The 72,089-nt window shown below is 36.8% G+C and overlaps 3 protein-coding genes across 3 annotated transcripts; 1 reads left to right on the top strand and 2 right to left on the bottom strand.

The window, feature by feature from the left end:
• Positions 1–27,524: 27,524 nt before the first annotated feature.
• LOC149663532 (uncharacterized protein F54H12.2-like) lies at positions 27,525–28,826 on the bottom strand. The gene has a single exon (XM_089841888.1). The coding sequence runs from the start codon at positions 28,824–28,826 to the stop codon at positions 27,525–27,527; it is 1,302 nt and encodes a 433-aa protein (XP_089698014.1).
• Positions 28,827–47,136: 18,310 nt separating this feature from the next.
• Positions 47,137–49,385, top strand: LOC149663531 (uncharacterized). Its single transcript, XM_089841897.1, has 3 exons — positions 47,137–47,712; positions 47,786–48,127; positions 48,192–49,385. Exons 1-3 carry the CDS (start codon positions 47,272–47,274, stop codon positions 49,383–49,385), a joined length of 1,977 nt encoding a protein of 658 aa, XP_089698023.1. The 5' UTR covers positions 47,137–47,271.
• Positions 49,386–49,398: 13 nt separating this feature from the next.
• LOC149663530 (uncharacterized) lies at positions 49,399–51,558 on the bottom strand. The gene is made up of 6 exons (XM_089841898.1): positions 51,349–51,558; positions 50,514–51,268; positions 50,227–50,451; positions 49,925–50,168; positions 49,811–49,869; positions 49,399–49,743 (listed from the first exon to the last, which is right to left on the bottom strand). The coding sequence occupies exons 1-6, from the start codon at positions 51,539–51,541 to the stop codon at positions 49,444–49,446; spliced, it is 1,776 nt and encodes a 591-aa protein (XP_089698024.1). The 5' UTR covers positions 51,542–51,558; the 3' UTR covers positions 49,399–49,443.
• Positions 51,559–72,089: the final 20,531 nt, after the last annotated feature.

The raw sequence follows: 72,089 nt of genomic DNA, 5'->3' as shown, positions 1-72,089 counted from the left end.
AAAATAAAGGAAAATGGGAAAATAAATACCATTTGAGTGAGGGTTTTGTTTGGAACTTGGTGAGGAACACTCAGGTTCTTCACATGACCAATTTTGGCTACAATCAACTTGAATCACTAGGCTGTTTTGACTTTCTTCCCCGATTTCAATTTCATGTGACACAGCTGGTAAAACTGCGTCATGAAGTTGATGGCAATACTTTGGTATTTTATCATCGTATAGCTTCCTGCCTGACTTATTGAAATGAAAGCCACAAATAAGTTTTAAGCCAAACTTCTTTCTCACAGGGGTACCCCATGGCTGTTTATCAGACAAGTTGATAGAATCTGAGATATTAAGCTCAATAACGTCTACCCATTTACCTCGTAGTAACGGGTCTTTCGGAAATGAACTAAACGTCACATTACGATTCCTAAGCGCTGGTATGCAACAGCGTCGCCCGCTCATATTGCAGGATTGGCAAAAATCCGGATAATTTGAATAAAATCCAGACCAGTGTTTTTTATTGGATTAAACCGGATTTTATTGGATTTATCCAGATTTTTTTAAAAAAACGAGTCATTTTAGGTTTTTTGAAGGCAAAGTACTTCTGTTTAGCTCTTATTTGAGTTTAAGGGTACTCCCCGACCCCTTGCCCCGGTTCCGATACAAAATCGTCTTTTAGTTTAACTGCTAAAATGTTTACAAAATCGTCTTTTAGTTTAACTGCTAAAATGTTTAAAAAATCGTCTTTTAGTTTAACTGCTAAAATGTTTACAAAATCGTCTTTTAGTTTAACTGCTAAAATGTTTTCATGAAATCTCTTTCTTTCCTGAGTGCACGAGCCTAACACTAGCGCGGCTCCAGTGGATCCCTTACAAAGGAACTTTCCTTCTAAACTCCGGGTTTGGCTTGGCAAAGGCTAGTGGGCGGAATTTATACATGCACGTATAAATCCCGCCCACAAATGCTTCTAGCTTTCCCAAGCCAAAACTGAAGTTCGTAAGGAAAGTCAACTTGTAGGGGATCCACTGGAACCACGCTATGCTTTAAGTTCGGGTAATATTGGTAATATATTGTAAGCTGTAACTGGACAGTAACTGCTAACAACTATTAGTTTTATCATTTATAATAAGTAATCATTAGTTATCGCTTCATATATTTTCGCCTTGTTTCTGGTTTAATAATTTTTATGGCACAAAATAGATTTTTCCCCATTCATAATTAAGCCGGATATTTTAGGTGGATTAATCCGGATTAAACCAGGTGGTTTAAATTGGACTGGATAGGTAGTTGCCTACCCTGTCATATTGTCAATTCTTCTTCAACTAAACACAATGTTAATAGTACTATTATTAATCCTAAGTGACTAAGTCCAAGTTTTCCGCATCTAGCCAAGGCTTAGCTAAAACCGACTTTAAAAATACAATGTATGCAAGGTATAGATTATAATAGTTATAAGAAAAGTACCTGTATATAATGTTAATTTATATTTTACGAAATTAAGTCTAAATAACAACTAAAAAATTGGAAACTATCGAACTAGTAACTACAAACAAAAATACTATTATGACGTTAAATCTTAAACAGAAAGCGGCCATTATAAGTACGAGATTCAGAACGACTGCGCAAGAAAATTTGTTTTGATCGGCTGCTACTTGAACTGAACTGACTCGATTGAACTGCTGTCGGACCTTTTACCCAGGATTCCTTTCGTTTTTTCGGAAAGCCTATTACTCTTAAAATGAAATTTTGCTTTTCAAACATCAATATATATAGAACGAAAACTGTAGGGTAAAAAAATTCCTTAAAAAAAAGTGGAAACGTTTGCTTTTTAAATTTTGATATATATTTTCCCAAAACCGCACCTTAATATACCTTATTCTTAATATACGGCGTTTATATAGATATTTCTCTTCGGATCATAAAATGGACATTATTAAGCTTCAGTTCCATTGCGCCCAATCCCAATCAACCGAACTCAATCCCATTCGACCGAAAAATCCGCACTTTGGCGGATTTATGATTCTGTTCAATGGGACAACCCCATTGCACCGAAAAACCCGCACTTCGGGTTTTTCCCGATAGAATTTAAATAAATAAAATCCCGAGAACGCAAAGTATTTATCTTTGCTGGGAAAAATTAAATTAAATGAAAACAATTTAAGGCTTATAAAAATATATTGTTAAAAAGAAGAGAGAACTTTATGGCAATTAAAAACAAGTACTTTATTTAGGTGTAAGTTGCCTATTAAAATACATTAAGATGAGAGCTTTCGGCTCGCGAGCCTTCATCAGTCATACTAAAATCTAACGCGCGTGACACTTACGAGGTAACCTCGGTTTTTAAAAAATCATATCACGCCCTCTCTTGAACAAAATGCCTGTCGTCTATGACTCCCCAATATTTTGCTTCAGCACAACCTTGATTTAAATTTAATATCCCTGATTTTTTAATAAATATACCCTCAATAAATTTTCTTTTTCGCCAATTTTTTTCCCGATATAAAACTTTCGGATATTTAAAATCCATTATGTGACCTTTCGACTCCCAAACATGAACCGCTATGCCATTTTCTTTATCATAATTTTTAATGCATTGCTTATGCCCTGAGAACCTATTTTTTAACGTTTGTTGTGTTTCACCAACATACGTTTCGCCGCATGTTTCACATTTTACTTGGTAAACGACGCAGCGATTATCCAATAGGTTAATATCTCTTTTAGGCCTATTTTTAACTTAGTGATAGTTTAAATTTTGTCCACCTATATTTAATAATTTAACGTTGAATTTATTTTTTAATAATCTACCTAATTTTTCACTAATTCCCCTAATGTACGGAAGCGCTAAACATGGTTGAGAGTCTCTAGGTCTATTGTAATCGTTATTAACAATGTTATTTTTAAAAATCGAATCAATTAAACCATTTGGGTAATTACTATTAATTAACTGATTTTTTACGATGGCTTTATCAGTCTCAGGTTCGTCGGAAATATTTTCTATACGGTGTTTTAAGCTTTTTACTATACCTAACTTTACAATTTGGCTGTGGCAGGAATTGTAATCTAGAAATTTTTTACAATGGGTAGGTTTTTGAAAGAGAGTACATTTTAAACTATTGTCATTATCTAATTTTTTGGTCATTATATCTAAAAAGGGTAAACTGCCATTATTTTTTAATTCAATTGTAAATTTAATAGAATTATCTAAACTATTCACTAAATCCAATAACAGATTTGTATTGTTTCTTACATTTTTTAAAATGACAAAAATGTCATCGACGAACCTTACCCAAAATTTAATATTTCTTGCCATTCTTTTGTGACTAAATAGTTTTTCTTCAATGAACTCCATATATAAATTAGCTAAGACACTCGAAAGTGGATTACCAATCGCTAAACCCTTTGTTTGTACAAAAAATTGATCTTTAAAGCTAAAATATGTGTTTTCTATACAAATTCGGCTAAGTTCTACGATTGAATCAATGGTTAAGTCTGTTCTGTTTTTTAAAGTGGGGTCATTTTCTAATTTACATCTTAAAACATCTAGAACACCTTCAATAGGTACTCTAGTGTATAAGTTTATTACATCTAGGCTAAGGATAGTATCAGAATTATTAACTTGGATCTTTTTAACTTTCTCTACAAAATCATACGAGTTTTTTAGACTTCGTTCGGTATTATTTATTAGGGGGGAGATTATTGGTACGAGGTTTTTAGCTAAATAGTAGGTGGGGCCATCAATACTGGAGACAATTAACCTTAATGGACACCCTTCTTTATGGACTTTAGGCAAACCATAAACATGAGGCGGTTTAAGGTTGCTTGCTATAAATCTAAAGTACGTTCTTTTATCAAGCTCTTTGTTTTTAATGCATTCGGTAATTTTTGCCCGTACCAGTTTATCAATTTTTTGAGAACAATCACCAATTATAGTATCGTAATCACCACTATTTTCAAGAACATTTAAGATCTTCTCGTCATAAACTAAACTATCAAGAATAACAACTTTGCCACCTTTATCAGCGTTAACAATTTTGATGCTGGGGTTGTTTTTCAGATTTTTAAGCGCGATTTTTTCGTTAGGAGACAAATTGTCAAAAGTTTTATTAAACCTGGGTTTGTCGAAACTGTTCTTCACTAAACTACGAATGTCTTGTTTAGTACAGTCCTCGAGGTCAGTTTGTTGTAACAGAAAATCTTCGGTTTTTGCTAGAATATCTAGGAAACCGGTGTTTTGATTGTATGGAGTGAACTTTAGGCCTTTTGCTCGTAACCTAGTTTCAATATCACTTAATGGATTCGCGGAAAGGTTAATTACGTTGTCGGTATTCTGAGGTAATTCCTTAGTGGTGTTTTCTTCGATAAGGATGGCATTTAAACGTTGGAACTTATCAGTTAGTTTTTTCTTACAATTACGAAACTCACAACTGAAGTCTTGTTCAATCACGTCAAGCAAAAAGATTGTCGTAGGGTAATCCACAAATTTGAAGAGGAGGTCCTCCAAATCTTGGCATTCAGAGCGCAGATGTCTTAGCTTTTTATGTAGGTCGATCAAGGTTTTCTTGATTAGCGTTAATTCCAAATTAAGTTTTTGTTTTTTGATAGTACGATTTGCTTGACGTGATTGAACAAGACTTCAGTTGTGAGTTTCGTAATTGTAAGAAAAAACTAACTGATAAGTTCCAACGTTTAAATGCCACCCTTATCGAAGAAAACACCACTAAGGAATTACCTCAGAATACCGACAACGTAATTAACCTTTCCGCGAATCCATTAAGTGATATTGAAACTAGGTTACTAGCAAAAGGCCTAAAATTCACTCCATACAATCAAAACACCGGTTTCCTAGATATTCTAGCAAAAACCGAAGATTTTCTGTTACAACAAACTGACCTCGAGGACTGTACTAAACAAGACATTCGTAGTTTAGTGAAGAACAGTTTCGACAAACCCAGGTTTTATAAAACTTTTGACAATTTGTCTCCTAACGAAAAAATCGCGCTTAAAAATCTGAAAAACAACCCCAGCATCAAAATTGTTAACGCTGATAAAGGTGGCAAAGTTGTTATTCTTGATAGTTTAGTTTATGACGAGAAGATCTTAAATGTTCTTGAAAATAGTGGTGATTACGATACTATAATTGGTGATTGTTATCAAAAAATTGATAAACTGGTACGGGCAAAAATTACCGAATGCATTAAAAACAAAGAGCGTGATAAAAGAACGTACTTTAGATTTATAGCAAGCAACCTTAAACCGCCACATGTTTATGGTTTGCCTAAAGTCCACAAAGAAGGGTGTCCATTAAGGTTAATTGTCTCCAGTATTGATGGCCCCACTTACTATTTAGCTAAAAATCTCGTACCAATAATCTCCCCACTAATAAATAATACTGAACGAAGTCTAAAAAACTCGTATAATTTTGTTGAGAAAGTTAAAAAGATCCAAGTTAATAACTCTGATACCGTCCTTAGCCTAGACGTAATAAACTTATACACTAGAGTACCTATTGAAGGTGTTCTAGATGTTTTAAGATGTAAATTAGAAAAAGACCCCACCTTAAAATACAGAACAGATTTAACTGTTGATTCAATCGTAGAACTTAGCCGAATTTGTATAGAAAATACATATTTTAGCTTTAAAGATCAATTTTTTGTACAAACAAAGGGTTTAGCTATGGGTAATCCACTCTCGAGTGTCTTAGCTAATTTATATATGGAATTCATTGAAGAAAGGTTATTTAATCACAAAAGAATGGCAAGAAATATTAAGTTTTGGGTAAGGTTCGTCGATGACATTTTCGTTATCTTAAAAAATGTAAGAAACAATACAAATTTGTTATTAGATTTAGTGAATAGTTTAGATAACTCTATTAAATTTACGATTGAATTAGAAAATAATGGCGGTTTACCCTTTCTAGACATAATGACAAAAAAGATTAGATAATAACAATAGTTTAAAATGTACTCTTTTTCAAAAACCCACTCACTGTAAAAAATTTCTAGATTACAATTCCTGCCACAGTCAAAATGTAAAGTTAGGTATAGTAAAAAGCTTAAAACACCGTATAGAAAATGTCTCCGACGAACCTGAGACTGATAAAGCCGTCGTTAAAAATCAGTTAATTAATAGTAATTACCCAAATGGTTTAATTGATTCAATTTTTAAAAGTAACATTGTTAATAACGATTACAATAGACCTAACGACTCTCAACCATGTTTAGCGCTCCCATACATTAGGGGAATTAGTGAAAAATTAGGTAGATTATTAAAAAATAAATTCAGCGTTAAATTATTAAATGTAGGTATGAAACATGCGGCGAAACGTATGTTGGTCAAACACAACAAACGTTTAAAAATAGGTTCTCTGGGCATAAGCAATGTATTAAAAATTATAATAAAGAAAATGGCATAGCGGTTCATGTTTGGGAGTCTAAAGGTCACGTTATTGATTTTAAACATCCAAAAATTCTGTACCGGGAAAAAAACTGGCGAAAAAGAAAATTTATTGAAGGTATATTTTTTAAAAAATCGGGAAAATTAAATTTAAATCAAGGTTGTGCTGAAGCAAAATATTGGGGAGTCATAGACGAGAAACAATTTATTCAAGAGAGGGCGTGATAAGATTTTGTAACAAGTTGGAAAAACCAAAATGTTACCTGTCCAGATCAAGAGGACTACTACTACAAGCTTATTAACCTAGATATAGAATTATTTCTCATTTTGAAGTAAAAATTTACGAATTATTAAAGCAGTATTCCAAGCATAGCGAATATACAGTAAAGCAGACGACATTTACATCCAATAAAGATATGTCTTGGACACATTTAAATCAGTAAACGGGAAAAAAACAGGAAATGAAGTGTATAAAGTTTGGAGAGATATAATCTTTATGTGTTTGAAAAGGCCAAATTGTCTACGCCTCAACTGTTTACCCTATATTCTTATAGCTACATACACAACTGGTTAGCAGTATAAACACTACTGTCTCGTTTCACCTCAACGATTTTCTTAGTTTGCAAACATAAGTGTTAACGTTAATTATCACCAAAGCTGACTCATGGTTTGACAGACTGAATGTCAATGCGCACCATAATAAGAATGAAAACTTCTAAGCTATAACCCGATAACGATTAGCCCTTTCACTGATCTAATTGCCACCAAGATTCTTTCTTATATTATAAAGTCTAAATCTGATTATTTAAACGTGTAATTAATTTTCGGCTCACTCTGAACCGTTAATGTCCCTTCAATACAGACACGAAAAGTAAAACCCAAAGTTTACTTCACCACAGGTCTCAAATATTTACTTTTTGGTTCACTAAGCCTATTGCGGATGAAAATTGATTTACCCGACAGAGTTCAGGCCTTAGCTTTCTTCTCGAAATCATTAAAGCAAGGATTATTCTATATACTGATGTAGTATAGCTTAGGTAATATATAACAGCCATTTAAAATAACAATATTAAAAAATTTCCTTGGAATATCAAAATGAAACAGAGCTTTAAAGCTGCAAAAGTACTAAATGCATCGTAGTTACGAAAAATATTTCCACATATTCACATTATATTATGGAAAAAGTGAATATTAAGGTTTTGTAGGATTTCTTTACACATCAAAACAAAGAGAACTGCTAACGCAGCGCACTAGAGTAACAACGGACGGACACACAGATAAAAACATAGACTGCTTTTTAACTCTTTCCGTATTAATTTTGAATTGAGAAGAAAGATTATCTTAAATATTAAATATTTTCTTCGTTATTTGTTCGCCTTATTGAACGTTACATCGTTTTATAAAAGAACAATTAAACATTCTTGAGAGACTTGACTAATATTGAGGTTTTAATTGAAGGATACGACTGTTGTTTAGCCTTTCTCAAATAGGTAGTATATAAGGGTTTGGAATCGCAGCTATGGATAAGAACAGCGCAATTGCGTGAACCTTTGGTGGAAGCCCCGCCATTGGGAGGCCAGACGTTTCTCGTAACCCTGGCCGATCGCCGCGTATGTCTTAACCTTAAGGATCATGACGGAGTAGAAGCCAGGTGTACATACTGGTGTCCATGTGGGATGCACAAAAACAAAGACCAGAAGATTGTGGTGTTAGAAGCCAGGTGTACAGACTGGTGTCCATGTGGGATGGACAAAAGCAAAGACCAGAAGATGGTGGTGTTAGAAACCAGGTGTACAGACTGGTGTCCATGTGGGTTGGACAAAAACAAAGACCAGAAGATGGTGGTGTTAGAAGCCAGGTGTACAGACTGGTATCCATGTGAGATGAACAATGACCAGAAGATGGTGGTGATTAGAAGCCAGTGTGTACAAACTGGTGTCCATGTGGGATGGGCAAAGAGCAGCAGATGATTGTGTTTAGAAGCCAGTGTGTACAGACTGGTGTCCATGTGGGATGGACAAAGACCAGAGGCTGGTGGTGTTAGACATGCAATGGAGTGGAATACAATTTTCGAAATTTCCGGGAAAAGCGGTCCGAAAATTGAGAACACGTTTGCTCCGATTTGCAAACTGCGAACGCGGTCACGTGGGGTGTAACAACAGACAGACACACACACAGAGAGAGACAGACAGACACGTCGAAATTAGAACCTCTCCGTGACATACGTCACTCGGAGAGGTAAAAACCGAGGTCACCTCGTAAGTGTCACGCGTTTAAGGTTTTTAGTATGTCTGATGAAGGCTCACGAGCCGAAAGCTCTCATCTCATTGTAATTTTAATAGGCAATTTTACCCCTTTTAAAGTACCGTTATTTAACTGCCATAAGTTCTCTCTTCTTTTTAACACTATTTTATTATATTCACTTTATATTATGGAAAAAGTGAATATTAAGGTTCTGTAGGATTTCTTTACACATCAAAACAAAACGAACTGCTAACGCAGCGCACTAGAGTAACAACGGACTGACACACAGACAAAAACATAGACTCCTTTGTAACTCTTTACGTATTAATTTTGAATTGAGAAACAAGATTATCTTAAATATTAAAATAAACATCAATAATATATAATATATTCTTCGTTATTTGTTCGCCTAATTGAGCGTTACATCGTTTTAAAAAAGAACAATTAAACATTCTTGAGAGACTTGACTAATATAGACGTTTGAAATGAATCATACGCCTGTTGCTTCGCCTTACTCAAATAGGTAGTACATAAAGGATTCGAATCGCAGTTGTAGATAAGAACATCGCAATTGCGTGAACCTTTGGAGGAAGACCCCGCCATTGGAAGGCTAGACGTTTCTCGTAACCCTAGCCGATCGCCGCGTACGTCTTAACCTTAATGAAAATGAGTGCAAGCCAGTTTGTACAGACTGGTTTCCATGTGGGATGGACAAAAGACTAGAAGATGGTGGTGTTTAGAAGCCAGTGTGTACAGACTGGTGTCCATGTGGGATGGACAAAAGACCAGAGGCTTCTGGTGTTAGACAAGCAATGAGGTAATAGCCTGTAAGTGGAAAACAATTTCCGGGAACTGTTTATGCGGTCCGGAAATTGAAAACACATTTGCTCCGATTTGCAATCTGCGTGGGTGTAACAACAGACAGACAGACAAGTCGAAATTAGTACCTATCCGTGACATACGTCACTCGGAGAGGTATAAAGAAGTAGTTACAACGGGGAATCAGAAGATATTGAAGCAACAGGAATGAATGGAATGATTGCAGTGTCAACGTACCATGACTCTCCTGTAAAGTTATTATTTTCTTCAAACGGAAAAGATACAATATTGATTTTATGCAAAGTTGCTACCGAACTTGAATAGTTACAACGGGGAATCAGAAGATATTGAAGCAACAAGAATGAATGGAATGATTGCAGTGTCAACGTACCATGACTCTCCTATTAAGTTAATATTTTCTTCAAACGGAAAAGTTACAATATTGATTTTATTCAAAGTTGCTACCGAACTTGAATATTTTCACTATGATAAAAACAATCTAAACTTGGATGTGGTTAAAATGTCTCTGCTCATGTTAGGCAAAGACTATGCTTTTTGCCACGGAATATCAAAGATACCCTTATAAACTGGCCTTTTTGGTAAAAATAAGGATTAAAATATGTTTTAACTTAATCCGTAGGATGATTTTGGGATTATACACGAAACCAAAAACCTTGTGAAGATTGTGTACCCGTTTGAAATTTATTTGGTTTGGTTTACACCTCCAGCTGAAACACATCAAAAGAAAAGCTTGTAAACATGACGTATCAATGACACCAATGCCGTTCTATGAAATGGTGTATATTTATTCAAAGTTTACAGACTTGGAGGATTCATACCATTTTCACAAGGAGGCCAGGCTTTAGACTCACCCAGTGAGTCATGCCTCCTCGTGTATCACCGGAAGCCTGGCGTCCCTGTGTAAATGGTATGAATCCTCACAGTCCGTAAACTATATATAGTAATCAAACAGAATATATATGTATTTATTTACTTATTGATTAACACTAAAGGTATATAAAAGATTGTAATAAGAAGAAGCAATAAGTGACCCCGAAAACTATGTTGAGAAGGCAAGCTGTTAATTCTAAATGTCGGATGAGCGTCCTTACTCCGAAGTACAAGAAAAGCGACTCCTTCAAAAGAGACAAAACAGGTTTAAACTAACAAAGAAAATTAAACTGCTTGAAAACAAACTAAGACAAACGAGTCTTCAACTGACCGAAAATCAAGACAAGAAAATGAGGGAAGTTGTCAATGAAATTAACCTGAATGGACATGACAATCTTCAACATATTTTTGAAGTAGCAATGAAAAAACAAAACTGTGGGATTGGCTTTGAAAGCGGCGTCGGAGATGAACAGTAAGAAAGAACCAATCAATGACTTTCTTAAAGATCAAGAAAAATGCGTCCAGGGTCCGAACGGAAATAGGTGGAGCCCGCTAACTTACAGAATAGCGTTAGCTGTATATTCTCGGTCACCCGCTGCCTATTCATTTGACATTCTAAAGTTACCCAGCGCTCATACTTTAAGCGATAAAATTAGAGAAATTCCAAGTAAATCTGGAATTGACTTTGTTAACCTTCAAGAAGAATCGGAGAGATTCGATGAGTTTATAACATAGAATCCCGTTTATCATAATCCACCAAAGCACTAATCTTTCACGAAGTAAAGATTATTGGTAAAATGATATGGAACTCAAAAAATGGAGTTTATGGGGTGCGCGATGGATGCAACCAATTGTGCTTCTCTAGAAGACCTCTTCAAATGCAAAAGTGCTTCAGAACTTCTTGAAGCAGAGAATGCACTGCAATTTTTGTGGCGTTGTACGGCGAAAAGTTTCATGTCATTAGCCCATACTTTCTGTTTGCAAAGCCAGTGTCGCACTCGGCAATTTCAAGCTGCACCCTAAAGTCCATTTTTGCGTTTCATAGTGTAGCCTTCGAAGTCGGAGTCTTGGTCTGTGATAGAGGGAGTAGTAATATGACATCTATGATTAAAAGCTTTAATATCACTAGAGCCCAACAACCATCGGTGAACGCTGATGGATCGCTTGATTTCCGGTTTAGTACGAAATTAAAAAATCCTTGCGCCAGAGATGCCTAGATTTACTGGGTTGTATGTCCCACCCATCAACTTAAGAAGATGATCAATGCTATGCATAACTCGCAAGTTGATGGGACTACACTGTAAAAAATTGTGGTGTCTAAATAGTGCCATAATGGTGTCAAAACAATGTGCACTATTTGTACACCTTGACAAGGTGCTGAAATAGTACGAAAATAGTTCGATATTTTAAAAACACCGTTAGCTTAAACCAATGGTGAAGAAATGGGTTTATAAAAAATATTTCTTTAAAAGGTGTGCTAATGATATCTTAATTATATACAATAACCACATCGAATACCCCATTAAATGAGCTCCAATGGCATAGAATTAGTGCTATATTTTTTATACACAATTCTGTTAAATAAACTGTGTAAAAAAGGGTTGAAAAAATGTCATTCATTAAAAGGCGCACAAATGATACCTAAACGATATTAATAAAAAATGTCTTGATTAGAATCAAGACCTAAAAAGTATCGATAAGATTGAGGTTATCACTTGACTGAAGGTTCAGATATTAATTTTTCTTTTTAATTGAAACTTAAATGCATGCTTAACAAAAAACAACGTTCCATTACCGTATTCCGATGAAATAAATTATTTTACTGGTATTCAATTTATTTTAAAAATTTACTTATCTCGGCTTTTCGACCACAATTCCATTCCCCGAAAACATTTTATCATTACATTAATTACTTTTGGGAGAATACGTGTATGGTTTAGCGTTTTAAAAAGTTCCTAAAGACGTTACATCCCCATTCGTGACCGGCACGTTTCGCAGTGGAACATTTTAATTATTCTAAAACCAATGGCGCCAAATTCAATAGGGACAGTAACATTTTTACTCGCGGTTTTGCAAAATGATGTAATATCAAGTGTACTTTAGTCAACCGTCGTATTGTCCTTTCTCATAGTTCAGGGCATGATCAGTGTTACTGCCCAATTTCTCTCTCTAGTTTCTAACAAAGGTTAGAGACTATTTGATATTATAAAAAATGTCTTGGTTTGGACCAAGGCTGAAAAAAACAAACGATATGTGTGAGGTTTATCATTTGACTGAAGTTCAGATATTGCAATTTTTTTTAATTATTTTTATTCCTTTAATCCTTAACAAAATTGTTTTCGTACTGTGCGGTCGCATTGAATTTTGTTCCGTGTTTGTGTGCTTGCCGAGGCCCGTAGTTCTCAAAATGAAGGTTTCGTATCTGCCTGGTCTCGTAGGTATAGTTTATTCTTTATTATTTCTGACTTTTACTTCGAGACTATTTGCGTTCGGGTGCTATTTCGATTTATGTGCTTCAAATGTATCTGATTATTCGTATATCGAATTTGCGAGACAATCCTCGTCTTACCCGTTCGATGTGTTTTCACCGTCTAAACAGTTTGCTTTTATTAAGCATAAACCTAACGCTAGATTGCCTAAGTCGCGTAATTTTAGCCTTTGGTGTGTTTGCACCGTAATTCTTCTCGCCGGTGATATAAATCTAAATCCTGGTCCAGCCAGAAAAATTCCGTGTAAGATTTGTTTAAAAGTCGCCCGTCGTAGCAAAAAAGTATTCGTTGTCAGGAATGTGAAATCGATTTTCACTCAGCTTGTGTCTATTCTAACAATTTAAAAAATTTCAAATTATCGTGCGATTCAAAATTTATTTGTTTTGACTGCGGGATGCCAAAAATCGATGATTCGTTTTTTGTTAATTCAAGTATGTCTTTCGAAGAAAATTCTCTTAATGGGATAAACATTCCTAAAATGCATGGTGTTAAAAAAAACTAAAATCAAGCGACAAAAAAAACTGGAATCCGTATCCTTCTATTTGTCTAACGTTCGTAGTATTAGACAAAAATTGCGTGATCTCGACGTGGTAGGTCGCAATATGAATCCGGATATTTTTTTGTTAACTGAAACCTGGCTTGGTCCTGATATTTGCGATACTGAACTCTTCGAAAGTAATTACATTGTGTTTCGACGAGATCGTGCTACTAGGGGTGGTGGAGTCTTGCTAGCCATAAACCAAAGTTTATCTCCGGTCTTGCTGGATATTGACCCTGCTGTTCGTGTCTCTCCTGGTGGCATTGAAATTGAAGTCGTGTTTGCTTCTGCTAAGGTGGATGATAGGTCAATCTTGATTGGCTGTCTTTATGTCCCTCCGCCGTGTATCCATGATTATGTAATTGGGGTTTGTGCCTTACTTAATAGTATCATTGATGAGATTAACAACCATGATATTTTCATCTTAATGGGAGACTTTAATATGGCTAGTCTCGGTCTTCCGAAACCAACCCCTGATTGCCTCTCATCACTTGACATGTTTGAGTGAGTAGTTAAACCCTGTACTTTAAGAGAAAAGTAAACAACCACGCCCCCAAAATAAACAAGTGTCGTGTTAGCGAGCCCACCTCCCCGGGGTAGATATTTTTCCCGACTATAAATGACGGATTTTTGTGAAAAGCCTCATTTCATCGATAAAACAGGACAAGATGAAAGGTTCACCAGATGCTCCAATTTATTTTTGTTTTGAGCATGTATTAATATCCGTGGGTATTATAGTAATTATGCTTTTAAACACACCGTCAAAGTATCCTATCGCTGTGTTTTTGGTATTGTTAATGCCGATTACTATCCCTATATCATTCGTAATAGCCTTGCTAACAAATGATATATATTTTCTACTCGTATTTTTTTCGCCATTATTATGTATTTGTCGCATCATCTACGAGATATTAAAGAAAGTAATTTTGTTACCGTATTGGTTAGCCGAATCGTTATTTTGTTTAAGTCACGAGTATTATAAATATGTCACCCGTATGAATTTTTACTCTGTACCGAAATCAAATAAGTAATTTTGTAAAAATAAAACATTTTTTATTGATAATTATACATGGTTTCAAGAATTTTCTTTTAAACCGAAATATCCTCCCACGCGCTCTCTCGGAGAGAAAGTGAAAGTCATCCAAACCAGTTTAGCCGCCGCGGAGGTGTAGGGCGGGCGCGCTGTATAAGAGTGAGAGAGGGAAAAAAAAGGTGTTCAACTAGAATATAATATAATTCTAAATAACATTACTTGCTATAACGCGCTGGAGAATAGAAGTCGAAAACCACGGTGCGTGTTTTTTCTGTAAGCCAAACTTATTAATTAATTTAACGTTCGTCTAAGCGTTTTTTCGGAACACAATAGATTAGATTAATACAATTAAGAAGTTTGGTTTACCGTATATGTAGAGTTTCAATGTCTCCAAACAGGAATTTCAACGCGCCACGGAACTTTTATAGCGAAAGCTCTGTAAAAGAGACGAGATTTAAGTTCAAGTAGTCTATAATGTAATTCTCTATAGCATTACTTGCTATAACGCGCTGGAGAATAGAATTCGAAAGCCACGGTGAGTGTTGTTTCTGTAAACCAAACTTCTTAATTAATTTAACGTTCGTCTAAGCGTTTTTCGGAACACAATAGATTAGATTAATACAATTAAGAAGTTTGGTTTACCGTATATGTAGAGTTTCAGTGTCTTCAAACAGGAATTTCAACGTGGATTATTCCTAAAATGACTGAAGAAATCTCGAAAATGTTGAACAACAGTAGCGTTTCTTCTCGATGATTGAATAGATATCTGTAAACCCACAGTCCTGGATATTTATTTTTCTCCGAACATTTTACTCAAATGAACTGATTTAAAATAATGCATTCAAGACTGTGGGCTTACCGATCCGAGGTACCAAGAAGTTAGGCTACTCTTCTCCAAACTTTGGTATGAATGTGGATTAGCTGTAAACCCATATTAATTATTCTCCGAACATTTTACTCAAATGTAGTTATTAAAATATTATATAGTGAGACTTACCAAGATAACAGCACCAAGAAAGACTGCCAAAACGATTTTACTGGCGCTTATTATGATCTCAATGAGGTGAAAAATCATTTCGTCGATCTCAGGTAAACTCTCAGCGAGGAATGAGTGATTTAACTATGATTTTTGGAGTATTTATACTAAATCTCTCCAACGTAAAATATACTGTTATTTACCTTTTTAATTCGATTCTGGAGATATGCGAGGTTAAAGTTTAACATTTGCCCTGTTGTTCTTATGTTAACTAATTTTTTTTTTGGAACAGGGTGTTAATTTAAATAACGCCTAACCAGATAAATTACAGTTTTTTTAAAAAAAATGGGACATGTTTCGTAAAATTATTTTTTTGCTATTATGAAGATATTTCTACCATTGTCTTTACTTTGAGAAAAACCGAAATGGACGAACTTGTTTTGCGGTAGTATAGGAAATACAGGCTTTCCATCTGGAAGCTGTATTTCCTGAGAAAAACAGAGCTCATAATTGCATCTCATGTATTCAACATGAGTGCTGATTTGTCTCAAATATAAATCAATGTCAAAATGATTTGGCATTGCATGTTTGTTGTAAATTTTGTATAAAGTTTTTAAGATAAAATATTTTATAGCTCCCTGAGCCATCTCTTGATCATGTACTAATATATTTTCGTATATTAGCACATGTCGTCCGCAACAAATCTGGTTTTTATGATGCGCGCGAGAGTAACACTTTGATGTTAAAACATGTCTTCCATAATCGCGCAAATCAATTTTTAACACCGATTGCCGCCCAAAAAAAAATATATTCGATATTGATGAATATTTTGTCGAATATTTCATCAATATATTGTGATATCCTATAGATAGGATATTTAAAGCGTCTTCTTGCGCATAACCGTAATGTGTGATTTTATTTGATTCGATATAATCCATGGCTAAAGCTGCCAATGTTAGCGGTTGGTTTAGAATTATATCCATTTTTTCGTATAAATCTGTAATCAAAAGATATTATTAAAACACTTCGCTAAACCTGTGTTAAATTATATATATTTTTAGTTTAATTGGAATATAAAATATGATAAAAACTTTATAATAACTGTAACAATGTAATTACTTTTATAAAATATTTATCTTTGTCAGCTTTCAAACTCAATTCTTTAATTTATTATTCCCATAAAATCAACCGCCTTTTCTTATGTCAAGGGTCAAATAATTTTTTTTTACCTTCTCAGCTTTCAAAATAAATTCTTTAATTTGGTATTCTACATAAAATCAACCGCCTTTTTTGTGTCAAGGGGCGGATTCGTTTTTACTATAGTAAAATTTAACTACACTTTCGCAATAACTGAAATAACTCCAGTTAATTTAAGTTGGAACTAGTATTTTATTATACCTCGGGGTTTTTTCAAAAGGTATATAAGCTAAAGAAAATCAGTATATTTCATCACAAATTCTTTCTCTACTACATCCGAAATAAATAAAAAAAATGTCTACTGCTCAATCAAATGAATGGTAAGTTTAAAATATTTCTAACAATTATTTACAAAATCTTCGAAGGAGGTAGCTTATGTACTGAAGGTGTAGGGTTTATTATCTATGACTAATTATTTTAAGAAATATCCCTATATTTAATTATTATTTATTTATTTCACTGTTAGCTCTTCCACCCAATCCAATTCTGCGTGAGTAAAGAAATTTTAGTTTTAAAATAGTACAGCTATAAGATGATAAACACTGTTTTTGTTTCTACATTAGACGGAGAACGCAGATTGTACACCCTATTCGGCGAGACGAAGAACTTCTTCGAGAGTTTGTGGAGAATTTATCTCCGCCGTCCCCACTATTGTATATTGCTTGCTTTATCTCTACAATTAAATCTATAACTGATTGCGATACTAATGATAATTTAGCGAGGACGGATTCGAAGAGTTCAATGGGCCGGAAGAGATAAGAGGCTTTTTGAGATCTGAGAGAACTAATGCAGGAGCGCTTACACTTATAAGACCTGAGTACAGTCTATTTTTAACTTTCCGAACACTTTAATTTAAACTCTCGTGTTAGTTCAGTGGTTTAGCTTACGATATATTTCTAGTCCAAGTTAAAGCAATTAGAAAATTTCATTGGATTCAAAAATTGATTAGTTTTTATCTTTTGCAGTGTCTACAACTGGAACCAAGTCGCCCAAATTGGGTATTGCCGAGTGCCAAAAATGGGCGACGTTTTGATGTGTGTTTACTGCAACGATGCAGGCCACATCAGGGTAACAGTATGTAGACGTAAAACGATCGTATTTTGTAAAAACAACCAATGTACAAGATACGGTTGTATTATTTATAAAATCAGGCATGGTGTGTTGTATGTAGTTGAATAGAAAATAAAAAAATTAAAATCGAAATAAAAAATATTTAATATACCGGTATAAAGTTTTCTTATTTTAGATTTAATAATATATTGAACAGTTACATTTTGAATGCAAATACTCAATCTGAGTTAAAATAAAACCTATAACATCTCTAACATCGAAGACGAGATTGAGATGCGACAGAGCGTTAACTAGATTGTCATACTCGCTGATATTGAAAAATATTTCTAAAATTTCTCTCATAGATGGTTTTGCATCGGAGAGGGACTTAATTTCTAAAAAGTTTATGCCATCTTTGAAGTTTGATAATTTCTCATACACTATCTCGTACGCTTGTTTTATTTCATCTCTTTGAGATTCAAGCAGCGCGATGTGATTGTTAATCAATTCTCGAAAACCAAACAAATCTTCCATACATTTTCTCTCAATGAAAAACTCTTTTACGTGGTTCCATAGTCCGCGTTTTTGAGACATAGGAAGGACTTCGTGTCTAAGATGAACTCCATCTTTCTCTATTTTCAATTTAAAATCTACAAGCATTTTTTCAAAGTATTCTGGATGAGTTGGCAAAAAAATAACCGAATATTGTTTATTTTCATCGTAAGGGGTTAAAATGATGTTTTCGTTTCTTAGCAAAATTGTCCATACATCCAATGGAATAACAAAAATAGCGCCAGATTCTTTTATCTCGGCATAAAGAAAAATGTCTTCACCTCCAAACCAAGGCTAACTTTAATTAAATTTGATTGAAAATGAGCGAATATACGCTCTTGAAAAGCCATTAAACTGTTTAAAACTAGCTAACTTAGAAATACGCGATATACAAAGCATTAACTTACCAGATCTTTCTTGATCGGGATTCAAAATTTGATGAACTTCTCCATTTTTCCTCCTCCGTTTATATACTCTTCTCAAATGGGTGTAGCGTTGTTCAATATATATTCATCTGTATATTATCTTAAAAAATCTTAGCATTTCTTGCTTAATAATTTTAAAATGATTTTCGCAAGTCGAGTTTAATTTTTCAACATAATTACTCAATTTTAGACACGAAAATTTATCATGGTATAGAATTAATTAATTTTTTCTTGAAATTTTTTTTGTACTTCTTTGGTATTTCATCATGGCATAAATTTATGCAAGAATTTTCTCCTTGACATATATTCCGCAATTTATCTTGACATGGTATTTCAAGTAATTATGTTGGTAATTCCCTCTATTGCCTAATCTCTCTTCTTAAATTTATGGTAACCATTTTATGAAATCAAATTTCACAATACCGAAAATGGGGTATGAAAAAAAAATGGTGTATAAAAGCTGGTATGGATAACACCCAAAATCCATTCCAATCTTCACTTCGAGTGGATCAAGTCTTTACCGCGTTTGGATCAAGAAAAGGAAGAAAACCAAATGGATTCTAGCAAGGGAAAACGATCTGGCAAGTCTGAATATTTATCTTTAGATAATGAAAAGTATGAATCTTCCGATGATGACTGTTTTGAAGTTAGTTGCGTGGATGACGAAGGTGGTTTAGAAAGCGTATATACTCGAAGCTCTAACCAATGCGCTTCGATTGTTAAAATACCGCAGAAAAAGGGTGAATATTACCTAGATATTAAAGCTACTAAATATAAAGATTTAAAACGATGTGCCAAGCAGGATGTTTGGACAGCGCCTTCAAAGCGCGTACAGTACATAGGCGATTTGAGCGAATATGATTTAAAAGGTATTCTAATTTTAATGAAAAAGCTCGGAGAAAAGATAAAAGAAAATCCCCATAAGAAAATCTTAAATATCGTCAAAGCTTAAAAGGCAAAATCGCACGACTAAATACTTTTTTGCTTACCAGATAATTTTTTCGTATTATTAATATTATAGGTAAATGGTGACGGTTTTTAATATTTAACCTTACGTTGTTTTCTTTCGAGCGCATTTAATATTTCGCATTACCCAGAATGGTTTCGATAAACGAAGCCATTCGAGACTATAAACATTTTTACAAGATAGAGAAACTTTCAGTTAAAACTTCAAGAAAATACAAGTGTAACCAGGTTAATTTTCGCGTTGATATCGAAAACACGGACGAAATTAGATTAACGCATATGTACGAAGATTTGCAAAACATTCTCGATTGTGTTTTAAAGGAAATCAAAAATGAATACCCAACGTACGATAGAGTTCGCTTATGCATTCAATCCGAGGAGCTCGAATCTCCTATAAATCTAAAATTAATGGCGTTAAATTCGCTTACTAGCGAACGCGTTTTGGCTGCAATTGAGCACGTAGCACAATCGAGAAGGGGTTTTATTTTAGATAGTACTTAAAGATTTGATGTTGTTTTCCTCGACTGCGATATTGAGATATCCGGGCTTTCCAACCGAAAAAGCGTTAGAAATAGAACTATAGTAGAAATGGAAAAATTTGTTAAAGCTGACAAAAATTTTATCACTCTCCAAAATAGCGACGATCTTTGTTTTGCTAGGACGTTAGTGATTGGGAAAGTTTTGGCGGATTTGAGATGTTGTAAATCGAAAGAGAGATCGGATCTTTATACCTATTTCGTTAAAATGAAAAGCTCCACGAGTTCATTACAGAAGGTGGAAGCTCTTAAACTGATTACATACGCTCGTGTACTACCCGGTCCAGTAAATTTAGCGGGTATTCAAAGGTTTCAAAATTATTTGCAAGGAGAATATCAAATTGTTGTATACAACGCGGAAGATAACTTTCAAAAGTACTACGTCGGCCCATGGAGTAGAAAACAAATTTTTATTTTGCTTTTACGAAACCACGCTGTAGCGATAAAGAGTATTTCGAGAATGTTTGGCGGCGAAAGTTATTGTTCAAAATGCCATGTTGTTTTTTATAAGTCTAGCGAAAAAAGGGCCCACCATTGTTCGCAGGGTGAATTAAATTGTAAAAGATGTTCATCACTTAACGTCTTCCATGAGATTAAAGAAATTCAGGTTATCAGGTGTAAATCTTGCAATCGTTATTTTAAAGGTAGTGAGTGTTTATCGTTACATATTTCGAATGGTACTTGCGATCGACTAAAACGTTGTCAGCAATGCGGTCAAGAAATTGAAACTCTGAGCAATAGCATTCACGAATGCGAAAAAAAATGTAAGCAATGCTTGATTGTGCATGAAAAGAACCAGTGTTACGTTATGCCTTTAAAAGAAAAATATCCTCCCGTGAAATATGGATTTTTCGATTGCGAAAGCTACGTATCCGACTCTAAAGAACATGTAGCCATCCTACTTGTCAGTGCTATGGAGATGGACGATGAAACATACGAATTTAAGACTTTCAAAGGGCAAGATTGTTGTAAACAGTACTTGGACTACTTGTTTCAAACAGAGGAATCGTTTGTTCAGCATGATACCAAAAGAATGAAGAAAATTAAACCGCGATTTGAGAACTACGTCATTTTTTCTCATAACGGTTCCCGTTTCGACTCGTATTGGATTTTAAACACTTTAGTTAATCACTACTTCATTAAACCTCAAGTAATTTTCAACGGCAGCCGCGCTTTAGCTGTTTTTATCAAAAACCAAAATGTCAAGTTTTTGGACTCGATGAATTTCGTCGCCGGCTCTCTTAGATCTTTGAATAAAACCTTTGAACTGGGGGAATGTAAGAAACAGTTTTTCCCGTATATTTTCTTGACTCACGACACGATGAATTATAAGGGAAAATTGCCTGACAAATCTTATTTTCAACCTGAAAAAATGAAGACTAAGGATTACAAAGAATTCGAAATTTGGTACGAAGAAATGCGTAAGACCGAGTACGATATGAACAAGGAGCTGGAGGAATACTGTCAAATGGATGTTTCCGTTTTAAAGGAAGCGATGGTTAAATTTAAAAATCTTTTTCTAAAAGCTACCAATTTCGACCCTTTCAATATGAACGCTATATCCATTTCGGGTGCTTGTCTACGTTTTTTCCTTCACACATACTTGAAAGAATACGCTTTAGCTATCGTGCCGCAAAATGGGTACCTATACCAACATCAAAATCAAAGTCGTGAAGCTATGAAATGGATCTCCCTCGAGGCTAAACAAAGGAATGTAAATTTCCAAACTACTTTTTCTATCCAGGGTGAAAAATACTTTGGAAAGTTCCCAGTCGATGCTTATTGTCCCGATCCTGAAATTATTCTCCAATATCATAATGATTTTTTTCACGGATGCGTTAGACACACAAAGCAGTACTAGCTTCAATTCATTTCTTGGAAAAACCAACAAAGCGTTATACGAAAGAACTCTAGACATTGAAGAATACATCAAAAACGCCGCTCCGAATGCTGAATTTAAAACCATGTGGAGTTGCGATTTTGAAGAATATCTTCGAAACCATCAGGAAGATAAATCTTATTGCGATACCGTATCATTTCCTTCTTCTATAGGATCGAGAGAAATGATTGTCGGGGGTAGGGTAGAAAACTTCAAATTGTTGCATATCTGTCAACCGGGTGAAAAGATACTGTATCGAGACGTCTGCAGTCTTTATAGTTTCGTCATGAAATTTAAAGACTTCCCAAAAGGGCACCCTACTATATTTACGCGAAATTGTAGTTTAGAAAAAGATAAATATTTTGGCGTGTTAAAATGCAAGGTTTTAGCCCCCAAAAAACTATACATTCCGATTCTTGCATTTAAATCTAATTCAAAATTATTGTTTAGTCTATGTCGCACCTGCGCAGAAAAAAGCTTATCAAGCCCTTGTCAGCATTCGAGAGAGCAGCGTATATTCGAAGGTGTGTTCAATACTCCCGAAATTTATTTGGCAATGGAATTCGGTTACGAGCTGATTTCTATATCCGAAGTTTGGCATTACCCTGAGCGATTCAGATACGTGAAAAACCAAAGTTCTGGATTGTTTGGGGATTACATTGACAAGTTTTTGAAATTGAAAATTTGTAATAGCGGTTGGCCTGAAAATGTAGAGACTGAAAGTCAGAAAAAGGATTATTTACAATCCATTTACGAAAAAGAAGGCATCTCGATATTAATCGAAGAAGTGACTAACAATCCAGCTTTAAGGAATATATGCAAGCTAACGTTAAACTCGCTTTTCGGTAAAATGTGTCAAAATCTGGACAGAGGAAAGACTGTTATTATAGATAAATACGAAGAACTAGTGGCTATATTAACCGATGAGACTAAAGATCTGGAAGATATTCGACCTCTGAACGATTCATTGGCTTTGCTAACTTACAAACATAAGAAACCTTTCGTTCCTTCTTTACGAAGTGGCAGTCCTGTTATTGGAGGTTTTATCACAACCTACGCTCGAATAGAGCTATTTAACGTTATTCACAAGCTTGGGAAACGTTTACTTTATATCGATACTGATGGTGCCATATTTTTAGAAGGAGGGAAAGATGATTGGATCCCTCCCGAAGGAAGTAGTTTGGGAGAGTGGAAATCAGAAATAGGCGCTTCGCATATAACAGAATTTGTTAGTACAGGACCGAAATCGTACGCTTATAAAACATCAGACAATCAATGCGTGGTGAAGTCGAAAGGTATCACGCTTTCTCGCGAAAATGAAAAAATTATAAATTTTGAATCTATGGTAGACTCCTTACAAAATCCAGAAAAACGGTATACGGTAGATATCCCGTTTAACGTTGTTCGACGCAAGCGGGACTTAACTTTACTCTTAGGAAACTTAAAAAAACAATTTGGAGTCACCTTCTCTAAAAGGATTCTTCTAGATGACTTTACTACATTACCCTTTGGGTATTGCCAAGAAGAAGAAGCAAGTTATTGCCAAGAAGAAGAAGCGAGTTACCTTTCATCACATTGTTAAAGTTCATTGGCTACCCGATAGCGAAGATCGAAGGAACGAGTGGCTGTACACCGCCGCGCGATTTAAAGATAGAGTATTTCTTTTGAACACCCTTTTGAAACCAATTTTTGAACGAAAATTAAAAGAATCATAGTCGACAATGTCCTGTCGGTTGAAATTCGTAGCACCCTTTCAAATGATTGTTTCCGGCGCGTCTATGAGCGGAAAGACGAATTTTGTTTTGGAGTTATTGAAAAATCGTCAAAAAATGATAGACCCACCCCCTCACAGGATCGTATATTGCTACTCTCTATTTCAAGAAAAGTTTCACGAAATACGCAAAGAAATACCAGAAATTGAATTCCTGGAAGGATTGCCGCCTGATGATACGGATTTCTTTAACCCCAAAGTTAATAACCTGCTAGTGTTGGACGATTTAGCCCCTGTTGCTAATGCTAGTTCGTTCATTTCTTACCTTTTTACGGTTGGCTGTCATCATTTAAATTTAAGTTTAATTTTAATTACTCATAATCTATTCTCGATGGGGAAGGAATCTAGAGTTATAAGTTTGAATACTTCTTATTTTGTAATATTTAAAAATTTAAGGTCTCGGAGTCAGATTTCCCACTTGGAAAGACAGATATTTCCGGGTAAAAAATAATGTCAAAAGCGTATGAAATGGCTACATCTGACAAACCGTATAGTTACATAATTTGCGATTTGCGCCAAACTTGCGACGACTCTTTGAGATTAAGAACAAATGCACTTCCCAATGAAGGAAGCATGATATTATTTGTGGAATAATAAATAGTTTTTTAAAACAAAGTCCCTGGTGGAGATTCAATTCATTGTAGTGAAAGATGCCATCCAAGTCATTTCGGAAACATTATCCTTACCTTAAACTACGGAGAGATATTAATCCTCAACAAAGGAAAACTTTAATATCGTTATCTAGCAAAGATCAGTTAAAATCTATTTGCACTATATGTTACAACTTGAAAAGAAACGCCATCGCTCTTCCGCAAAGCAAGAAAAGAAATTTGAGGCGGTACGAAAAAATTATAAAATCGCTATCTAATAAACGCCGTAGCCCAAATCAGGTTCGACAGTTGTTGTACAAGCAGACTGGAGGATTTTTTCTACCTAGCCTGATTGGTGCTATAATTCCAACTCTTTTGTCAGCTATAACCGGTGGAGAATGAAGAAAATGATTCTAGTTCCGGCGTCCTCGATTATGACCGATGTTGAAAAACAGGTTTCTTCGTTGGATAATGAAATTACCACCATTCTCAACCAACCTGGGAATCCTGATGATAAAGCCAGACAATATCTAAAATCTCTTCAACAATACCTTACAATGAAAAACTTGGTTGAACCTCCCGAAGTTAGAATAGCTCCTCAGCCAACGCCTGTATCGTCAACACCCATGCCTTCATCAAGCTATCTAAAATCTCACCAATATACCGGACAATCGTACGAACCACCGGTTCCAGTAATTGTCAAAACGAAACCTCGAAAAAAAATTGTGTTAGTTAAAAAGACCATTGGAAGTAATTATCAAGTTCGACGTTCTCAAAAGATGAAGAAAAAGAAAATTAAGCTTTCAAATCCATCTCTAGAAGCAGCAAAATCGTCTCCTGTTCTGAAAGAGATAAAAACACCAAGGACTGTCAAGAGATCCCCGTATGAATTAAGGCGAGAGAAAGGAAAAAAACCCAACAAATGGCTAGAATTTTGATTTTATTCATTACAATATCGAAACTCGTGATTTAACAAATGTGTACACAAATTTAACAATGATATGCTATCGTTATAATAAAGGTTTTTCTTATAAAGTAATTGGATTATTTCTTTCATACTGTAACCCTCGCATTTGGCGAAACAGTACATTAAAGTATGCAAACCGCAAAAATCGCTATCGATAGGCTGAATTACACAATCGTTGTAGATCCATTCTGAAGCGTAGGGGGTCAAATCAAATCCGTAATGGGTAGGATTCCTTCCAAAGGAGCAAAAGAATTCCGCTCTTTCTCGATTGACGAAGAAAGCAACCCAGTGTCCATCGGCGATATAAGAAGGTGAAGTATTAACGACGAAAAGATAAACATTTTTCTCTAGAAGGGGTGGTGGTAGCTTGTCCGAAGGAAAAACACCGATAAAAAATGGTGAAGTTCGAGGATCGCAGTGCAAGACTTCGGAGAGTTGTTGCGTATTCATAGCCTCACTTGTAATAATTGCGGTTCGTAAAAAGCGCCTCTGATTGATACACCTTGACCATCTTTAACGTTGTAGGCTGGAGGACTCCGATGCAGGACTTTATCTATGATGTAATTCTCTTTGGTCCAGTTGGCAGTTCCTCCCTTTTCGAATCTAGTTTTCGAAGTTGCTAATTTAACTATCATGCCTGGTTTGAGAGCGGGTTTCTTTCCCTTCTTCTTATCTCCGTATAATCTAAACCAAACTAAATGCTCGTTATTGATATTAACATCTTTTGGTTTAAAACCAGTTGTCGAATGGACGCTCGAATTGTAACTTTTAACCAAGTTTGGCAAAACTTTAACGTAATCATACTTCCCGCTTCTGGTAAAGTATTTGTATATCTTTGACGACAGTGTAGCATTGAATCTCTCTACTAAGGACGCTTTTGTATCATTTACTAAAGCGAATGAACTGACGTTGTGTTTCTTTAAAAAATTGTCAAACCTTTTATTTACAAATTCTCCGCCTTGATCGAAAGTGAGTTTGGAAGGTTTGCGAGATTTAAAAATACTAGAGAAAGCTTTAACAATACTTTCCGGTTTTTTATCTCGAAGAGGGATAGCCCAAGCGAAGCGCGATAACACGTCGATGATAGTTAATACGTAGCGTTTTTTATTATTATACCGCTTAAACCGGTTGAAATCCATAAGATCGCACATCCATTGTTCATCTTTAGAAGTTACATAGACTTGATTTCTGGGGAATTTGAGTTTTCTAGGTCGGTGAGTTATGTAGGTATTCTGAGCTAACAACCAGTTTCTAGTCTCCTTTTTCGAAATTCCTTTAACACTATTTTGTAATTTCTTTATACTTCCTAACCCAGCCGGGTGAGAGAGATTGTAATAAACTTTCGCCAACTCATCGAGTCTCGACATTGGTGTGGAAAATGAGTAAATAACTTTCAATCAGGTGAAATTTATATTTCTTTATTCAGAACATTTATCCGTAAACAATCATATTTTTCAAATTGGTTAAATTATTAATAATATCGCTCTAAAGGATGTACACGTCTTCTAATTTCGTTCCATCCATTTCCTCGTAAAATTCGACCAAAACCTCGTCGTAATTCATCCGCGGAAGCGCTTGTTCGATATTCTGTTCCACCGCTTGACACCAGTTGATATTATCGGCTCCGCAGGAAATATCGTGAGCTAACTTGTGATGACAACAACTGTTTTCGCATTTGATGGTAATTGAATAAAGTATATTCGTCAATTTTTCCAAAACGATCCTTTTCATAACATCCTTAGCGTCGAGTAAAACTTTGACTTCGCGATCGATGGTACTTTTCAAAGACTTTAAACTTTTCCACGATTCTTGATTCAGGGAGAATCCGCGAGCGGAAAAGTACATAATGTGATAGTTATGATTCGCGCCGCGAATGTATGTCTAAGGTCCAACTGCTTTTCCTTTCCAACGGTGAGACACTCTAGCAGAATATTATCTTTACTCATCCAAGTGTGAAACCTTTCAGATTCCCCATCGAAGTGAGAATCAATTTCGGGTTGCACCTTCCAAAGATCGTTCCAAATAGAATGATGAAACGAAACTTCCGAGTCGTTGTCTCGTCTTCGAATGGTAACGTAAGGATCGACGATATTCCTTACTACGATCTCCAGATCGCTGGAAAGATTGTGACTGACGAACATCTTGAAGATTAATGAAGAGTTGGTCGAGATATTTTTCCATTTATAGTCGCTATTTTCTTAATTAGATGCTGACATCTGTGTTTTAATCAAGTGGATAAATAACGCTTCTGTCTCTGGTCACGTAGAGCTCTTTGTTAAATACAGCATAAATTACGCAAGTGGTGTTGGTGTTGAGTGGTTTAGCAAACTTCATACTAAGACGAAGATTTCCCTGCTTAGGAGGGTTGATAAAATCACCTTGACAATCGCCGGCAGCTGTTAAATCGTACGCGAATATGGTATAACCGTTACCATAGTCTTCGTAAGAAATATAATTGCCTTTGTTTTTACCTAGTATATCTAACACGTCGAACAGTGAGGCATATTCTCTGGTATATTGTCTTTTGTCAAAGTTGGGTTCGAAAGGAATGTCTGGAAAATTTGTCGAGCCAATAGCGACCGACATATGTCTCAAATCATTATGAGTGAGATGGTAAGGATTGGTACCGTTGAAAGCGTTCGTGGGTACGAAGAAAACTATCATAAGATCGGGCATTCTCCCAATGAAAACATTTTCCCTAGTGCAATCGACTTCGCCTTTAGATATTGGGAAATGTTTAATAACCGTTTGCTTAATCGGATATCGAGCTGGGTATTGCTCTAAAACTTTAGCGTGAGCCAAAAGAATTTCAGGGCGTACCTTAACCAATTTAGCTATGAGAACAGCTTCATCAATAACAACATGGTACGTCTTATTGGGTACTTTGGAAATAATAGGGAAATGTTTAGGAGATCGGAAAAGTCGAATCATAAGGTCAACTCCAGGAAGCATGTATTTATTCGTACGAAATAAATCTGCCGGTAAATGCCCAATCATTTCAATTTGATTTGATAATTTTGTTCTAGCGGCTCTTTTCAACATTCCGTTTTCATTTGTTTTGTTTTGTTGAGTAAACATTTCGTCCGGGGAAGTTGGCGAGTCTTTGTAATAACATTGTAAACCGAGTTGAGATTTTTTAGCATCTTCGGAACAGCTTAAAACTGTTTCAATAAGCGGTCCGTATTGAGCGCAGTTGCTCGATGCTTGAGTCGGTGTATTTTGAGCCAAAACATCGATTTGACTGAATAGGGAGAATAAAAACAGATTGACGGGTCCAACGTTAACCTCGTTAGGTTCGAGTACCGTTCCGTCTTCGTTAAGAATTCTAGCTTTGACTTTAAGCTTTGTCTCGGCAAGATCCATATACTCTTCTTCGTTCGATTTAACGTAAAAGGTTATCGGTCCAGAGTCTGTAATCGCGCTAATCGGTTGATAGGTTACTTCGGTAGATGATATGACATTGCTGTTTTCCGTTGGAATTTCAAAAATGTCTAGCTCGTTACGCATCCCCTCTCTCACCTCCATGGTTTTTGATTATGGTAGAAAATCTCTCTTAGTGCGATTCTTCTTAACGCGTTTACTTTTCTTTTTAGCTCCGCCTTGTGAATTTCTATTCCTTTTTCGACGAGCACCAGAACCGAACTGCGAACTAGCTACGTGATCACCAGCTTTATGTAAAAGATTACCTCCAGCTAGTTTTAGATTCTTTTTAAAAGCCTTTTTCGGGTCTTCTCCAGACTGGATATCGGTATACATTCTGGTACCAATACCTAAAGCCTCGCGTCCGACGGCCTTAGCCACGGGTTTTACAATTGGTGTAATGAATTTAATTAGCTTGCGAAATAAATTTCCAAGACCCCTCCCGCGTTGGAAAACAGGTCCAGAAAATACTGGAAAGCTGCCACTACCTGATTGCTGCAGGTAATACTGTAGATAACTATCCCTTTGAACCATCTTTTACGAAATGTAGCTTGAGGATAGTCTTACCTAGTTTAAATGGTACGTGTAAATTTGCGTCGGTTTTTATTTCTACCTCGATAACTTCTAGTTCGTTAAGTCTTAGCGGATAGTAATCAATATTAGTAAACGTTTGAATGAACGTTTTCTTGTCAGCGTTATCCGGTGTAGCAACGATTCGTAAAAGAGGAGCAGCGACGTCACCCACAAATTGGTATTGAATAATATTCGTATACACGAACAGGGCTTCGATACCTCTGTTTAAATCCGCAATGTATTCTCCGGTAGTATGATCTTTCAGCTGAACCCCGAGTTGACTCTTCGCGAAGCCTAACATTAAACCAAGACCCGGAAAACCAGTGGGAAAAGCCAGGCTATACCCTTTGTCGCACCAAATAGTAACGGTTTGGTCTTCAGTAACGAAAAATCGAAATTTTTCTCTATAAGCATCGGGAATTGTTTTTTTCATAGCTCTTAAAATATCTTCGATATCGTGATAAACACCCGCGGGTATGATATGCGTCAATTGATTAATCTTTGGTTTGATGGCTTGATCATTTGGCAAATCGTCGTCGCTGGAATCCATCATAGGCTGATCGTCAAGTAATTCATCCTTAAACGTATCACCCTCTTTAGCGGGTTGATCATTAGAGGGATGATCATCAGGTAGATCTTCCTCACCTTTGGCATCGTTAAGAGCTACATCTTTTTCTCTAAGACCTCTATTTCTAATTGGTATTACGTTAATATCAATCGCTTTGAGCTCGTCATCGACAGTTTTGGGTGCATTAATCGGATTGTCATCTTCATCGTCTACGCTTCCCGTTCTTTGTAGATTTACGGCTTTGAAATCCTTTTTTCTGGACCTTATTTCGATATAATTATCCTTGTAAGAAATGGGTAAAGTTTTGGCGTGACGCGATAAGGGGAAACGGGAAACGTACCGACCCGAGACGAAATTTTTCTCTCGAAACTCTAGCACGAGAGAGAGAGGTCCTTCCGGGATTCTTACTTGCACATCCGGGTGTATATTCATCAAAAGAAACCTTTCTTCCGATTTTCGACCAACGACATTCGGATGGCGATCCACCTTCATTTGCAATAAATCTCTATATTTGGGTTTTATTTGATCGCGCAGGATATCAATTAAAGTTTTATGTAAAGAATATTTAACCGTATGACCTTTTTTCGTTCTTTTGCACTCATAATCACCTGGTGGTATTTCTAACTTGTAAGTAAACCAATTAGCATCATCGTCGATAGAGGGTGCCATGGTTAAAAATCTATCATAACCCTGAGTAACATTATCCCAAACTGGTGGTAAAACCACTTCAGCCAAACCAACCTTCCAGTTTGATAAGAGTTTAATAGGTTGCGGTAACTTCACGTTAAAAGATGATTGGTTGTTCTCGGGGAAATCGTCCATAGACGCATTACTGGGCAAAGTGACGTAAAACGAGTCTTCCATAATTAAGAGATTTGAAGAATACTGAGTCAGAATGGTGAAAGAGTGAAGGTTTTATAGTCGGGGTATTAGTATTTAACCATTTCACCCCCAGCGGCGCGCTGCGGCGCGGTTTCTCCCCCATGTTGAATAATGTTAACAGTAAATTTGAACTTATATGCGTATTTTTCTTAAATGAATCTAAAATATTACATTTGTGTATTATTTATCACATAGTTAAGAAGAAGAAATTGAAGTAATTATATTTAGACGTAAACATATTGTGGTACAAATACCTACAACATTTTTTGATCACTGATTGGCTAATAAAATTAACTCGACTCGTATCTTACAAGCTACATAATTCAGGAAGTAAATATATCTCGAACGTCGCTTAAATAAACATGAAGGAGCAAAGGTTATTATAGATAGTCGACTAAGATCCTCTCGGTGTTGTTGTTTTACATATAAAGTGCATACTTTATAGTCGGGAAAAATATCTACCCCGGGGAGGTGGGCTCGCTAACACGACACTTGTTTATTTTGGGGGCGTGGTTGTTTACTTTTCTCTTAAAGTACAGGGTTTAACTACTTGAGTGTGTCTCAAATCTTGGTTTGCATCAAGTTGTCTCTGACAAGACGAGGAATAATAATACTCTTGACCTTGTGTATATTAATGAGAAAATATTTATTAAGAATGTAGTCTCCGTGGATAATTTACCTGGTTGTGATCATAATGCTGTGACTGGTGAATTAATTTGTACAGTATCTCAGACTAAGGTGGTGCAGCGTTCAAGTTTTGATTTTCGCAATGCTGATATTGTTTCGCTAAATGGACTTATAAGTCACGCTCCTTGGGACATGGTTTTTAACTTAGAAAATGACATTGACGAGGCCTGGGACAATTGGTTATCAATGTTTTCTGCTTGTCTTGATGATAGTATTCCTAAGATTACTTGTCGCCCTAAGCGAAAATCAAATCCTTGGATAACGGGTTCGATAATTCATTTAGCCAATGTCAAAAAAACTCTATTTAAAAAACTCAAATCCAATTTCACCGAGTTTAATAGAGCTAGATTTAGGCGTCTGGCAAATAAGATCAAGGAATTATCTCGTACTTCTTATGCAAATCATGTTAGGCAACTCTCTAATAATTTACGTTCTGAGCCTAAAAAATTTTGGAAATTTGTCGCCCTCAAATCGAAACTCCCAATTCCAAACTTTATGAAGAACAATGGGGATAGCATTACTGATTGTGCTATCATTGCTACTAAATTCAATGAGTACTTTTGTTCTTGTTTTTGTAAATCTGGCCCAATTCCTAACCCAGCTGACAATTTGTATGATCTTCCGCTACCAGTCGATGATGAGCTAAACTTATTGTTTACTCCATCTTTGGTTGTCACCGCTATCAATAACCTGAAATGTAACTCTTCCCCTGGTCCAGATGGTATAACCCCAAAAATGTTACAGCTTTGTCGTGATAGTGTGTCGTATCCTTTGTCTGACTTTTTAAATTACTCGATGAAGGTAGGCAGACTTCCGGCTGCTTGGAAAAGGGTTAATGTTGTCCCTCTATATAAGGGTTCTTCCTTAGACAGATCTGATATGGCGTCCTACCGTCCCATATCCTTATCCTCTGTCTTCTGTAAAATTATGGAATCAATTGTATCTGATTTCATTAATTCTAAATGTATTAAGCCTGGCGTGCTCCCTGAAAAGCAGTTTGGTTTTAGAAAAGGCTTCAGTTGCGTAACGCAGTTAGTCCAGGCTTTCCATTCCTGGGCTTCTTTGTTGGACTTACGTGTACCATCTGATGTACATGTCATAATTTTTGACTGGAAAAAAGCCTTTGACTCTGTTCCTCATGATCGCCTCATTTTTAAGCTTTATGGTGTTGGTATTCGTGGTCCTATCCTAGCCTGGGTTGCTGATTTTTTAAGGAATCGTGAACAGAGAGTAGTCTTTCAAGGTGAATTTTCCGGTTATCAACCTGTTACCTCTGGCGTACCTCAGGGATCAATATTGGGTCCTTTACTGTTTATTTTGTACGCCCATGATCTTCACCTTGGTATTTCCCCTGATACTAACCTTTGGCAATACGCTGATGATTCCTTTCTCTCTCGAGCTGTGCGCTCTATGTCGGACACTGTGTTACTTCAGAGAGATATAAATATAATCGTTGACTGGGGAATTAGAAATCTTTTGTCTCTAAATGTATCGAAATGTTCATATATTATTTTAACTAGACGTCGCAATGTATTTAATGTTGATTATTGTGTCTCTAATCAAATCTTGCCTCGGGTCTTTAAATGTAAGCTACTTGGGATTTTTATTTCAAGTGATTTAAAATGGGCTGACCATGTCTTATACATTACCTCTAAAGCCAGGCGCTTGACTGGTTTAATTAATAGAACTTTTGGCCGTTCAAAAGCAGCTATTATAGCGTTTTAGTCTCTGGTAATTCCTGTTTTGGAATATGGGTCTGTGGTATGGTCTCCTCATTTTCGAAAGGATATTGACAGTGTTGAACGGGTTTTGAGACATTTTACTTCTTATCAATTGAACCAGTCATGGTTTAATAATATGCAAAATTGCAATAGAGTACAATATTGTGATCGTTTAAAAAGATTGAATTTTTTACCTATGTATGCACTGAGACAGTTTTCTAGTCTCGTCTTTTTATACCGGGTAATCTACTGTCATTATACCTTTCCTTTACTAGATTATGTCATTATTAATGAAAGGCACGAAATTTTGACATTTGCTATTGGTAAAGCTAGATGTGATGCACTTTTTCATTCATTTTTTTTTCGTGTCGTTAGGGATTGGAATTCTCTCCCAATTGACATAAGGTGTAGCAATATGCTAGCCTGTTTTAAATTTAAATTGTATCAAAAACTTTTAAATGACGATTGCATATTTTAATGCCTCTGCGATTTTATCTATATAACTATGGTTTTATATGACTATTGGTTTTTATAATTTTCTTTGTTTTAATTTAATTTATGTATATTTTTTTTTTCTTTTTTGTATTTGTCTGGGTCAACAAGCTTTGTACTGGGAGTTACTCCTTTTCTTGTTGGCCTCCAATTTATATATTGGGAAATAAATATTATTATTATTATTATTTTGTATGTAATTTTCAATTTTTACATCCGCTCTGGGGCCCCTCGTTCTAACGTTTTTCCATAATTTTTTTCGATTAAAATACGTGAGCTTCGTAAGGTTTAGGGTATCGCAACACGTTGAATTTTTGGTATCTACCTATTTAATTAAAATTTACAATACATTCAATTTATTGTTTCATTTGGACTTTCTTCATCCGGTATTAGGACCTCTTTTCTAAGGGTTTTTATTATATTTCTTATTAAGGTGTCGTACAACGCAATTTACCTATTATTTTTGATATATACAATTTTCTTTGAAATTAATAGAAGAATCCAATTTTGGCATTTTAAATCCGCAGTGGCAACCCTAGTTCCAAAGTTTTTTCATGTTTTTTAACTTTCTATTAATCTAGATAATGTCTTAAGTTATCAAGTAATGCACTACGTAAGAATCGTAATCCAGATATACATCTGTTTTTCTAAATTGAGAATAAATCACACTTTGTGTTTTATTTTAGATTTTACATTTGATGTGGGGACCTTTTTTCCTACAGGTTTTCGTGGTCTTGCTTTAGATGAATATCACACTTAATCACGCCAGGTATTTCTTCTATCTTCCAAATTCATTAGACTTAAAAATCAATCGAAAATGTTTTGGTGTTGAGGTTTTACATTCGATTTTGGGACCCTTTTCTTCATGATTTTTAAATTTTTTTTTGTTGAAAATTATTAAATCTCCTAAGGTACAACGCACTGAAAATAGCCTCGAATTTAATATATAAACATATAAAATTGAAATTTAAAATAACTCAATATGAAATCTATTTTAGAATTTGGATGAAACTAGATAATTTCTTAAGATTCTGAATCATGCAGTAAATTAGAATCATAATTTAGATATAATGTTTAATTGAAATCTAGAATAAATCTGGACCTGTTTTTAACATTGACGTTTTACCTCCAGAATCAACGGTTTTTAGTTTTTTCATAATGCTATGCACAGAAATTTGAAATTTTGTTTCAAAGGTATAAAACATTTAATATAGCCAGAAATGTCCCATCTCGTCTCTAACTGTTTACGTCCGTTATGCTGATCGTTGTTCCAAGGGTTTTCATATGTTTTTAGAATATCTAAATAGATGCCCAATGGTGTACTTAAAATAGGCTAAAATTTTTGATATATACCTCTATTTTTCAAATTGAGAATTAATCCCTTTTTGTGTTTAATTTTGACTGTTTATACGCGTAATGAGGACCCTTGTTATAACGGTTATACATTTTTTCGTCGAAAATTTCACGAGCTATCTCCTATTACACTTAAAACCGCTCGATTTTTTGTGGTATTCTAAAATTATTATTATTATTAATAAATCCAATTTTAAGTTTAATTTGTCACTTTTACATCTAATATGGGAAAATTCATTAACAATTTTCATGCGGTTTTTTTCTCTGTTTAAAGGGAATTACAAAAGTGATAATAGGATTCAAGTGTATTTATGGTCAAAAAAAGTATATCTGTTATATTTACGACTTAAGTGTTCTTTCCTAAGAAAAGTAATTAAATGTATAAAACAGTAGCATTGAAAACTAAGATCTAAAATTGAAAGTAGTTAAGGCTCGCCATATAAATTTAAGGCGCGATAAAAGCCCGAAACCATATTTTCAACATGCAGCTAAAGGCTCGATGCTGGATAAGAAACTCGAGACTCGGCTCGAAGCTCGAAAACCGAAAATAGTGAGGCGGGAGGCTCGACTCGAAACCAAAAAATCAAGACTCGCACAGCTCTTATATATAGTACATTATTTATCAAAAATCTTAGTTACGACACCTAACCAAGTTTACTATTATTCAACCAAAAGAAAAATAATGAATAAGCGTTAAAAAAGGTCCTCATAGCGGATGTAGTAAGTCAAATTTAAACAGAAAATTTTATTTATCACAAATATCAATTAAACAGGAAGATATCAAAAATACGAAGCTATTTCAACTTCGTTATACGATATCTCAAAAAATCGCATTATTTTCACCTAAAGCAAAAAACATGAAAAACCGTTGGGTCAAAGGTCCCGTAAAGGGCTTAAAATCCAAAATTAGACACAAAATGGTGTAAATTATAATATTCAATTAAAAAGGTATATATCAAAACTTTTAGACATCATACCTTACGAAGTTTACTATTATTCATCCACAAGGAAAATAGCAAAGAACCGTTGGAAAAAGGGATGTAGTAAGTCAATTTTAAACTCAAATTTTATTTATCACTAATTTAAATTAAACAGGTAGATATCAAAAATACAAAGCTCTTGCTACTACGTTATACGAAACCTTAAGGAATGGTATTATTTCCATCTAAAGTTAAAACATGAAAAACCGTTGGATCAAGGGTCCCCACAAAGGGTGTGAAAATCCAAAATTAGACACAAAATGGTGTAAATTATAAATTTCAATTGAATAAGTATATATTAAAAATTTTAGATACGACACCTTACGAAATTTACTATTCACCTGAAAAATAGTGTAAAATGGGTGATATTAAAATTACAATTCAACGGGAATATATCGAAAATTGAATTTATTTACTTACAAAGACTACTAACTAGAAACATAATGAAATACCGCTTGAAAAAGGCTGCCTTTAGTGGATATAAGAGTTCAAAATTGAACAAAAATGAGATGTATTATGCATTTCAATGAAACAGGACAGGTAGATATCAAATATTCGAGGCTCTTTTAATGTGTTATACGATACCTTCGGAAATTATCCAGTTTTTATCTAAAGCAAAAACATAAAAACCCATTGGAAGAAGGGTCCATATAACAGGTGTAAATAGTCACAATTAGACACAATACGGGATTTTATTAACATTTCATTTAAACAGGTTTACATCAAAAATTGTAATCATTTTTCGTGCGTTTGGTTAAGGAAGTTTTCTAATATTCATTAAAAGAAAAAAGAGGAAAAATCGCCATCTCGGGTATGAAAATTTCACAGTTAAACTCAAGATGAATCATAAATTCTTCAAATTATCCTTTAAAGCAAAGAAAGTGAGAAATTGTTGGTATAAAAGTATTATAGATGTAATAAGTCAAATCAAACACAAAATAGAATTTACTTTCAATATCAACTAAACAGGTATTTATCAAATTAATGATTATTTTTTAAGTGCAAAAATAAAAAAATGAAAAACCATTGGAACACTTTGCAGTAAAAAATGAGCATTGAAAATATTTTGATAAAAGAGGAAGTTATTAAAAATATTTTGATAAAAGAGGAAGTTATTACAAATATTTTGATAAAAGAGGAAGTTATTAAAAACCCTATTCTAAGTTTAATTGACGATGCCATTCGTAAAAATATCCTTTTAACCTTTGTCATTCTATAGAGTGTATTAGACTATAAAGATTGAAATACAGTATATTATTCAAAAACGAGTTTTTCTTCGCAGTGCTTAAAAAACTTCAAAACTCACAAAGGCCCAGAAATTGGAAACTATTACATGTATTACAATTTGAATTTCAGTTTTATCAATACGAGATATTTGGTTTTAATTGGGGAGCTCAAACATTTGCTATGATTCGAAATTTTACAACAAAAACGTTTAACTCGCAAACTATTATCCACCTCGTAATGTTAAGCTCCATAGAGATTAACATAACGATTTCGAATTCAGTATAAATTGAAAATATTCAAATACTTTTACTACGTGCTAGAACCTATTTTATTGTGGATATGCATAAAAAACCTTTCTTTTAAAAAATTGTTCTGAAAGATTTAATTCTTGATTAGAATATCGAATCCAATTTTTTCCTCTCAACCCATTAAGCTATATTATATAATATCCATAAAAATGCTGTGAGTTGCCTAATTTGGACATTTTTGGCTATAAACAAGTTGGGAAAACCAAAATATTACCTCTCCGTGTCAAGAGGTCTACTACTACAAACGTATTTACCTAGATATGGAATTATTTCACTTTTTTGAAGTAAAAATTTACGAAATATTGAAGCAGTATTCCAAACATAGCGAATGTACAGTAAAGCAGACGACATTTTACATCCAATAAGGATAAATCTTGGACACATGGAAATCAGTCAATGGGGAAAAGAACAGGAAATGAAGTCTACGCTTCAGCTGTTTTTCCTATATTCTGAAAGCTACATTCACAACTGGTTTGCAGTGTAAACACTATCGTCTCGTCTCACCTCAACAATATTCTTAGTTTGCCAACATGAATGTTAACGTTAAATAACACCAAAGCTAAATTGCAGCTAGACGCACTAATAGTCAATGCGCACCATAAAGAGAATAATAAGTCTGTAGTTACTAGCCGTTTACCATTAGCCCTTTTACTAACCTTATTATTATTATTTAAGAGTGTATTTAACTTTCGGCCCACTCTGAACCGTTGATGTCTATTCATTTCAGACACGAAAATCAAAGCCAAAAGTTTACTTCACCTCAGGCCTCAATTATTTACTCTTTGTTTCACTAAGCCTATTGCGGATAATACTTGTTATACGCGCCTGAGTCTAGGTCTTAGTTTTCTTCATGAAATTACTAAACCAAGGATTATTCTATATACAGATGTAGTATAGCTTACGCAATATATAAACAGCCATTTCAAATAACAATATTAAAATAATTCTTTGGAATATCAAAATGAAACAGAGCTTTAAAGCTACAAAAGTACTAAATGCATCGTAATTACGAAAAATACTTCCACATATTCACTTTATATTATGGAAAAAGGGAATATTAAGGTTCTGTATGATTTCTTAACACATCAACACAAGGCTAACTGCTAACGCGACGCACTAGTGTAACAATGGACGGACACACACAGACAAAAACATAGACTGCTTTTTAAATCTTTCCGTATTAATTTTGAGTTGAGAAACAAGATTATCTTTAATATTTAAATAAATATAATTATTTTTAATTATTTTAATCTTCAATTATTAACATTAATAATAGTTAAATCGTTTAAAATAAAGTTATACCTATTATCTTCTCAAACTTTTCTAATATTGACGTTTAAAGTGAAGGGTACCCCTCTTGCCCGCTTTCTTCAAATTTTGGGGTATATATACGATTCGTTTCCATTATAATAGTAAGGAAAAAGCGCAATTGCGAAAACCTTTGGTGGCCGATCCCACCTTAGGGAGGCTAGACGTTTCTCGTAACCCTAGCTGATCGCCGCGTATATCCTAAAACCAAACGATGATAATGGAGTAGAAGCCAATGATACAGATTGGTGTCTATGTGGAATAGACGGAAGACCAGTGGATGGTGGTGTTAGAAGCCAGTGTAAGTGCAGACTGGTGTCAATGTGGGATTGACAAAGAACAGAAGATGGTGGTGATTAGAAGCCAGTAAGAACAGACTGATGTCCGTGTGGGATGGACGAAGACCAAATGATGTGGTGGTGATTAGAAGCCAGTAAGAACAGACTGGTGTCCGTGTGGGATGGACAAAGACCAGAAGATGTGGTGGTGATTAGAAGCCAGTAAGAACAGACTGGTGTCCGTGTGGGATGGACAAAGACCAGAAGATGGTGGTGTGAGAAATCAAGTAGAGGAGCCATTTCCGTGACTGTGAAAGCAGTTCGGAAATGGCGAACACGTTTGCTCCGATACGCAAACTGCGAACGCGGTCACGTGGGTGTAACAACGGACAGACAGACAGACAGACGCACAGAAACACAGTTACGGCCGTTACAGAACCTCTCCTGGACTACGTCACACGGAGAGGTAAAAAATTCAAAATATTAATGCGGGAGTGAAAAGGGATCCAGGCTGGAATGATATTTCTCTCTGGATGAGAAAAATTCCCAATTTTTAGCTTCCACAACTCATTTTTTCTCCAGCGCGCGTTAGGGTGAGCAAACAAGACGAGTTTATAGCCCTTCCGCCTCCCCCCGTCCCGACCTTCTGAGTTGAGACTGAAGCTCGTTTAAGTTTCTCTCGGCGCAAGCGCGACGTTTTAAAAATATCTTCCGCAGGCCGATTTAAAAAGGGGGGTTGAGCAGGCAGAGCGTACTCGTTCCCGCTGAAGTAGTACCCCCTTTCTCACCGGATCTATCTCTCTATCAGTCTACTGAGGATAGCGGCCCCTTCGACGCCCCTTTTGATATCGGTCTATAATTGTTTAGTACCGTAGCATTGGCTTTATGCAGTTTTTGATTGTCATTAAATTATCTGAAACTTATTATAATTCTAGGAGAGTGGTACCTCTCTTACATTAGACTTCATACAGCCTTTAATGATTAATGAGGTGTTTTTTGATTGGTTTTAACCTTTTTCGTTTTATTTTTACTGTTTTGAAAAAAATCTATAGAACAACAACCCGGACTCACAATATGTGGTTAAAATTTCGAAGAGATCCATCTAATAGTTTATTTTATAAAAAGTCAATTTGCCAAGGGTGGTTTTCATTAACATAAAATTAATTGGCCTTTTTGGAAAAAAACTCGAAACTTCCCATTGAAATAACATGGGATTTTTTATAAAAAAAAAGGCAAATTCTGGACCGTATATTCCAAAAATTATAAATTACTTAGGATTCAAAACGTTTTTAAATGAACATAAGATCTTTATATTAGGTCCTTTTCTACTTTTCATTCAGAAACTTTTATGTTAAGTATATTCAGTTTTAATTTTTCAAAAATACCTCGATTTACGAATTTTTCAATGATGCCCTGTTTTATTAGAAATTGACAGCGCGTTCGTGACAGCGTTTAGTGATTGAAAACAATTGGAGTAATTCTATTTAAAGTTTTATGGATGAAATACTCTATAGAAAGTTAAGTAAGCTTGAATCCAAGCGCTGTCTGTTCGCGAGTCGATAACCTCGGTTGAAATCTAATTAATTTTCTTTAAGAATACAGCTCTGCACTAGTCTATGGCATTAAACTAAGGAGTAACATTGATTTCTTACTGTTTAAGACAAACAACGAAATTCTGATCATAGGGGACACGAACTGTAACCTAAAAGCCACCACGCTATCGGCAAAGGCTAGACTACTGGGGAATTTCATACAAATGATAACATCCCCGACCAGAATTACCCTAAACTCAACAAGTTTGACTGATCATATTTATGTAAATCACCCGGAACGAATCACAGAGATCATAGTAAAGGCATGTGGAGCATCTGACCATGACCTAACATGGATCATAAGGAAGAAAATGAGTATAAAAATGCATAAGAAAATTACCTCGAAATTCGTTCAAGAACTCCATACAAAATTAAACAAGGCTAAGGAATCCATTGACAGCCCAGAAAGGGGCCTACAGATGTTACAAAATGAAATAATTGACCACCTGGACAAGCATGCTCCGCTAAGAGAAAAACATGTATCTACTAAAAGCGCCCCGTGGCTAACATCAAATTCACATAAGAGACAAATTCAAGACAAAGACAAGAACAGTAAACCATGCTCATAAGGAAAAGTACCAAAATATGTACAGGAAACTGACAAACTTGGTCAACGCTCTTATCCATAAAGAGAAGACAAGACACTTCAAAATTAATATTGGAATCGGCAGTAATGAAACGACCAATATTTGGAAAACCATTAAGCCATACCTCAAGCAAAAGAATACCAAACTTATAACGGAGATGGAATACAAGGCCAATAAAAACAAAGATCCAGAAACGGTAGCAAACATGCTTAACGAATGCTTTGTGAACATAGCAGGGGAACTGCTAAACATGAAGAGTGTATCAAGATGATAGCTAAAGCGCAAAAATTGGACTCACTTACAGCTGCCAGCCCAAAAGCTAATATTGCATCTCTGCAACATAATTAGCACCTAGAAGTGCTGAAATTCATGTACAGAATAAAAATTAGTTATTACCCTGACTTTATTGAAGGATGGTTTCAAAAAACAAATAATAACGTAAAAACTCGTGGCACAACAAATAACTTCTATACGGAAAACTTCTCCAGATATAGAAATAAAAGCTTGAAGCATAAGGGTATAGAGCTCGGGAACAGACTCCCAATGGACATCAAACAAAAACAATCTTATAAACTTGTTATAGATAAGATAAACAATTATTTGAACGATCTTACTAGTCTTAAGCAGAAGTTTATGACTTCTTATCCAGGATAAGAAGTCATTAATTTCTGTCTTGACTAATAGCAGAAAAATTAGAGCTTTTCTCTCTTTAATTTTAAAATCTTAACTTAAAAGCAGGACACTTTTGTAAATAAGAAAATTCTTAAAGGTAAATCCTAAATAAAAGCCTATTATTATTAATATTATTATTATTATCATTAAACTAGATTACTGATTAAAGGAAGTTAAGCTAGATTACCGATTGTAGAAAATCAAGCTAGATTACCGATGGCGGGTAATTAAGCTAGATTGCCGATTCGTAATAATTTCCAGTTAGTGTTTAAATTTCACTAACCACATCTGCTATGAGGATCCATTTTCCGACGTTTTTTTATAATCTTTCATATGGATGAATAATAGTAAACTTCGAAGGTTGTCGTGTCTGAAATTATTTAAAAAACCTTTGTAATTGAAATTTATAACTCACACCATTTTCCGTCTAATTTTGTATTTTTAAATCCTTTACGTGGACCTTTGAGGCAACGGTTTTCCATGTTTTTTGCTTTTGGTGAAAATAATGCGATTAACCAAATAGAAAAATCTTCGTGTTTTTGATGTCTTTCTTTTAAATTGAAATTTATAATAAATCACATTTTGTGTTTAAATTTGATTTACTACATCCGCTATGGGGACCCAATTCCCAATGTTGTTTTATTATCTATCATATGGATGAATAAAAGTTAAGTTAACTTCGAAGGTTGTCGTGTATATTATTATTTAAAAAAAACCTTTTACTTGAAATTTATAATTTACACCATTCTGTGTCTAATTTTGGACTTTTAAACCCTTTACGGGGACCTTTGAGCCAACGGTTTTTCATGTTTTTTGTTTTTGGTGAAAATAATGCGATTTAATTACATATCGTATAACGAAGTAGAAATATCTTATATATACCACGTTTTAAGTTATGGTCGAGAAGGTAAATAACATCTTAAGACAGGAAATTAGTGACTAATTTTCATAAAATGACTTTTACTGACAAATTTTAAAAGTGACTCGATATCAGGCCTGCGATGTTTAAAAACGTTTTTTACTCAAGTGTAAATACATGGTATCATGCTCGAAGTGTGATTTTGCTATGACGCCTATATCTATTTTTTCCTTATCGATGCCCTCCAGCGGACCAAACACAGCATATGTGTATTATACAAAAATGTCTTGGTTTCAACCAAGGCCGAAAAAACAAACGATATGAGTGAGGTTTATCAATTGACTGAAGTTTCAGATATAGATATTGCAATTTTTCTTTAATTATTATTATTAATTTAATCATTAATCACAATTTATTTCTATCAACTGATTTTACTGTTAGCGAACTAAATTTATTAAAAAAATTGCATATGTACGCTTTTTCAAGAACAATTCCATTTTCCGAAAACATTTTATTATGAAATTAATTATTTTGAGGGATAAATAATGAATATTTGAAATATTCTGCTGAATTCCTAAAAACAGCAAACAATCTTTGACATAATTCGAAATGAAAATGTAAATTTTTTTATAGCGGATGGAAAATGCGCGAATTTATGCATTTGACCTTGGATATCGAAATACTACGTATCCATTTTAGCCACTATCAAGGAATTTCCGCCACCGTACAAGAGTTTCTTGGTCATAGCTCATCGTAAATTTGAAACTTCGCCATTTCTTGCTACTTTGTAGGCGCTTCTTGTTCACCGGTTATCGATCACGAGTAATAATTTTTGCACTGCAAAGGGTAGCGTTTTAAAATAACCTGAATTCACTTTCAAATGTAACGCCGTGTACACTGATCACACTTAGTGACCGGTGCTAGAGGGTGTCAAGTCAAAATCATCTTCCTTCATGTAAACGAACATGTTTTATAGTCTACTTTTGGTCATACTTTATTAAGGTTGGCAGGCAGTCCAGAGAGTCACGTACCGTTTACAATGTGGAAAGATTTGGATCTGACCGCGTGTTTTGCGACGGCTCTGGTGACCCATACACTGCAAGCACTGATGATTTCAAAATTTTATATACTAAGAAAATTATGGAAGGGGCGAGCTTTAGTGTGCCCTCCTTCGCATAACTCGTTTAGAATGGAGTGGTTTATGTATTAATTCTGAAGGAAAAGGAAAAATCATTGGTTCTGAAAAATTTTTATTTTTATAGAATCTTTACTCTAATCTTGGTTATGCCTATATAATATTTTTCCAGTCCATGAAAGAAGAGCTACTTACTATAAGAAACCACATGGGACAAACGATGTTCCTACGTCATAAGTAAACGACATTATTTTATTAATTAGTCCGTGCAAAATAAATTACTCTTTATCATATTTTATCGAATATCAGTCTTCTCAGCAAATTGTAACCGTTGAAAATCTACTAGTGGTGCAAACATGAAGATTAATTGTCATTCACTAACATTTAAAACTATGTCCGTCAATGTGCTTACACGTTAGTGAACACCGATACGAAATCCCTTCAAAATAATTAATTTCATGACAAAATGTTTTCGGAAAATGGAATTGTTCTTGAAAAAGCGTAGATATGCAATTTTTTGAATAAATTTAGAGGAAATAAATCGATTAACAGTAAAATTAGTTGATAGAAATAAATTGTGATTAAGGATTAAATTAATAATAATAATAGTTAAAGAAAAATTCCAGTATCTGAAACTTCAGTCAATTGATAAACCTCACTAATATCTTTTGTTTTTTCGGCCTTGGTTCAAACCAAGACATTTTTGTATAATATCTGTCACTTTATCTAATATCAGTCTTAAGGCGGTAGTCAACTCTTAACAGGCTGACATTTTTGGTGTCGTTTTTGCTACTTGCCGAACTTTACCTATTTTACCCTAAACTTTTGGATTTCATGCACTTAAATTAAAATTTAAATTAATTTAAGCGTGAAATAGAAAAATATTTGCTCTACCAACGGCTTGGGTAGTTTTAATCTTATTTAAATAGTTTATTTAAAAGTTATTTCAGTTTTTATAAAGAAAAATGTATATTTTTGGTTTAATTTCACGTTAATTATACTTAACTAATTTGAAATTAACGTAGGATTGTGTTTCGGCAGTGTCCATTTAGGTTGTAAAATGAGTTTCAATAAATAATTAACCATAATTGCATTTTTGTGGAGTTTTTGATTCTTATTTTGCACTAAACTTTAGAATTTCGCGCCTATTAATGTACTTTAAAGATAATTTAAGTGTGAAACAGAAAACATGGGGCTTTATCAACGGCTTGGGTAGTTTCAATTTTATTTAAATAGTTTATTTAAAAAGTTATTTCAGTTTTTATCCCAAAAAATCTATAGTTTTGGTTTAATTTCACTTTAATTATACTTAATTAAGTTTTAATTAAAGCGGATTGTTTTTCGGCAGTGTTCATTTACACTCACAATTCGGAACATCTCCGCGGTGGTCAGCTCGCGGTTGAACAAGCACTCGCGCTAATGCGCGTGCCGGACGCGTTTCTGCACGACGCGCTTGCAAACTCCCTTGCATGTTTTTTTCTCTCCCTTGGCCGATAGGATGCTGTACATTTTGGGTCTCAGCCCACAGAACTCCTCGATTGGGGTGCCGTCCAATTCGTCTTTAAATTTCCCCAGTCTTTTCTTGTTCGCGTCACTATGAAGAGGGTGATCTCGCGGGTATCCCGAAAAGTCATACATATCCGCTTTAGCGGCGAAGTCCTCGTATAAATCCCCGTCACAACGTGATAGGTGAGACTGTCTATAATTTTACAAAGGGTTAGTACACGTAAGCCTTGCATATCGACCTAAAACATACCGGTATCGGTATAGAGGAGCTTCGCCCTATCACCATACTCCTTTCTAATTACATCATAGTGAAATTGATACATCAGGAGTTTTAAGAGATCCAAGATTGCAAGGTCGATTTAGGACTAGCTTCTTCTTGGCAGAATGAATTCCAACTAGTTCGTTGTGGAAAATTGTAAGCCGTTCGAAGGCCGGTGTACTAGCTTTTTTGACGGCCTTTTCGGGAGTGGTCACGAGCTTGAAATCCTGGCACTTGCGAAGGTTCACCATGGTGTTTCCTTGGGGAGAGAAAATCATAATTAATTCCACTTTTTTTATTTGATTAGTCTAATTTATAATTACACACCAAACACCGCATTGTTCCTTAATTTAAAGAGATCCTTCTCAAAATCATCAGTTGCCTTCGTCCTCTTCTCAGTGTTAAATACTATATACCCCTTTAACCATGCTCCTTGTTCAAACTTCAAAATTCTGCGTATTTTGCTGATTTTCAGCCCCATTGACACGTAATATATTAAATTGAGATAATGAACTATGTATCGTTCCTTGATGAAGAGGTTGGAGACTAATTTGGGTAAGGATTCCTTGATTTTGATGTTCAACAAAGTCATCTGGTTCTTGGAGTTTTTCCGAGAGCATCTGGGGTTTTATTAGCATGGATTCTGGAGCCAGCGGGTAGCAGCTATGTTCACGATGTAGTGTTTCAGGGTACTCCATATCCACTTCGATGATATAACCCACCGACGAGTCGTCAAGACAACTAAGAATCTCTCGCTCGGAATTAGGGCTGGGTTCCTCCCACCGGAAATTTCTCATGGGCATAGCGTCACGCATGACCGTCCCATAAAGGTGGTTGCAATCTATTGTAATTGATTGTTAGTATTTCAAAATGAGCTCAGGATAACTTGTATATCCTACCCAGATAACAGATGTAACTTTCCGGTTTTGATGCGTCGTAATTATCTAGATATCTGTTGTTCGCCGCCTGTTCCTCTATAGCGGGATCTTGTTGTTCTGTCTCCCAGTTGTCCATAAATTCGCTTAACCCGACGTCAGCTTGCGAGAGCATAACGTCATCATCATCTACGTCCTCCCTACCTCCCCCATCTTGATTATGTCTATCCTCCCACATCTTTATAAACTCATCAAGCCCTTCGATATCTTGGGTAGATAACGGGTTATCAGACCTTGATGCATTTTCTACATAAATACACATATATAAGGATTTAATTCCTATACCGATTATAATTTCAATGTCTTATACTAATAAGCCCCTGGTGGGTACCTACACCCAATGCATCAATGTGCGGGGAGTGAGAACCTTTACAGGGTATGACCATAAGTAACATAATAAACATAAGTATGACAATTAGCCAAAACTAACTAGAAACCTATTTTCGAACCTTTTACGTCATCATAAGTTCGCGCCCAGCACAGAGACCCCTAGCGGTGGAAAATGAAGCGACTTCCGCCCCATACCGGAAATCCGGTTCAGAGGTTAAAAGAGACGCCATTGAGATTTGAGTCACTTTCCTAAGCCTTGGGTTGATAGTTGATTTGTAATTGTATTGAAAAAAGCAGCATGGAAGAAAATTTAACTAGTGAAGAGAGTTTAGAAGTATTAAATACAATAAATATGGAAGTACCAAATATATTTGGTGACTCTAGTCCTGTGCTACAACTTCACTACAAAGTAGTAGAAGGTGGATTCGCTAGTCAAATCATGAAACGCATAAACAATGGGTATATTTCCATCTATAAAGAAAATTTGCCAAAGACAAATAGGAAAGGAGAGTTAGTTGACACAAAACTTCAAAGCTGCTCTACTGTATTTAAGTTTCATATATGGGTATTGAGAGAAATGAAGACTTTTGAAGATATTATTGCTGCTGTATCACCATTTGATAGAAACAACCTTCTTCTACTTCTACACGTCTATGCTGAAGAGGTGTTTAAATTCTGGTGTCAGAAGCGTAGAATATGTAGTTCGTCTTCCATTGGTGGTGAAGTATCAAAGAAAATGGTAAGCTTTTTAATTGTTTCAACTTCCGTTATTTATATAGGAAAGATGTGGTAAGATGAAAGTATGTTTACAGAATGATAGTTTGGAAGATGCATATAACAGGAGCCTTCTAACCATAGGAGGTGGCTGCATGGGCGAGGTGTGGAGGAAAAGTAAACGAAGGGCATTTTTTAGTAAAAAGCTAAGCCCCGGGCAAATAAAAGAGGCAAAAACACTTTACGATGCAGTCTTGAAGTTGCGACAAACTGCCGAGGAAAAAACACAAATAATATTCTCAGGAATAAAAGTGAGAGATAGAGGAGGTCTTTTCATCCCAAAAGAACACCTACTGGAATACCTCGCGATGTTAAATAAAGTTATTCGATCGGTTCTGTGTGATGCTGGAATCAAGAAACATGGCCAAAATATTCTACAGGTATGCATTTTAAGTTTTTCGACGGCTATTCCTGTGATTTCAATGTGAGTTTTTCCATGGATAGGCAGTGATGGATGTTGTGAAGGAAAATGAACCAAGTCTTACGCAAGTATTTCTCGAAGGAACGGAAGGCCTAGTTGAGGAAGAAGGAGCTAAAATTTTCATGCAAGAAATTCAAAGGAAGTTTGTTCATGCTCTAAGTAACGAATTTATAACAGGGTGGGATGAAAAAAACAAAGAACAACAAAAGCAGCAATCAAAAGGAGCTAACGGGCTACGGGATGAATTATACATAGTTTCAAAGAAATTAAAAGGAAATAACAGTATTAAAGTCATTCAGCCCAAGAAAAAGCGATCCCTCAAGAAAGATATTCATCATAAAGGACCCTCAAAGTGTAAAGGGGTATCTCAAATTCAAAGAAATCATGTTAAACCTTGTGATATAAACAACAATAGTGATATAAACAGCAAAAGTGATATGAACAACAAAAGTGATAACCCAAATGTCCAATTATCTACTGAACATAACAAGGCAAACCAAATTGCAACAAAATCACCATTGGCCGGCCCTTCAACGTCCGCTAACATAAACAAACAAGTACAATCAATTGCCACGTCACCACTGAGGAAATGCAGGGGCAAGTTAAAGAAAAAGAGGCTAGTCAATTATTTTCCCTCAGAGAAGACGGTTGCAAGTATAGTGGGTATTCGCCCTCTAGAAAATTATGCCACAGGCATAACAAGTCCTCAAGCAACTTCAAAGAATAAAGTAATCAAAACTCTTTCCCTGGTTAGTGATATTGAAATGTCTGACAATCAGGTAGCTTCAAGCCCTCCCCCGATCAATGGAAACGTCATAGTAGAAAGTACAAAAAATTCAGTTTGCCACGTGTCAAATAAACAAATGATTACAAGCCAATCATCTAGTTCTTCAAACGTACAAGATGGTAACGGAAACTCAAGGGATTCATTAAGTCCTGTAAAACAATTGACATTGACACAACAAAAAGCTCGCACAGCAATTACAATTACAAAAGGGGAAGACTCATTAGCACACGTAAATCCTATCAGAAGCCCTATTTCAAAACATATAAAAAATGTTACAAAACCAAGCAATGTTAAAAAGGTTGCCAAAAATCCTAAATCCATCTCTAAACTTCAAGACCAGAAAAGTGACCAATTTGAAATCAGTCGTAATAGGTCCAAAAGAGAGAGAAAAGTTCCTAGTCGCTATGCCATGTATTCTTTAAATTATTAATTTTACGTCCATTTCAATTTTAAAAAAATGTCAAATTTAATTGGTTATTAAATTTGTATCAAGCGGCGTTAAAATATTTTTTTGTAAATGATTTCATTACATAAAGTTTTTCATTTCGGTAACCAGCTCCGCTGTGATGACCTTTCATATCTCTAATAGTTCGGGAGGTTTTACGGACTGTGGCAAAATTAATTCCAGTTAGCTTCCCTCCTGCTCCATGTTTGTATTGGGAAAACAAAGTTTCAACCGCACTGCCGTTCACGCGAATTGGGCACAAATAATAACCGGGATTCTCCCTTAGAAATTCTTCTGCAAGGCCTTTAAATCCATAAACCATGATTCTCAGCAACGCCCATGTCTTTAAATGAGATGTAATTTTGTTTACAATATTTCAATTGTGTTTATAACTGTGAAATATACAATACCTGCCAAGAAATGAATTTTTTCTGTCTTGGATTGCTAAGGTTAAATGTGGAATCATTTTCTGTAAGGAAATTCAGTTTTATTTTAATTGGTTATTTTATTTTGAAGTTACTCACCTAGTATATACTTGAACCAATTAGAAAAATATTGCATTCCTGCATCAATGTTTCTGATAATGTCACAATTTAAATCGTCAATTGCACCTTTTTTCAGTGTCCCCATTTCAAAAAGGTTATGACACGCTTTTAAATAATGGTAAGTGCCCATGACACTCTCATAATCTTCTGGCTGGGGCTGTGGCAATCCATCAGTCGGTGGTGGATGGGCGTATTCATATATAGCCGACAGTACGTCATTTTGCTAAAATCGAAAGTTTAAGAGTCATTTATAGTGTTTACAAATTGTTTTTGAACCTTACCTGCAATATTCGAGCCGGCTTAACATTGAGCTTGGTCCAAGCATCTCTGTCTACGTAGCTCTGATACAATTTAGGAATTTTTCGTGGAATGCCGCAGTCTCTCAAAGCGTCATCCCTCTTTTTAAGGTCGACAATGTGTTTCCACCCAAAAGTAATTCCAAAATAGTCAAATTCCTTTGCTCTTTCAGGATCCGAAGCAAATAGCTGATTTATTAAGTTTTTCAACTACAAAGTTTAGAAAACAACAATTAAACCTTAGAAATGTTTAACGTCCACAATTATGTTACCTCATGAGAAGGACAAATTACAAAATGAATGTTTCTCTCCATCCGGAGTGGATTCGGGAAGGACGTAGGGATGTTAAAATTTATTTCGCCATTCTTTTTCTGATAAGGAAATGTTACATCGAGGCCCACCATCATCTTGATAACTGACAAATTCGCGCTGGCTCCATCACAGACAATGGCAGAAATGTGAAAATGTTGGTATTCGAAAGCCTTTATCACTTGGAGAAGACAACTCATTGTCACATGAGCATCAGCGGTTGATGGTAGGGAAAAATAAGGGCCAATAACATCGTAATTTGCAGTCAAGTCCCTCCATAAAAACTGAAGCATGTAATTGGCTTTAGTTATGTCCTTGTCGTCGCATACTTCTTCATATAAATCGTCCAAGTAAGCATATTCTTCATAAGGCATTGCTGCTCCATACAGTTTGTGATTTTTGGAGTTCCACATTATTTTGCCAGCCACCTTCACCTCGTCAAATATTAATACCCCGTCACCTTTAGGTTCAGCTAGTCCATTGGCGATTTGATCGTGTTTAAACAAATTGTATGTTTCCTTTTCTTCCCGGAGCTTCTCGTGATTTACTCCTGGTTCATCCAGGTTTTTCTTGGTTTTTCTCTGAAGACTTCTCCATGATGGCAAGTTTAATACTTTGAAAGAAGAAAGGGCATCATACGCAGCGTGGCTTCGACACGCAACTGCCAAAGCCAAACGATAAGTGATGGCGCTCCACCTATTTCCTCGTTTTCCAGTCACTAAACATAAAAAACCAAAACTTGACAATCTAAAATTTTTTCTAAATATAAGGAAACTCAAAATTAATTGAAGTACACACCATTTTTCTTTTGATCATTCATAAAGTCCTCTTTCTCTTGAGCTAAATTAGCAGCACAATCTTCGTCCCAAACCTCACGCAATCGCTTTCTTTTTGCAATAGCTGACTCACTACTTTCATTCGTATCAATGGCTAATACCTCTTCCAGAACCGATGGAAAGTTCTCCTGTATTTTGGCTGTGACTGATTTCATTTCTTGGTGTTGCTTGTCACTTAGTATCATTTTGAATTTCGTCAACTTTTTATTCAATTTAACAATTTTCTGCTTCGCGATGTGATACCGCTGAGAAGCCAGTTTTTTCTTCAGCGCAAGGCTTCCTGGTGACAAAAATGAAGTAGGGCAGGTCGACGATGGCTGGCATTTCCTCTTACGTGATGTTGGACTTGCGTTAGCCTTGATTCTACGTTTCAAAGATGCACGCAAATATCGCATTAAGTACTTGCACTCCTTGCAAACATTTGAGTCTGCCGCCACAATATTATTCGGTTTTGTAAAAATTACCGGGCATTTAAGGGACATAAAATGCTTTACAGGAAAATCGATGATTTTTAATGTTTTTGGAATTAAAGGTAGCTGCGAAATAATTTCTATGGCGTCACTAGCTAGACCACTACAAAAACGCTTATCGGGATCTGAAAGGTCCTTTAACAGTGAAACTACTACATCCTCCAAAAGCACAGCATCTTTGAAAATTTCTACTTCTTTCACCACTCCTTTGAACAAAACCACAAGTCTTAATGTGCCAGAACAGTTTAAAACATATTTCAATGGCTCTGCATTGTATTTCTCTTCATAAGATCCTCTCTTAGTAACCTCCAAAATCAACTACAGAAAGTGTTATTAAACAAATGATTATTTTAAAATGTTCGATTGTTCACTGTGCCAACCTGATTATTTGTTGAGACTTTTTCTGTTAAATCAAGTGCGCTAAACTTCGCCACTATCTGTTTAAATTCAACACTTAATTTCAGAGGGAACGTTTTCGCCCCTAAAGCATGAAGGGAGCAACTCAACTTCTCATGACTCTGATATGGGGAGATTTCGCAATTCCTGGTCTTTTCGGCAATTTCACTTGTTTTTGAACAAATGACCTCGTTTTGCGCATCCTGTACATCAGGTTATAACATTGTATGGTATTAATGAGTTTTTAAAGCGTTTCGCAACAAGTGTAAGGCTAAACATTTACTGACCTTCATTAAAGAAATTGGAAGATCGATTCCCCCAAGTTCTTTGCTCTCTTGAAGCACGTTTAATACATTATCGACTTGCAAGGGCTTCACTGATGATGTTGGTGTTAATTCGTTTACATTTAACTCTCCTGTTTTCCCTAAGACTCCCGAAGAAACAGTACAAACTGCTTCAAGCTGTTCATAAGGCTTAAGCCTTTGCAAGCACATCAATCCCTTACATTTCTCAGTCTGACTTTTTACCGACTTTAGCGCGACCACATTACGAAGTTGAAAATTGCACTGGGTAGATTTAGTAACGGAATATTTAGATTTCAAAAGGCTTATCATTTTTGGTGCTGAAAATCCGACTTAGGGCAATCTTAAACTCAAACATAGAAACACCGCGACAAAGCGAACGAGCTCGTACAATAAATAGCAGACGACTATTTCCGACACAAATGCGTTCAAGGAGATGGTTTATTGTGATTGGCTAAAATTGTACAATTATGTCATTCGCCAAAGACCAGCATGAAGTACTCGACGGGGTTGCAAGTCCTGGCCTGATGTAAGTGAGAGTGTCAGTGTTGATTATAGGTTTCATTTGGAAATTTGCATTATTACAATGGGAAGAGTCATACTTATGTTTATTATGTTACTTATGGTATGACTAATTATATTTTAACTAAATATTTACCATATTCCACTTTTCTTTTCTTTCCTCCGTTTGTCGGAATCGGTGCCGCTTTTCTCTTTACGGGAGAATTGGGAGGGGTGACGCGGTGTGATGGCCCGGGTTGTGGAGACTCTGGACGCGTATTATTTTCCACGACTTTATTTACGGCGGCTCCAACGTGGTTCATTAACTTTTGATGACGTGCTAAACTATCTTCCCGCGAAACTTTCTTATCACAAACTGGACACGCAAAAGAAATATTACCATGCTTGGTAGTCATATGACGTTGGAGATTCTGTTGATTACTGAAGCCAGCGGCGCAAGTAGTACAGGTGAACATCTTGAAATCGAATGTGAACATAGCACCCATTTCCCTTCCCTTTTATACAATTATTAGGGCTTACGTATATATTGTTTCACACTTTCCCAAACTTTCCATTGGATAAAAATATTGTCAGCCTTAAACAGTCTTTTTACTTGGATTTTCCGGGGTTTCCCATCAACGTACAGAAATCCAATTGCACCTGGTTTAAGATGGTGTAATATGGAAGACCCAAAAAGAACCTTCTAGAAACAATGGAATGTTCTGGAATCGGAAAGAATATTCTAGATGGTCCGAGATGACCGACACTTCATTGTACATCCGAATTCGGCTTATATTGTAGGTAGTGTAAAGTCAACATGATGCTTTGATGTGAAGACTCCCTCGAGTCTAAGAAATTTACTCCTCTGATAAAAACCCAAACTGTATCTTTAACTATAGTAGCAGGTACAATCGTACACGAGGGGTTTGTCACCCAATTTCCGAATGTATATATATGTTATAGGGTTTGACCGCCCAGGATAGAGACTGGACATCACCTCGGTCTAAACGTCAAGTTGACATGTTTGGTTAGGATGCACGTGTTTTCGCCTTCTAGATGGTTCGAAACGAGGGGTCGGATACATCTTACTCTATGTACCATGTCCTTTAAGTTATCAATATATTTTGAACTTGTAACCGACCACCCAGTAATCGGGCTTGATTTCTTCGCGCTTTTTGGGTTTTTTTGGGGAATCCCGATTGAAACCAGTGTATGGTTTTTAATCCTACAATTCATACTAACTGTTTTAAGTTCTATTGTGATTTGGAGAATATACGTGGAAGGGTTAGAGGTTTTCATACTACATGTTGGACCCAGGTACATGGGCCATTTTCAATATTCTACTCACAACGATTTTTTCTGTCCTAGTGGCAAGTTGAGCCCCATTTTTTTTTCTTAAAAAAAATTCGAAATTAAATTAAAAATGGTTCTGGGTCGCGTCCCTATGGGTGACATGTCTTGGATATACGCACCAGATAATCATCCCATACAAATTGAAATGGAAGATGGGATGGTTTTAGATAATGAGGAGGAAGTTTTTAACATCACTGTTGAAAATGTTGAGGATGAGGATGATGGAAGTGTGGATTCCCTCGTCACATTTCCAATTCTCCATCCGGGGGATATGTAAGTGAATTTTTCTATTATTGTTGTTTAGTATCAATAACTAAGTCAGCTTCTATATAATTAGCGCCGATCTCGGTGATTTTGAGGGATTTAACGAAGAAGTGGTATTAAATATAAACTGCGATGGTTACCGGTAAATACACCCATATTTATACACCCCACCACAAGTAAAGCTAATTATTTTCGTTTAGCATCATGGATACGGTCCGAATACTACTCCTACCGAGTATGGCCACCCCATCGGTCCGGGTTCTCTTGGAGAACTTAGAGGATTTAAATGCGGGATATATACGCCCAAAGTGTGTGTTGAAAATATAGCTAGGTTTTAGATTATTTATTAATATATTTTGGGATCCCCCCCTTAGCCCGACTAGGGATGCCAATGGGGTTTACCCCACCCCAGATGCTGGACTCCCAGCACCAAACTGGGTTGGATATGGGTATGATAAATTAAAAATACTGAATTTTATTTACATTAATTACTATACACATATATCCACTAAGAAAGTTTTACCTCTTATTTAATGTTAACAGTGTCCAAAATGCCATATTCACGCAGATTGTCAGAATACGGGATAACCGCAACCGTTTAGGAGGGCTAACCCCGGAAGAGTTAGAAAACGCTAACCAGCTCGATAGAGCGTTGGTACAGCACATCGGTGTTGCGATTAACCGCAGTGTGCGCGAAAATTTTGATTTAGCCCATCAAATTTAAAAGTAAAAATTATTTATTAATTATTAATTAAAAGTTACAATTTCGATATCGTTTTTATTCGTCTCCTAAATTTTTATTTACAATTTCCTCGTGATTATAAATAATATACATTTAGATAGTGCACATAAATACTTCTTATTATTACGGATAATTTTATGATTTAGCATGCATGTAATCATGGGTCCATCATCATCGATTTCGTTAGCTTTTGGGCATCCAACTCCATTCAAGTCTATAACTTCTCGATTAATAATGTTCAACAAAAATAAACACTTTTCCACCCCTTTACAAAATATGCGGTCGTAGCCTTGAACTGCAGATCGGAGGCACTCCCCGAGTTTTTCGTAGGGGGTTACTCCATAATCCCATTCCAGGCCGTGCAGGTTGTTTAGAAGCCACCTGTTCTGACGCACAGTGTCGTATGTAAGTTCTTTTTCGGCGTATGGGGGCGCGAAAGACCATGAACCAACCCTCGGTGTTTTCTCTACGGTTGTAACGGCCACCTCCTTGTCTATTTGTTCCCGATCAACTCCAACAATTCGCCCGGTAAGAAAATCAAAGTCAACGACCACGGATTTCTTAAGCCTTGGTTACGGTAAAAAAATCTCCCATTAACACTGATATTTACGGTTCAAACTATAACTTTAAAAATAACAAGTACACAAAAACTATACTTACATTGTACTTGGTGGCTGTTCCTTCCTCGTCGAGCTTGAGTGAGATTGTGATGGTTGTTTAACTTGGGGTCTCGGCTTTTTATACTATTTAATAAGATCATCATCCTAGCTTTGACTGTACATTATTGGTGTTTACGCCGTGGGTTTTTTTCGGTAAGATTATTCTCGAACAATCTACAACTTTGACTGTACATTTTACGTCATGGCCTTAAAAAACGTTAACTTGGGTTTTACGGGGCGAATTTTAATTTTTCTAGAATGATCTGGAATAATCGGTAGAGCTTTGTTTTTACGGGGATTCTTTATTTTCCCCCAACGTCATCTGGAGTTCCATACCCCCTTAACCATTTAATTAATACGGAAGAAATTAATGGTTCAAATTTTAATCTAATTAACATATTAAAATACTGTTTATTTCTTATATCATAATTCACCCTATCTTCATACTCCAATGTATGTACTTCTACATCCGAGAATCGAACACGCTTCATTGACCTGTCAATCAAAAACACCCTTTTCAGGTGCGAGAGCGGGGTGCGTCAATCAAAAACGCCCTCTTGCAGGTCTGAGAGAGGGGTGCGACAATCAAAAGGCTCACGTACAAATTCTCATCCACCATCTTGCAATCCTCAATCCTCATTCCACACCCTGCCTTCCACTGTACACCAATCCACATCCACAATCCACACCCTGCCTTCCACTGTACAACAATCCCCATCCACAATCCACACCCTGCCTTCCACTGTACAACAATCCACATCCACAATCCACACCCTGCCTTCCACTGTACTACAATCCACATCCACAATCCACACCCTGCCTTCCTCTGTACTACAATCCACACAATCCTCAATCCACACCCTGCCTTCCACTGTACCTGTTCTGGGAACGGCATATATGTACTACTCTTAGTTCGTTCCTTTAATTCAAAATATTCATATTCAACAAATTTTTGAACAGTTACGTAGTCTAAAAACATTTTTGTTTCTGGTGACTCGGTAAATTTAGGAGAAGAGCCAGAAGCCGTGAAATTTGATGAACAGCTTGATTTACTTGGTGGTTCGTCAGTTGCTTGAACACCAGACTTTTTAAGCTTGTCGATAAGGTTATCAAGATAAATGTGTGCTGGTGAAACGAAACTGTCTTGCTTTTTACCAAGCACTGTTATATACCTAAGTACATAAGTTTCATGTAGTAATTTAAATATCTCGTAAACATATTCTTAGTTTTAAGAGTCATCGCGAGTTTACGAAAATATTAGTATTTCCAATATTCTAAGTAATTAAGTAGTATTTACTATTAACTTTGTATTGCCTAAATGAAACGCACTATCAATAGATAATGCTAATTTTTTAAAATTTTGAAAAGAGACTGGTTTCATTCGCTGAAAGTAGAATTTGTTCACTTTTAGTCCTACGAGAGACCTTCTCTTTTGTTTCACTTAGTACTTTAGTTAGTTGAGTATGTGTCTAATATTGCTTTAACTATTTACATGCCATTAATGGTTACTTTAGCCTACGGTGTTTTTATACTTTCTCCTATATAAATAAACTCGGTTTCATCCGCGAACGACAATATGAAATATAGTAGGTTAATATCAGTAAGAAGCGATAAGCTTCGAAAGCTCAATCGAGCTTCGACTCGACGCTCAATAAGCAACTTTTGAAAAGTTCGACAAGTTTTCGAGCCTCGGGAAAAACATCGAGAACAAGGCTTAAGATTTTCTAACTTGAATCTCTGGGAGGTGAGATTTTAGATTACGTTAATGGTCAGAATTTACCATCAAATACAATCTGCTAAATGTTGAGTCGCATCAGTTGCGCGCGAAATAGTATATTATTCTGGTCTTTTATTGATTAGATTTGTATCCTTTTTGTAAGCCCACATTTGGTTGGCTCTTTAAGTTTTTTCATGTTTTACTTCCACTTTTGTGCGAAGAAAAAAAATAAAAAATCATTCTCGAAGTTTTAGTTTTATTATCAGATTTATCAATGAGATTGTCAGTGCATCTAAGTACTTTCGATAAGTGATAGTAGGATTCAAGTGTAACCCAAGTAGCAATTCACCATGTAAATTACGTGATTTTGAGTGTTCTTAGTGTATATAACGTGTTTGGGTTTTTCATAAGCGTGAAACACGTGGAGTATAGGTGGGGTGGCGTAGCGGTTAGCGCTTTCGCCTCGCAGCAAGAGGATCCCGGGTTCGATCCCGGACTGTGGCACCGGGTGAAAAATCTGGGAAGAAATCCTTCTGCGTAGAGTTTGCAAGTTCTCTCCCCGCTTGTTAAAGAAGTTTTCCTCCGCGGTCTAACCCGGTTTCTCCTCTCCATCAAAACTTGCAGAGGTTAACGGTAATAGTTAGTATAGGGCGCTGTCGGTTAGCTGTGGCATAGGGGCTAGCCACCACCCCTCTATGCATTGTAAAGGCGTTAGATAAGTGGCAATAAGTCGCAAGATGACTTGGTCCAATTAGCTAGCTAGCTGAATATAACACGTTAATAGAGCTGATGTTTTAGGGCGTGAAAAACACGTGGGGAATAGGTTCAAACTATCACGTTAATTGTGGAGTATATTTAGACGTGTAAAACACGTGGAGTTTTGGTTGAACACATCACGTTAATATGGTGGGGAATTAAAGCGTTTAATACACGTGGAGAATTGGTGGAAAATATCACACTAAGTTTGGTGGTGATTTAGGCCGTGTAATACACTTGAACATGAAGTTGAATTTAAAAGTTAATCAATATGCCTAAATCACGTGACAAACAAGATATTTGTACGTGCGATTGAAGTTAATTCTAGCAAAGCAGTTGAAATATATACTATTTCTAATATATGAAATTATTTGTTAATTTATAGTATCACAATGTATTTAACTTTAAACTTCTGGTAAATCAAATTTCCACACGTACAATTGCATTAATATAATTTTTAGAAAGGCAAGCACAGGTGATATGTATGAGTACAAATAAATAAGTGACTATCGTATAGAATTCACCGTTGTTAAGACCGGCCGCCATTCACAGCAAATTGTTGAAGCCCACATTTTCTTTCTCCAATATGGCAATGACACCTACCATCTAGTACCGTTTTCTATTGACATTTGCCCTCGAGTAATATTATTAGATTAAAAATTAAAGTGCCTTATAAGTGCTTTAAAATACAGCTACGTCTCCTTCAGTATAGTGCTCCTAAAAAATAGCTAGGGTGTTCGGCCGTTCGCTTTTTTAAATCTTTCATTTTGAATCGAGGTGTAAAAAATATTAGACCTCCTTATCTCTCTTATCTATCGCAATGTTTTAACCATTTGGTTTTCGGTCGGCTAATAATAATAATAATAATAATAATAATCTAAGCTTTGCCTATGAAGGGAGTTCCACACTAAGCCTTGGGCTTGTTTACAGGTGGGTCCCTTTACAATGCATAGAGGGGTGGTGGCTAGCCCCTATGCCACAGCTAACCGACAGCGCCCTATACTAACTATTACCGTTAACCTCTGCAAGTTTTGATGGAAAGGAGAAACCGGGTTAGACCGCGGAGGAAAACTCATTTGACAAGCGGGGAGAGAACTTGCAAACTCTACGCAGAAGGATTTGTTCCCAGATTTTCACTCGGTGCCACAGTCCGGGATCGAACCCGGAATCCTCTTGCTGCGAGGCGAAAGCGCTAACCGCTACGCCACCCCGTCGTTCGACTGCTGGAGGTTAGTTTCCAGTTTTGCGTTTAACATTTAACCAGGACATATTTTGGACTTCAACATATAACAGCAAGTTAAATAACCATGTGCCATTCATTTAAAAATAATCTTAGTATATTTATTAGTAACAACACTGTTGCTTAACGTGAATAAGACTGTGCTTAGAGGTGACATGTAATGGGTGTTTTACACGTTCATAATTAGGTTTACCGTACACCGCTTTTAGACGTGTAAATCACGGCTTTTTGCTACCTGGGAATGAAATAGCGGTCAAGGTAGTCTTTTTATACAAGCATTTGAATAGTAACAATAACAATAACTGTGTAGAAAATATCCAATAGTTGCTTAAATGTCATGATTATTTAGCTTTTGGTTAATTTTGACACAAAAGCTTTTATTTTGGTAATTTACTATCTAGTAGTTCAATAAAAATCAAAAAAATCGATTAACATGAAAAAAATCCGATTTAAATAAAAAAAATCGATTTTTTTGAAATTTTTGAAAAAATCAACAACCGTGATTGGAAGCCGATTCCGCTCTGCGGTATTGATACGAGAGAGAGGGAGAGAGAGAGAGAGAGATGATGATGAGCTACTTTTATTTTGAAGTAGAACTGCCAATGTATACAATAACATGGGTTGCTTTCGCACAGTGTACCTTTCAGTTAATTGATAACATTTTTGTCATATTCCTTTAAAATCTTTAAGCTGTAATTTAAAAAAACGTGTAAAGTTTAGAGTTTAAAATAGATATATGGTATATAAAACAGTGTCTTAATTCGTTTTCGAGGCGAATAAATGAAAGTTCAATATATTCACAGTCACGCACAACTGATGTGGCCACTTCGTTAATTAAAGTCCTTTGCAGGTTAAACTTTCGCACGAAATCAACAAAAAATTTCGAAATCGTTCCGCGCGATCCTACATACAGACTGATAGTCTCCCACTCTAAGACGTCAAGGTATTTGTCGCGGAAATACGCGTGCGTCGTATCCATATACGCCTTTTTTTCTATATTGACACGGTTAGCCTGATCCAAGTGCTGTTCAAATCGTATCGTGGGGTCAATGATATATCCATGAGGTTCTCTGGCATTTGGTTCTGAGGCATCGGATCTATGGACTTTAAACCCGCTATCAATTATCACTAAGTCTGCCCGTTTATTGCTCCCATTTTCATCCGTACAATGAACTTCCTTATAAACTTCATGTCCGGAAGATATACAGCTGTCCTCTATTAGATTGACAACCCGATTGTGCCTAGCAATAACCAACTCATTGGAATGGGGTTAGTCTTGTAGCACGTGACAAAGTGTTTCTTTCTTCATGCAGTTGGGATACCGACATGAGACTGTGCTACTCGAACGACCCTTGGTACCAAGAGTGGCGCAGCAATTAGAGTTCATCTTAATGGCCGAAGTCCATTGCGATGAAGAGATACCCTTCCACGTGGTCATCCATGCGTTAGCTTGGGGGTAATCGGCGAATTGCGCGACTCCAAGACCTTTTCCTGGTAGGTCCCGAAGCTTTCTTGGGGAATAGAACATTGTATCTGGACTGTCGTTTGGCATCAAGATTATTTGTTTAACGGCGCCTCGTATGAAAACATCGATGTCTTTCAAAAATTGCTTGGCCAAATTTTTCAATGGGGCATTTTGCAATGGATAGACTACTGTTGGCCAGAGGAATTGATTTATGATATTGTACTTCTGGCTTGGTTGGAGCAGCGGACTGGAAACTAGTAGATCGAGATTTTCTGATACTGTTTTTAAAACCGCCGCTTTATCCAGGACAATCTCATCGTTAAAATCAAGAGAAAGAGAGAGAAAGAGAGAGAGAGAGAGAGAGAGAGAGAGAGAGAGAGAGAGAGAGAGAGAGAGAGAGAGAGAGAGAGAGAGAGAGAGAGAGAGAGAGAGAGAGAGAAAGAGAGATGATGAACTACTTTATTTCGAAATGAAGTAGGCTGCCCTGCCAGAACAGAGTTGCTATAACACAGCGTACCGTTCAGTGTTAAAACACATCGTTAAATATATTTAAAAGAAGTAAAAATTAAAAAGTAATGATTAATACTAAAAATTATAAATTACAAAACATTCACAAGTATCCTTTTTTTTACATTTCATTTCATGATTTTTCATCTAGTATTTATACCCAAATATTGTGAGATATTTCAAGTTAAACAGATCAAAGTTGAGCTATTCTTAGTATACACTAGATTTTAGTGTGCGTGAGACTGGTGGAAATTTAGCTGGCTGATTGAGTCTCTAATGACTGCCGTCGAAATGTCGTTAATCATCGCGGTTGGTAAATTGAACCTGCGAATAAAGTTTGATATTCTTTCCCTTGATCCGATGTAAAGGCCGATGGTCTCCTATTCCTGAATCTCTGTAAACTTTCCCCTGAAGTAATCGTGTGTGGGGTCCATATACGCTTTCTTTTCCAAGTCAACCGCATTAGCTTGGCCAAGATCTTTTTCGAATCTGACTGTTGGGTCTATTATGAAACCTCTAGGGGTCTGTGTGTCCGAAGCGACACGGTCTGCACATTGTATTTTTCCTCTTCGGTCAATAACCACGAGGTCCGCTCTTTTATTCGTGTTGGTCGTGTTGTCCACAGTGGACCTCCTTGTACACCTCGTATCCAGCGACCTTCTTCTAAGGCTGTTATTACACGATTATGTCTTGCAATTACCATGTCATTAGTGGCAGGACAATCTTGGAGAACATGACATAGGGATTCTTTCTTCATGCAGTTTGGGAAACGGCATGAGGAGGTTCCTTCCGATCGGCCTTTTGTGCCTCTAGTGGCGCAGCTGTTGCAATTCACTTTTATTGCGGTGGTTCATTGCGACGATGACAAACCGTAGCCTGTGGTCATCCAGCTATTAGCTCTCGGATATTCCGAAAACTGGATTACCCCAAGACCCTTTCCAGGGAGCATGCTCCATTCTTCAAATGCGTTCTTTCGTAGAATGTCACGTATTTTCTGGGCGGATGAGGTTGTTGATGAGTCCTCTAGGTGGATATTAAGTTTATTTAAACAATCATGTATTTCCGGCTGTAAGTCCCGACAGCCATTCAGGACTGGATCGTTGATGGTTTTCAGTTTTAGGCTGATGCTATAATGTTGCAAATAGGCCTCCCAGACGGCACATACAACCCCTAGACCTCGCAGTTTTCGTGGGGAGTATATCATCATATCTGGCGTGTCTGTTGGAATCAAAAGTATTTGCTTCACCGCTCCCCTTATAAACCTATCTAAATCGTCTAGGAATTGCTTCGTCAGATTCCGTAAAGGAGCACTTTGTAAAGGATACACCACTGAAGGCCAAATGAATTGGTTAATGATGTTGTGTTTTTGGCTTGGGTTCAACAGTGGACTAGCAACTAAAAGGTCCAAATTGTTTCCAACAGACTGAATCACCTTAGCTTTGTCCAGGACTATTCCGTCTTCGAAGTCAATACCCAAGTACTTCACCCTTTCACCAGGTTTTAAAGTGGGAATAGTATCCCCACTTAGTGTCGATATCGCGTCTGCGGAGTGGTCTAAGCGCCCATGCCTAATGATAATTGCTTTACTTTTCGCACAGTTGACCGTAACGCCTATTTGTCGCAATCCATCCATGACTATTTGCACCAGCACCTCCATCGATTCCTTGGATTTAGCCACAGCTACCGTGTCATCCGCGAAGCCTAGCCCCGAAATTGGCTTTTGTCCTTCCACAACTTCATAGCCATGTGCTTTGGCTACCGTTTCTTCCATTTATTCCTTCTGAATAAAATCAATTACAATATTGAAAAGCGTTAGAGATAGTGGAGCACCTTGAGGTACGCCTCTATTTAATTTAAATTCCCCGATTTCTGATGGTTCGCTTCAATTTGAACCTCATTGTCGGTTATTAGAGCCATCTGTAAGTTGCGTTGTCTTTCCGGAATTGAAAGGGTGTTTAACGTATTCGCGATATGTTTATGACTGACGTTGTCAAATGCTTTAGCGACGTCTAAAAAGACAACCGCGCAGTTTGATTTCTTCACCTTTGCCGACTGCAAAACTCCGTTCACAAGGAAGCGTTGATATGCGTGCCTGGAGTAGCCACAAAACCGCGTTGCGCCGCAGAAGGCTGGAACTGTGAACGAAGTCGTTTGTCTATGGCACGCTCAATAATTCTGCGGATCAAAGGAAATATCACGATGGATCTCCAATTGTTCAAATTCATTTCGTCACCTCCTTTATGGATAAGAATTGACCTGGCAATTTTCAATGACGATGGAACATATGTCCATTTCTCCATCAGTGTCGCGATCCACGCTATAACTTTACTGCATTTTGTTTCTTTAACTGCTCGCATAAGAACTCTATCTGGGCCAGGAGCCGTATCTATGGCAATACCCTTCATGGCTGCCAAGATATCCTCAGCAGTATATGGAATATCCACCACCCCATCGTCCATTGGTGTCGCTGGTTCATATTTAAGTCTGGTGCAGGCGTTTGGCTCCGCGAAGAGTTTTTCATAGTGGGCCTGTATCCTCTCCATGGGAACTTTGCACGATACATAGTGATCCTGTTTAGCTATGGATCTCCAGACCTTCCTTCTGCGGTTGTAGTAATCAAACTGAGCCTGCTCATAAAGATATTCCTTAAGACTTTTTTCGCTACGGTTCCTTCTATCCCTTTGTGGGTTGGTGGAGTTTCTATGCCCCTTATGCTTCTCTTTCCCCATGTTGCGCTTCCTAGCGTCAAAGTATTTCGAAGCTGGATGTTTTGGGCCGGGCAGTCTGTTGATGACCGAAGCCAAGAATGTTTGAAATTCCCGACAGACTGTGTCCAGTGCCGGACGATTCTCATCGTCAGCCAGCGATTCGAGACGATGCTCAAAATCATTTATTTCCGTGAATGTTAATTGGCCACCCGGTATTCGATCTACACTAGACCCCAAAGTATCCTCCACCAGCCTGGCGGATTCGTTATGCTCGGCATTTGTTACTGGCGGTATTGAAGCCGACACTTGGTCGGACGCTTTAGTGGCCGAGACCTTTCCCTCGCTCTTTTTCCGTTTTTCCTGGTAGTTTGCCGTCACCATAGCGCGGGATATTTCTTTATGGGAATTCGAGATATGGACACGAATACCTTGGTCACCTTTGAAGGCCTTTCCGCAATGAGGACACGGTTTCATAACGGGTTGGGGTCTGACCACTGTCGGCGAGGGAGTATGCGTACCGGATCTTACCGAACGCACCGACTTCATTACGGGAAGTTTTCGTCAAGTCCTGAGCCAGCTTTTCGAATGCAAAGAAAGGAACAGCTACCGGCGAGTTTTAAGATTCCATGGATGTTTTAATATTAATTTAGAAGAATTATATTACTCGAGAACTTTACTAAAATAATCCTGACAATCGCGAACTATAGAATAAGTATTGTATTAACGATTAGACAATGCGAAGACCGAGGCTTAACGCGTGATCTGCGGAACTAAAAAAATGCGACTATCCGCAACGAGAGAGAGAAAGAAAGAGAGAAAGAGAAAGAGAGAGAGAAAGAGAGAGAGAGAAAGAAAGAGAGAGATTTTTTTGTTTTTCAAACTGGCTAGTTTATTATCGAGTAGAGTTATTATAGTACATTATACATTGTACAGAAAACAAGAACATTAAGTCGTATTAGGCAAAAATCATTAAAACAGGTTAATAAAAACAAGAAATTATACTTTGCGAAACTTATAAATATCCAAAAAAACGCGAGAAAAAACAAAATATATCTGGCAAAAAAATATAAACACAAAAAACAAGTTAAACAGAAAGATATGGCAGTGATAACCAGGGTTACTAGAGAATAAAAACTGGTGATTAAGGGGTCAAAACCATTGTGGTTCATGTTCAAAACCCCAACGTAAATTAAAGCGGTCTAAGCCAGTGGCGGACGCAACACGTGATCGTTCCGCCCTAAAACGGGCAGCAATCCGGTTAATAATTTGGGAAATGGCTCGGTTGACGTAGTGAGTGAAGGGATAGGCCGACAACGCGATTTGAGAGATATCGGCATAAATCTCAGTTAAAACAACCAGGGTAATAACAAACGCGAAATTGCAAATGGTATGATCTTTCCCTGGGGAAGCGACCAAAGACCAAAAATGTTCTGGTGGATGGCGGTGGTCTTTCCATCGGAAAAGGCGGTCATTTATAAGTTTCAAAACGGATGTAAGATAAGGGCAAAAATAATACATATGGAGAAATGAGCCCGGCGCAGGATAGAACGGGCAAACCCTGTTGTCCATGGAAAGGACAATGTGGGAGAGACGCGTGGGATGCGGGAGAGAGCCATGAAGGGCGCGCCAACGGACACAGAGTTCGGCCCGACTGTTCAATGGAGAAAGTAGACGACCATTCCACCATTGAAGAGACGGAATGAGGGTGGTATCCGGGGGACTGACTAGTTGCGTGGGAGAGAAGCGGTTTGAGACAACTAATGTGTAGAGCGCCGAGGTCGTAACGGAATTGGTAATCATAAGCTTTCGCTTAGAATTACCAAAACGATACGTTGAATACAGGCTCAAACCACCATCAGGGGTAAACTGAGCAGTGGGATTGAGGCCTCTAGCATTAAAAATGGCTGGGAATGAGTGAATACACGAACTGATTACCTGGCGGATACAAGTGATGATCACGCGAGACGGGGGGGCGACCAGAGAGCAGAGCACCTTGTGGGCGCCACCGTCCCAGGTCATCCGAAAGGTCCCCCAGAACGCGCACCTGAATGCTCGCGAGATAACCAAACAAATCTGGGGCGAGGCGTTGACCGGTGACGTTGGTGATAAACGGGGAAGAAATAATCGGAATCCCCAGAAAGGCCACTTTAGAGGATAGTAACGGGGAGATTTTAGGGTTTGTCCTACACCAGGAGTTAAGGGCGGGCGCGTAAAAAGGAATGCGATTGCTAGTGTGAGAGGTATCAAGTAGGCAATGCGACAAAAGGGGAATCTGTGGAAAGAAGTGCCGGAAAAGTGCGTGAGATATTGGATTTTGGTGTAGGACCAATAATCGGTGTAATGAAAGTGATCGGAACGCGTCAATTTTGCTTTGAATATGTACGAGACCAAGCCCGCCGTGACAACGGAGAGGGTAAAGCGACCCAGTGGATTGCTGACCATATAAAATTAACAATACTAGATTGCCAAGCCGTGATAACGGTAGTGGGGGGATTAAGCACCTTGAGGCGATGCCACAAAACGGAGGCCGCGAGTTGGTTAGCCAGCAAAACCCTACCAGTGAGGGAACATAAATGGCGATACCGTTGCCATCTTCCTAACACACCCGCCAGACGGGCTGAAAGGTCAGGCCAATTATGGTTTAGGAAGTTGTCGGAATTCCCCAGGTAAACCCCTAGAAATTTGCCACCATCAGTCCGGGATGGAATCGGTAAATGTAGGGTGGGGGGTTTTTTACACCAGGCCCCGCACCAGAGAATAAACGACTTGTCATAATTAATAATAGCCCCCGAAACACGAGAGTATAAGGCGAGGCAACGATCAAGGATTGTAAAATCCTGTTCATTACGGAGTAATGACGTAAGGTCATCAGCGAAGGCAGCTGTAACTACGGAGAAATGTGGAGGGACGTGTGAACGAGGGATATTACTGCGGATTAGGGTGAGAAGGGGTTCCATGCATAGAACAAAAAGTAAACCGGATAGTGGGCACCCTTGCCGAATGCCGCCAGCAAATGGGATAGTACTGGTAAGAGTATTATTAACTTTGACACGGAAGTGAGAATCACAATATAAGACTCTCATTTGCTGTAAAAATTCCGGAGGGAACCCATAACGTGACAGGAGGGTAAACAGATACCCATGACCAACCATATCGAAAGCCTTGCGAAAGTCAACGCTGACAAGAGCGAGAGGCTCATCGCCCGCGTTGGCTAGGGCAATGGCATCGCGAAGGATGGTCAGGGTATCATAGATCGTCCTGCCAGGGATCGAGTAAGTTTGGTTCTCGTGAACAAGTTCACCGACGACCTCGTTTAAGCGGGAAGCTAAAACTCTAGCAAAGATTTTATAATCGCCATTAGTAAGCGACACCGGGCGCCAGTTCGCGAGATCCAGCAGGTTCCCGGCCTTGGGGAGCAGGGAAACTACCGAATCAGTGAAGCGACCCCAGTAAGTAGGATGTTGATGAATTTCGCGGAAGACCGAAAGTAGGATCTCTCACAACAGCGGCCAAACTGTCATATAAAATTCTACGGGGAAGCCATCACGACCGCTGGCTTTCCCGCGTGACAAACGCTTAAGAGCAACGGTGACCTCGGGTAAATATAAATCTGCCTTAAAAAGATCAGCCTTCTCAGGGGGTAAAACGGGAATGCCCGCAGTTAATTCAGAGAATGTCTGGGGGTCAAAATTTGTGGCCGGAGGGGAATAAAGGTTACCATAAAACCGGAGGACGGTATCACGTATAGTCGGGATCCTCCAACAAAATGCCAGAGGGATCATAAAGGCCCGACATCACGGTAGCCGAAGCGGCTCGTTTCTCCATGCGATAGAAGTCTCGCGAGGGAGTATCGACAGATCGGAAGTGGAATTCACGGGCATGCAACAACGATGAGGCGGATTGCTGCATCAAAAATTCGTTGAGGCTTTCAACATGAACCCGTCTCTCCAAGGAGTCGGGATCCGAGGTGGCCACTAAAGATTCCAATCGTAAAAGTTCCTGGTTACCTTAAACCTTCTTATGGTGCCAAAAAAGAACGCTAAAGCGCTTTATCTCCGGCTTGACGACATTGAACCACCACGGCACCACGGGCAGCCGCGGCGGTTTGACTTAGATCAGAGACTGGAGATGGCCACGCATAGCGTCGACAAAAGATATTTTACTTAAGGCATTAAAAGGAAGCCTCCAGAAGGGAGGGGTACGCGGTATAAATATCGGTTTAAAAAAATCACAAACAACGGCATCATGATCCGCGAAAAAACTCGGAACATGACGGACGGCTTTGAGTTCCAGGGGAGCACGAATATAGACACGATCAAGTCGAGCCGAAATGAGTTTGCCATGATTACGCGCGCGCCACTTGTAACTTGGCGTCGTATGGTGTAGCGTAGTATACGCGTCAGATAGGTTAAAATCCTGCACAAGAGCGCGCAGGGCTCCGCTTAAAGCGAAACGATTTTCCTTACAGTTGTTACGGTAAAAATCGGGGTGAAGGCAACAGTTAAAATCACCAGCAATGACAACGGTGTACTCAGGATCAATCAATTGTAAAACGTCGCGCACAAACGCGATAGTGTCAAGCGCAGTTTTATCACTACTAGCGGAGAGGTATAGGTTAAATAGATGAACGGGGGTCGGTGACGAAAAAGTATGAGCGGGTAGTTTTAAATACAGTGCATGGCCATTGAAGAGATGATGAGGAGAAACTTTCATTACTCTTTCAACAAAGACTTATAACCAGAAATTTTAGCCACTAAAATCAAATTCCCTGATTTTGCTAAAACTTTAAAATTCCCTGACTTTTTCTTGACCTTTTCGGCTGATCTTCCTGGTTTTCCCTGACCCGTGGCAACCCTGCCTGTCTATTTCGTCCGTCTTCTCGTTGCTAACCGGACTGGGGATGACACCCCTCGCCCGTCTTTATAGTGTGCCAAGTTTCTTTGTGAATATACTTCGGAATTCAGAGAGCACTTCCACCTACCTAGCCCTTTCCTTTTTGCTACAGGAGTACAGGTCAATTTCGGCGCTAAAGCTTTTAATACAGTCTGGGGGTCACTTTTCACGGTTTTCCAAAGCAATACGCCTCTATTGCAATTCTTCGGCAACGAAAAGGATGACTTTTTGAGGGAAGGGGCCGACCACCTACCTTCACTTAACCTAGTGTCTATGCACTTTTCTCAAAAAACTCTTTTCCAAAAATAACTGAGAGTGTAAAAATTCGGACAATAAGAAAGCGTTGTCTTCCTTTCCCTCCAGGCCTACTGGAGTCCGGCTACTCGGCAAGAGCCGCTAGGGAATATAACTATGGTTCTACTAGCTTTTATCGCCATTTCTCGTTCGGGGACCTCTCCTGTCTCCTTCATATGCCGCCTTCGTGACAAGTCTTCTGAGGACTTACGTCATGTTCTAGTTGAATATCACGCTACTGGCCAAGATCCGGGCATGCTAGAGTTGCGTTAAAATATTTTGACCACTCTTTGGCCGAGGTGCTAGGTCTGACCACTACGGAACGGTCCAAAGAATACGTCACGAAAATCCTGGGCACGTGGCAAGCACGAAAAAAAGCCTGGCGGGACTCATACGCTCCGTAACTCGCGGACTTTCACTTTCATTTAAGTTCATTATATTCAGTGTATATAGCCTAATGTTTTTGTATTTCACATCTTCATTGTTGAGCTTACTGCCAAGGAAGCCGCCCTGTTTCGAAGAGGTGAACGTTGTTCGGCTACAACAATATCCCTGTAAACAAAGAAACTGACGATTTTCTTTATAACAAGCCAAGGAACGATTGCCCCTAAGCTTGATATCTCAATAATGGGGCAGTTTTCCCGCCAAAAAAAAACAATCTTTTGCAACTCTGCACAAAATTAACCAACCATATTTTACACATCTCATTTAAATTTCTGCAACGCTTTTTACTCCGGGCTTCACTTTCGCTATTGGGGTGAGCGATTGGAACGTTTCTACTAGGGCTCGGAGTTTCTGTAATATTAGCCCTTTGAATAATGTTGACTATCATGTCATTATACATAATACTTTAGGCATTAATGAGAGCAATTTATGTAGACGTTAATGTTGTTTATATACAAATCACTATAAACACCCGAAAGAAGTATATATTTATTCAATTTACTGTTATAAACAGTAATAATCAAAATACGTTATCAGTTTAGTGATCGCAACGTTAGACTTGATATCAACCAACAAAGTATTAACAAGGCATATCAACAAAAAAAAATCGGTGTTCATTCGTATATAGCGTTTTTTATAGATAAAAGAAAATAATTTCGTTATATACTTATTATCCATAAAAAACATTGCTTCTTATTACACATCTTTTTATGCTCGCAAGAATTTTTTTCAACTATTTGGTGTTATATATCAACAAAACGTTATATTTCGACGTAATATCTGACCTCATTGACAGGTTAAAGTTTTCATGTTTTTTATCCTACGTTTTGGTTACCCGTTAATTATTTCATAACTTAGTTGCGATCCATTTTCGTTTCATTCTTCATTGCAATCATCTCGGAGATTCCGGTATCTCAGGATCATATAAATTCATCGTATCTTCCGCGTACCCGCAGTGGTGTTTGGCATCATTTTGTTGTATTAAGTGAAACAGTCGGGACGAAAACTAAACGTGTCGCGAAATGTAAATATTGTTCCAAGTAAGTTTCCGTGTGGGACAGCTATAAAGTGCAAATTAAATACATGTGGGATTAGGTGTCCCTGTCCAAGCGTTTTCAGTTTTTGGCTTTGGTGTTTTCAAAGTTCCCCAGAATTCAGTAAAATACAAATGTTAATATATGTCAATGTCCGAACGTACTTGGTTTAGTTTCTTTGGTTGACATGTTTTCTAAGATACAAAATACAGTAAAAATAAGTGTGAATAGTTGTCCCTGTCGAACCGTACTTGATTTAGTGGCTTTGGTTGACAAGTCATTAATTTTTATCAGAATACAGTCAAATACAAGTGTAATATAGGCGTCCTTGACCAAATGTACTGCGTATTACATGTTTAAAAATATGAACGGTGTCAAACATACGTTTACGCATTTAGTGTTTCGTATTCAGAAGGCCGAAATGGCAGTATTGCCACGGGAAATTTGAGGTACCATGTGGAAAGAAAACATCCCGAACACGTGGAAGATTACGAAAGGTCAAAGGTATGTCGATTTTGAATTCATTACTCGTAATCCCTCTCTTGACCGACAAAAGTGTTCGAAAACATGTAGTGCCCCAAACCCGTCCTAACCTTTTCGCACTGTAATTTCGTTAAGTTTGAAGATCGAAAAACATGTAGTAGTTACGTTTAATGTGGCTATTTTAATAGAAAAGCACGCGTGATTGTTTTTTTGTTTTTTTTGGCACCAAACTTGAAAGATTTTACGCTACGTTTACATTCACGTTGTCAGTATTGTACAAAAAAGCCTCGTTAATCAAATTGCGGTTGGTTCTTAATGTATTGTAGCAGAAGTATATAATTAATACTTCGCTTCAAGAGAAGTGTACCCCAAATCAATGTAATTGTAACATCGTAGATATTGAATTTCTAATCCATGGTATTTTAATATTTCGAATGTTGTTTATTTTATAAGAACTGCTACTTCATGGAGTAAA

The sequence above is a fragment of the Phalangium opilio genome, unplaced genomic scaffold (assembly GCF_054372755.1).
Source record: "Phalangium opilio isolate 3A_F unplaced genomic scaffold, DU_Popi_V2 ptg000061l_1, whole genome shotgun sequence".
NCBI classification, from domain to species: Eukaryota; Metazoa; Arthropoda; class Arachnida; order Opiliones; family Phalangiidae; genus Phalangium; species Phalangium opilio.
Note: the sequence above shows the minus strand (reverse complement) of the source record. Positions and strands in the feature narration are given on the sequence as shown.

What these genes read in the sequence shown, in the direction of transcription:
- LOC149663532 (XM_089841888.1), bottom strand. Translation starts at nt 28,826, where the DNA reads ATGGAGGTGAGAGAGGGGATGCGTAACGAGCTAGACATTTTTGAAATT.
- LOC149663531 (XM_089841897.1), top strand. Translation starts at nt 47,272, where the DNA reads ATGGAAGAAAATTTAACTAGTGAAGAGAGTTTAGAAGTATTAAATACA. An exon ending in GTGAAGTATCAAAGAAAATG is followed by an intron (nt 47,713 to 47,785) that starts GTAAGCTTTTTA and finishes GTATGTTTACAG; the next exon opens with AATGATAGTTTGGAAGATGC. An exon ending in ATGGCCAAAATATTCTACAG is followed by an intron (nt 48,128 to 48,191) that starts GTATGCATTTTA and finishes TTCCATGGATAG; the next exon opens with GCAGTGATGGATGTTGTGAA.
- LOC149663530 (XM_089841898.1), bottom strand. Translation starts at nt 51,541, where the DNA reads ATGAAATCAGTCACAGCCAAAATACAGGAGAACTTTCCATCGGTTCTG. An exon ending in AGCCGGCTCGAATATTGCAG is followed by an intron (nt 50,169 to 50,226) that starts GTAAGGTTCAAA and finishes TTTCGATTTTAG; the next exon opens with CAAAATGACGTACTGTCGGC. An exon ending in AAAAATTCATTTCTTGGCAG is followed by an intron (nt 49,744 to 49,810) that starts GTATTGTATATT and finishes TCTCATTTAAAG; the next exon opens with ACATGGGCGTTGCTGAGAAT.